At 35.2% G+C, this 72,089-nt stretch overlaps 5 protein-coding genes and 2 pseudogenes across 6 annotated transcripts in view; 4 read left to right on the top strand and 3 right to left on the bottom strand.

The window, feature by feature from the left end:
- The first annotated feature begins 14,701 nt into the window (after positions 1 to 14,701).
- LOC147533024 (uncharacterized) lies at positions 14,702 to 19,059 on the top strand (annotated as a pseudogene). The gene is made up of 8 exons (XR_015228117.1): positions 14,702 to 15,495; positions 15,842 to 16,051; positions 16,143 to 16,411; positions 16,496 to 16,757; positions 16,853 to 16,936; positions 17,000 to 17,770; positions 17,957 to 18,183; positions 18,303 to 19,059. The product of XR_015228117.1 is annotated as an uncharacterized LOC147533024 (transcript).
- A 7,667-nt stretch (positions 19,060 to 26,726) lies between these two features.
- On the top strand, positions 26,727 to 29,585 carry LOC147533023 (protein VACUOLELESS GAMETOPHYTES-like; annotated as a pseudogene).
- Positions 29,586 to 32,865: 3,280 nt separating this feature from the next.
- LOC147533022 (uncharacterized) lies at positions 32,866 to 33,671 on the top strand. The gene has a single exon (XM_086651041.1). The coding sequence runs from the start codon at positions 32,964 to 32,966 to the stop codon at positions 33,504 to 33,506; it is 543 nt and encodes a 180-aa protein (XP_086507167.1). The 5' UTR covers positions 32,866 to 32,963; the 3' UTR covers positions 33,507 to 33,671.
- Positions 33,672 to 37,571: 3,900 nt separating this feature from the next.
- On the bottom strand, positions 37,572 to 39,950 carry LOC147533021 (uncharacterized). Its single transcript, XM_086650006.1, has one exon. The coding sequence runs from the start codon at positions 39,948 to 39,950 to the stop codon at positions 37,572 to 37,574; it is 2,379 nt and encodes a 792-aa protein (XP_086506132.1).
- A 16,519-nt stretch (positions 39,951 to 56,469) lies between these two features.
- On the top strand, positions 56,470 to 58,848 carry LOC147533020 (uncharacterized). Its single transcript, XM_086650005.1, has one exon. It carries the CDS (start codon positions 56,470 to 56,472, stop codon positions 58,846 to 58,848), a length of 2,379 nt encoding a protein of 792 aa, XP_086506131.1.
- An 8,479-nt stretch (positions 58,849 to 67,327) lies between these two features.
- LOC147533019 (plastid division protein PDV2-like) lies at positions 67,328 to 69,191 on the bottom strand. The gene is made up of 2 exons (XM_086649237.1): positions 68,657 to 69,191; positions 67,328 to 68,143 (listed from the first exon to the last, which is right to left on the bottom strand). Exons 1-2 carry the CDS (start codon positions 68,912 to 68,914, stop codon positions 67,595 to 67,597), a joined length of 807 nt encoding a protein of 268 aa, XP_086505363.1. The 5' UTR covers positions 68,915 to 69,191; the 3' UTR covers positions 67,328 to 67,594.
- A 1,617-nt stretch (positions 69,192 to 70,808) lies between these two features.
- Positions 70,809 to 72,089, bottom strand: part of LOC147533018 (RNA polymerase II C-terminal domain phosphatase-like 1) — a 19,187-nt gene continuing 17,906 nt past the window's right edge. Inside the window, exon 19 of the mRNA XM_086645301.1 lies at positions 70,809 to 71,268. The gene's annotated coding sequence lies outside the window, so the exon portion shown is untranslated. The remainder of the gene's footprint in view (positions 71,269 to 72,089) is intronic.

Raw genomic sequence — 72,089 nt, 5'->3', positions numbered from 1 at the left:
GAGAAACAAGAGACGGTTTAAGAGGTGGTTGCAATGGGCAGGCTGTTTAGATTTTTTGTTTCATAAACTCGTGGGTAAATCACAAAGAATATATAGAGGGTAGTATAAAAGACTCCAAATCCTCCAGGTGCAAGGAAGATGTGCATCTTTCAACAAAAAAAAAAAAAAAAATGTGCATAACCATTTGAGGAGAAGATCCACATGTTTTCCTCTTTTATATGCAAGTCAACACATAGAAAATTATCAATTTGACAAGTCTCTTGCAATGCACAATCTCTCCTCGAAACTAGCAAAAATGCTATTGAAGACTATATTCTTACTGCAAACGAAAATCTAGGGCAACAATCCTAATTTCAATAATTCAAAATTTGTATTAACCAATCTTAAGAATACTTTTGTATATTTAATAAATTTGTAATTTTTTCTTTTTTGAGTCCAAAGTTAAATTTAAGATGAAGTGTAAATTGACTCGAGTTACCTTTCAAATATTTATTTTTTATCTGGTGTCGTTTGAATATGTGATGTGGATTGATTGAGGGTTCATCATATTTATAGGATCCAATACTCAGATGAGTCAGATTAGGATAAAAAGAAAAAAAAATAGGGTTTTTTTAGCTTACCCCCTCACAATTAAATGGTAATTGAATTTACCCCCTTCAGTAATTGGTAATTGAGCTTACCCCTTGAATTTAGATTTTTTGTCAAAACTACTAAGGATATGTTTGGTATGTGATAATAAAATCAGAAAGTAAATAATATATAAACAAAATCAATCTTTACTAATCATATTCCTGACCAAATCAAACAATAAAATGAGGTAGAATCCCTAATATGAATCATATTGAAGAATAGTTGTTCGTGGTAGTGGCAATTATTTCACGTACGCCAAACATAGCCTTTGTGTTTTTGTCACTAATAGTAAATCCAAGGGGGTAAGCTCAATTACCCATTATTGAGGGGGGTAAACTCAATTACCAATTAATGACGAGGGGGTAAGCCCAAAAAACCCAAAAAAATAACACCACATATATCTATATCTAAATTGACCTTGTTTGAGTTTAATATGGTCAAGTCTTGATGAATGCAATAGTATTGTACATTATTTCGGACAATAGTCTACACTTATTTTACGCCATTACAAATAGACTTACTGTATAACCAATCATGGTTAACTACTTAGATCAGTTACGAAGCATGAATCATTCTGACTTCAGAACACAAAGAACAAAACAATTAATGCCCTTAGATAGCCATCAACCTACGTTATAAGGCATTGTACCTGGGCTCAAGTGTCTCCATCAACAATTTATTTTTTGCTTTCTCTTATTTTCTTTTAATAAGTTTTTTTTTGAGAAAGAGATAATATATGCTTCTAAAGGCACCAGGCCAAAAAGCTGTTAGCATCCATGTTTGTAAGCACCAGGCTCAGCCGTTCATTTCTCTATTAGCACGAACTAACTATGTAGGCACCGGTCCCTTCTCAGTTAACCCTAACCCCTCCATCCATCTCTCACAAAACCAACCAGAAATCCCAACTTCTTTACATTGTTAAAAACTGATTGATAAGAAAAACCCCACAACTTCTTTATATTGTTTCTTGAATTTGTAGTTGTAAAGGAAGAAGAAGAAGAAGCATCTTCTCTGTACTAGTTTGGGTGGTGGTATAAGATGATGATAAAGTTTTTATATCAATAATAACAAAACTATCAGAATTTCCATTGATTTTATTGGGACTACCTCCTTCATCTTGACCAGAACAATTCACAATTTTCTGGCTATCCATTTTATTGGGACTACCTCCTTCATCTCTACTTAGAGAGAGAGAGAGGAAGAGAGAGAGAGAAGAATTGTAGAGAGAGAAAGTTGAGTTATGGGTACATGAAAGAAACTAAAAAGTCAGAAGAAAACAAAAAATTTCTTGTTTGGATGCTTTCAAATTAAACTCACCTTATTGTATTAGTTGGAATCAGTTTTTCAAGTCTTCAAAACTTTGAAACATATCTAAAAACTAGATTAAGATTGGAAGTAATTGGAGGTGTCGGTGTCATTGCCGTCGTCAAAGAATGTTGCACTTTTTTGTAGGGTTTTGTTTTGGAAGAAGAAGATGGAAGAAGCAAACGAAGGTGAGTGTCACCCACATTAAAAAACCGGTGCTTATAGAGACCTCGGGTCAATGGCCCTTGACCTGAGTCAATAAAATTTTTGGATGCTAACAACCTTTTGGCCTGGTGCCTTTAGAAGCACCCTATTGATTATTGTGCCGAGGCAGCACTCAAAATGTCAAAATTTACATATTAGATAACATCGACTCCCAAGAAGACAAGAAGACTGAGAAAGATACCCCTATGAAAATTAATTTTGTTTTGATAAGTGCTAATAAACTTTTCGCCCTTACTTTGTCATTCATTCCAACTCTCAAATTATCTTTATGCTCTCTCTTCTCTAAGTTTTTCTCTTTACCATTTTTTGTTTAACATATGACAATAATTCTGACCCAAAAGTAGTGATTATGAGTGTCCAACTCGATCTATATGTCCAATCCAACGTGTTGTAGTACTAATTTCTAATTCCAACCATGTATGTCGAGTTAGATCATATAAAAAAACATACTACCTCAGAGTGTTGTGGACTATTCTTACTCCATATTCCACATTAAATATCTCAGTGTGAATGGCAGAGTACCATATCATTGAGTCAACAGGAAATTGGGTCGAAGGCCCAATTTTCAGATTTTTTTGGTTAAAAAGACATCTCATCTTTTTAAAGAGCTAGGCTCCAAATAACTTTTCAAAATGTTCTTGGAGGACAATCTTGTAGGCACTCACATATTTAAGCTATTGTCTGATGAAAAATACTAAAAAAATAAATTTCTAATAAACTAGGAAGTTGTTTTCTACCAATGAAAAAATCAAACGAGCGTGGTGGATTGGACGATTTTTCCGAGTTGATTCTGTAAGGTTGAAAACGATTTCTTGATTTTTTTTTTTATCATCAATATATTTTAGGTTTTTGTAATTGAACCTCTTTAATTGTTGTTTGAAGATGATTTTGAAAGTTTTGAGTTAGTTTTTTGTGAAGAATTCTAAAGAGAGAAAGTTGCAATTTTCAAGTTTTCAATCTTTAGGATTGAAGTAATTTTTTGCTACGTTAGTTATGATGTTTTGATGTTTATGTTCAAACTTATTTGTTGGATTTATATGGAAGTTGTAGAAGTATAGTTGATGCAAGGAGTGTGTTTGATAAAATGCTTGAAAGAGATCTTGTTGCTTGGAATGCAATGTTAGTTAGTTATACAAGACTTGGGTTGGTTGAAATAGCTATAAAGTTGTTTGATGAAATGTCCGTGAGAATCTTTGTTCTTGGACAATCATGATAAGTGCTTATGTTCAAATTGAAAATTTCATGAAAGCTTTGGAAGTTTTTCGAAGAAATATAAAAAGATGGTGCTAGAGCTTATAAAATGACTATTATGATTTTGTGGGGGGTTTTAGCTAGTTTTTTGATACAACATTCTATTAGACAAAATATAATAATTTATAACAAAGTCAATGTTAAATCAATTCAAAAATTAATTTGCAAACTATTTGCAAGGTTATAGCAAGGTTGTGCAAGTTGTTTGCAAGGCACTGCAAGCTCATTGCAAGGTTGTGCAAGTTGTTTGCAAGACACTGCAAGCTCATTGCAAGGCTCTGCAATGTGTTTGCAAGGCAGTGCGAGGTGTTTGCAATGCTATCCAAGGTGAATCATGCAAGGTGTTTGCAAGGCTCTGCAAGGTGTTTGCAAGGCTCTCCAAGGTGTTTGCAAGGTGTTTGCAAAAGTCATGCAAGGTGTTCGCAAGGCTCTGCAAAGTGTTTGCAAGGCTCTGCAAGGTGTTTGCAAGGTTATCCAAGGTGTTTGCAAAAACCATGCAAGGTGTTTGCAAGGCTCTGCAAGGTATTTGCAAGGCAGTGCAAAGTGTTTGCAAGGTATTTTATTAGACTAGGGTTAGGTTGGTCTTTTGACTGAAATAGAAAATTACATAATTGCCACCAGAGAGGTGAAGCCTAAAAAACTTTGATGTATCTTTTTTAACTAAAGTCATAATTTCTTAAGGAGTTTTGGCCAAATTCCCCGTGAGTCAAACCACAAGTCGGCATTTTCTAAATACAAGTATACAAGTGCCACCAGGGGCGGAACCAGGATTTCAAGTTAGCCGGGGCAAACTCTTTACTTAAAGTAATTCGAATTTTCTAATAAATATTTTTCTAGATTAAGGAGTGTAAAGAGATCTTTCTCTTTTGCCATATATCTAGTTATCTAGATAAACACAAGTACACCATTTTTCCGGGCACTTGCCAAAATAAAAGAGTATGTAAAATATAATACATGAACTAATTTGAGAAAACAAAAATAGGGAAAAATAATTGAACGATATAAAAACTACGCGCACGCACGACACATCAATAAAGAAGACAAAAGTAATATTTTCATTGCTCACTGTGTATGTGTGAACCAAATATCAACATTCAAGACCTTAGGGTTAGGGTTTGGAATTTACTACAACTGAACTATTTAAGAATAGAGAGAAACTAAAATAAACCCTAATATGATTTCTTTATATTAAAACTTACCTCTATCTGATTTTAATCCAACTCCCATGACCATTTAAACCAAAAGGTAGGTAGATTCATGTTAACCTATTTCAAGTTTTACAAAAACTCTAGAGAGAGAAAGTTGAAAACCTAAAATTTAGAATCTTCAAATTGAAATTTATATAAAAATATTGTAGATTGAAGAGTACAAGTTGAGTAAGAAGATCAAACCTTCAAATTTTGGAGATCAAACCTTTAGGAATCAAAGATAAGAAAGCAATCTTTCGCGGGCTCACCGTGAAGAACTCAACACGCTCAACTTTTCCTCTCAAAAAAATCGACCAAATTGAAAAAGAAAAACAGAACCTTCAAAATACCATTTCACCCCAACCTTTGTTAAAAATTTACAAAATCCAGCCTGGGCCATCGCCCAGGCTGGTCTTCATTACGGTCCGCTCCTGTGCCACTACCCTATTTTCTATACTTTTAAGTTTCCACTACTCAAATTTGTTAGGTGTGTATTGTTAAGATTTTAATGGTGTTTTTTTTTTGTTGAAGGATTTTAATGGTGTTTAATGGTCAACAATTTGTTTTTACTATCTATATAACAATTCAGCTAGGTTTTTTGCCATGTCATAAGTGACATTTATAAATCTAGGACGTTCAATTCTTATTTGTGTTATCTTGACCGTTGATGCACAAGCATGTTGTCGACTCACAGTTATAAATTGAAAATGTAGTAACTACTTCCTCATTTTTAGCTTCATTATTCCCTCCATTATCTCCCTTCTGTCGATCATAAATCAAAAGATAGTAACTACTTCTTCACGTAATTAGATAAGTAGTTGCAAAATACCTTTATTTTCTCCTAATATCTTTTATCCCTTAATTCTCTCACCCAGAATATCTCTTCTACTATATGATGATTAGTTTATCTGATTTTCTCTATCCTCTCTCTCATCTAACTAACAAATCTTCCTAATAATTTTCTTGGTTACTCTGGTTAATGTGTATGTTGTTTGAAATCTATGTAATTTTTTGCTAGACTTAGATCTGATTACTTGAAACTTATGACAATCTATTGAATTTGTTAATCTCCTTATTTGTTTTAGTGTTACAACTTCTTTGATTTCGTACTTCATTTCTTTGTTTTGATTTCTATATATATCAAAACACATATTCAACTACTAAGTTTCTTTAATTTTGTGTTATGCAGGGTTGACGAGCAACAAAAGCTTACAAATCTTTTTTAATGTAATTTGCGTCAAATAAATTATTTTTTCTTCCGAAAATGTGTAATATTTGCTTTACATTATTTTGTCCAAGTTAACTTCTTAAATTCAGGATTGTAAATTTGTATCACTTAAAATTTGTGCAAGACGTAGAATTTTTGGTTATGCAAATTTACATTAGATTCACCTTGCAATTACTTCTTTTGTTTAATTTTTTGTTAGTTAATGTAATCAATTTTATTATCTTTACTGTTGTTGGGATAAATGGTGTTGTTGGCTAGGTTTTCAAACATACAATGCGTCAATGCCTTATGCATTTTTTGTGTTGTTCAAAACATTGAAGATGTCCTTTTTGGTGATATTCTTATAAATCTTATAAATGTTCGTAGAGAGATCTTTCTGCTTGCATCTTTTTTTCTTCTTTTGTTTAGATTTTAGCATTTCTTTTAAAAAATTATGCTTTCATTTAGGGAAACATCTAAGTCATCAGTAACATTCCCCACCTGCTACCATATATTGATATACCAATATTTTTCAGGTAATTACCAAAGAGATTTTTTATTCCAATTTTTAACGAATAAAGAGTATCGTAGTTACATCTTTATTGTCTTTTTTTCATCCTTCATTCTATTCTTCTATAGAATTACATTAATGTATTTTTTATTCCAATTTTTAACGAATAAAGAGTATCGTAGTTACATCTTTATTGTCTTTTTTTCATCCTTCATTCTATTCTTCTATAGAATTACATTAATGTATGAATGGTTTATTCATGTTTATTTATTTTCATGGATGAGTTTATTGATTATAATCTTTTGCAGGAGAAAGACATGATGGTGAAGGTAGAGATTAAGTGTTTTGGTGGAGAGAGATCCTTCGGTAAAATTCAACAAGTTACAATTTCTCTTTTTCTTTCTAGGCGAAATGTCTTTTCAAGAATTCTCTCAAGATGGTGATTGCGATATTTTTTTCTACATCATTATCTGTTGTATCTTGATGCTTTGTACATATGAAATCCAAATTTCAATTAAGAATAATGAATTTTGGTGCCTGCTGAGTTGTATTCTCTAATCTATGTCGCAAAAACATTGTACTTTTCTGGTCTCATAAATTTATGTCTCTCATTATCTACTGCTAACGCTTTCAAAATCGTATGTATTGATGGTTTGAAATTGTTATTTTCTAGAGAAAGAGATTCTTTTTAAGTATCTTACAAGAAATTTGAAGGATTTGCATTTAAAATTACTCACGTTTACAAGGTCATTGCATACGCTACAAAGTTTACTTTTATATGTTGTATGGAGTTATCTTAATTTACTTTCTCTCATCCATATATTTCTTTACCACCTCACACTCAATTTAGTTACAAAATTTTTCCACTTCTCTTCTCCTTCCTCCCTCTTAATCACCTTACTCTCCTAGGGTCCATCTACCAATATGACTTCCTACGCCCCTAAGTATGACCGAGAAAAAAGAATAGATAATGAATAACTTTTCTTTAAGACATAGATAATGAACAACTTGAGTTGGAGAGTTGACTGTTTAATGTTCATAGATATTGAAAAAATTTAATGTCTCACTCCCACTCACTACACTCTCTTCACTTAACAAAAATTGAGATATTTAAAGATACTAGGTATTTCCGTCCTGGTCTGTTGAAAATTTTCGTAGTACAAGCACGGTGGACTCTATAAATCTTGGTCGTCGAATCTTCATTTGTGAATCCTAACCACCGTCTTAGAAGTCTCCAATTCATCTCACGATTATAAATTAAAAGGATATGAAGAATACTAAGCACTCCCACTTTTTTTTTAGCTTCACTACACGGTTGTAATTATCAAAAGTACACTTTTATTTATATATGTACCCTCACTTTTATTCATAAATAACATCTATTGTTATCTTCTCAAACTTTAGTTACAGGATGTTGTTCATCTTTGTGACTGTGAATTCTAAGTTTTTTTTAAAGTTTTTTTTCATATCTCTCGATATTTTATGTATATATAGTCTGATATTCAAGATCTGATGATAGTTTCGATTTGTAATTAATCAAATAAAAAATTCATTTATATTATAGGAGAACGTTACAAGTCACTTATGTTTCAGGAGAACGCTACAATCAATTGAATACCAAGTCAGAAAAAACAAGATGAAGGAGAACGTGGAAAATGGGTTGAATCTTACTATATTTCTTTTTCCTTGTGTTTTTTCACGTAAAATCTTATTTTAATTTAATTTAATGCGTATGCATATTTTTCATGGATTGGTAATTAATTAAAAAAGTTTCATTTATATTTCAGGAGAACACTACAATCAATTGAATATCAAGTTCGAAAAAAATAAGATGAACGTGGAAAATCGTTTGATTTTTACTATATTTCTATTGTCTTGCTTTCTTTTTTCATGTAAAATCTAAAACTGATTTATATTTAGGTAATTGTATTAATCGTCTCCTTTTCTTTTCGGTATTCTATTTTTCATCTTTGGTATTCTATTGTTCATCTTTCGCTCATGATTGTAGGTTCTGATTTTTATATTTGTTTTGGTATTATTCATCTTTCTACGTTGTTTGAGTTTTTTTAGGTTCCGATTTTCATATTTGTTTCGATAAATGGTTATGAGTTTCATTTCAAGTTTAGAGTGGTGGCTCGCCGTTCCAAACCACATGCGAGAGTGGTAAATTATAGACCTTCCCAATTTATTTTCTATTTATTTTGTCTCTTCGTGTTGTGGTTGACGAAATTATATTTAGGTAATTGTAATTAATTGTCTCCACGTAAAAATTTTTTGAATTTAATTTTTGTGCAGTTTTGTTATATAGACTAGGTATCTCCCGCGCCCTGCGGGCGCGGTCAATCCCGTCGGGCTTACGCCAGTCGTGATTAAAGACCTCCATGACACACGCACAACGAGTTTAAACATTCTCTCGGGTGCATGTAACACGATGTCTACGTAAATCGTCGTCTGACGTCACCCAGACCGAGCCCGAACCTAGACGTGCTAGCACTGTGGTGCATGTGTTTCTTCATAACGTGCTAGCACGTCTAGGTTCGGGCTCGGTCTGGGTGACGTCAGACGACGATTTACGTAGACATCGTGTTACATGCACCCGAGAGAATGTTTAAACTCGTTGTGCGTGTGTCATGGAGGTCTTTAATCACGACTGGCGTAAGCCCGACGGGATTGACCGCGCCCGCAGGGCGCGGGAGATACCTAGTTCTTATACAATCCAAACACCTAATTAGGAATATGAGATGTGATAAATATATAATATTTAAAAGAATGTGAGATGTGATAAATATATAAATATTTAAAATAAAAATTTATTTAGCAGATAAGTTGTTTTTGAATATATATTAATAATATTTAAAAAGTTATTAAAAAAGTTTCCAAATGTTTTTTTATTTATTAAAAACAGTTGTTTATTTGTTTTTTCTTTATTTAAAATTTTTAATAAAGAAAAATTTATTAAAAACAGTTGGTTGAATCAGATACTTAAATTTTTCTAATAAATTTGTTTTTTTTTTCTCTTTTTTTGATCTATTATTAATCTTAATTTTCTTTTTCTAGACCTTTTTTTTTTCAAAGCATACAATGACACAACGTATACGAATTTGTATGCTGACTTTACTACTGAACCATTGAAAAATGCTGCAGAATCAGATAGAAATTATGGAACATAATCAAAGCACCTGTCGCATTCTATTCTTCGTTAACTTATCTTATAAAATTTTATAGGAACTTTAAATGTCATTACAGCGAAGTTGTATGAAAAATTTTAATTTCATACAACTTCGCTGTAATGACATTTAAAGTTCCTGTAAAATTTTATGAGATAAGTTAAATTTTTATATATTTTTCTTTTACATATTATATATTTTTCTTTTAAAATATGTGATAAATCATATTTTAAAAGAAAAATATGATAAATAAAATTTTCTTTTAAAGAAAAATTTTAAATAAAGAAAAAACAACTGTTTTTTAATAAATTTTTGTTTTCTAATAAATTTTTCTAATAAAAAAATAAATTGAAAAAATATCGTCTGGCCTTATATCTTTGAGCTTGGATGCAGATTACAAAGCCTAGAAATGTTGGGAAGGGAAAATCTCTTCATCTTATATTGAAGGACGATCATCGGCGATAGATGGAGTTGGAATTGGCGTTGACAGTGGTGGAGGCGGCGGTCGAGGAGGAGAAAGAGAGGTTTGGAGGAGGTTTAAGGAAGAAGGGTTTTTTTAAAGTAAACCTTGCATTAAAAACAGAGTTTACATATAGGACCTAACTTGTACAACGAAGCAAAGAAAGGACTAAAAGCAAACACATTTAACAACTTAAGGACTAAAATCTAATTTAGTTATGGTGAGGTAAAGCTGACGCTGCCAGGTCGTGGGCCTCCATGTTGTGAGCTCGGTTGCAAAATGTCACCTCCAGACGGTTCAAATATACCCTTGATCTGAGACCATTGATTTGATGAGATATTCTCCAAGGGATGATGGGTTGATGGTTGAGATCAAATCTACTAAAACCCTAGAATCACTTTCAACTATATAAGGAGGTTGGTTCGGTTCTTCCGCTAGGGTTATCCCAAGCTCCACCGCCGATATTTCACTTTGTAGAGGAGAGACAGACTCGATTATCTTCGTTTTGCAGCCTAATATTGTTCCTTCCGAATCCTTGGCTATGGTTGCACATTATGAACTTCTTTCTCTGAAGGAACCATCACAATTTATCTTGATGGTACCAAGAGGTGGAGGACACCATTGATTTACCTGCAATGAGTTGTTAGTAGAGATGGTTAAAGGTAGATTTGATACATACCTGAGTTCATCTGTTGTTAACCACCAGCATCAAATCAGATCTGGTTTTTTGTTTTGGAAATACAACTCATTTCGCGTCTTCCACCAGAACCAGAGAAGATAGGTCACTGTATACCATTCTTGATTACCCTTTTCCTTCTTTAAAAGTACATTAACCAGACATTTGATCGGATTTGTTGTAATATCTTGTAGGTTTTCTAAACCGGCTCTGTGAAGTAGATCCTGGTACAGTGAGCAATTTCTGAACAAATGGTAAGTGATTTCTTCTTCTCCTAAATCACATAACTTGTATGTCTTTGAAGTTTCTGGTATTCTTTTATGAATGTTACTTAATGTGGGTAAACCTTCATTGATTAGTTTCCATATGAACATTTGGATCTTTGGATACATTTGTTTCTTTTTCCAAAACTCTTTCCAAGGGAATTCGTGAGCATCTTGTGATTTAACTGGAAGCTCTTTAACTCGGCATAGAATGATTTTGCTGAAAATTGTCCTGACTCTTTAGGTTTCCAGATTAGTACATCTTTCTGATTGACCTGTTTAATGTTTGTGTTGATTATGGCCCGAGCCTCTGTTTCAGTAAACCATTCCTTTATATTTTCAGTATTCCATACTTGTTCTCCCTGTATCATTAAATCAGAAATTAATAAAATGTGTTCAGGTAGATTGGTAGTAATAGTAGGTATATGCTCTGGTAAATCATGTATCCAGGGTTCTGATCTAATACTTATTTGTAAACCATTACCTATTTGCCAGATAACATTTTTCCTAATAGTCTCTTTGGTATGAACAATAGCTTGCCAGAAATGAGAGGTCTCTTGAGTAATCTCATAGGACCAAAAGTCAGTATTCCTGAGATACTTGGATTTGATAAGCTTCATCTAGACCTCATTTGGTCTAGTTATAAATTTCCATGTCATGTTTCCAATAAGGGACAGGTTAACTTCATGTATTGATCTAATACCTAGACCACCCTTATGCTTAGGGGATGAAATGATGTCCCAATTAATGAAGTGGAGCTTTTTTCAGTAGTATTATGACCCCACCAGAAACAACGTTCTATTTTCTCAAGTTGATTCACAACATGTTTAGGGATCAGTTGGAAGCTACAAGTGTAAGTACAAAAAGAGGCCAAGATGGACTTAATAAGAACAGTCCTACCAGCTTGAGTAGTAAATTTATGCTTCCAACCAGCTAAAGTATTTTGAAACTTCTCTATAAGCCAGTTATAACTCTGAATTCTATAATCTTTTTTGAGGACAAGGGCGCCTAAATATTTCTCCCTCTCTGTCATGAGAGAAGCGTGGAGCCTACTAATGAAAGCCGCCTTGATGTTCGAAGGCACTCCTTTACTGAAGTAAAGAGAAGATTTAGTGAAATTTACCTGTTGTCCTGAAAAGCTAGAGTAATGTTCCATTATCTGAATAAATGTATCAAGGTTATGTATATTTGCTTTACCAAAAACAATAAGGTCATCAACAAAAAGGAGATGTGTAATGGTGGGGGCTGCTGAGTTGACCTTGTAGCCTGTAAATTTTCCTTTGTTCTGGTAATGATTAATAAGGAGCGAGAGAGACTGAGAGGAAAGGATAAAAAGATAGGGCGATAAAGGACAACCCTGTCTAAGGCCTCTAGAGGCCGAAAAGTCTCCAACTATACTCCCATTAATTTGGATATTAAATCTCGAAGTAGATACACAAGACATTATCAGGTCTAGGATTAGACTAGAAAGACCAGTAGCTTTTAAAACTCTTTGGAGAAAATCCCAACTCACTCTATCATAGGCTTTCGCCATATCCATCTTGAGTGAGAAGGTTCCTTTTTTAGCCCTAGAAGAATGCATAGAATGTAGGAGTTCTTTTGTGATGACTATATTGTCCATAATTTGTATATTAGGGACAAATGCATTCTGGGTTCACATGATGCACTCCTCCAAAAAAGGTCTAAGTCGATCTGCAATAATTTTGGTGATGAACTTGTAGACCGAATTGCAAAGGGAAATATGTCTAAACTCCGAGGCCGTACTCGGATTCCTGATTTTGGGAATTAAAGGCTATAGTTGTTTTATTTAACTGAGGGTCTATCTTACCTGTCGAGAAAGCTTGTTGGATGTACTGAATGAGTTCTGGACCAATTAGCTCCCAATGATGTTGAAAGAAAAAGCAAGGAAATCTGTCTGGTCCCGGACTCTTAATAGACCCCATCTCCATAACGACTGCCTTTATTTCTTCAGCTGATGCCTGATGGAATCCTAGAGATATCTGCCAGTTGTTCGACCGAAAGAACCTTATATGCATTCATGACCTCAGTAGGAGGATCATTGACAAGGTCACTCGTGAACAAATTCTGAAAAAATGATAAAAATTCATTTTCTATCTCCTCTTTCTTTTTGGAAGATCTTCCACAACTAAGTTTTAACTCATGGATCTTGTTTTCCGTTTTCTACTTGACATGGCTATATGAAAAGCTTTGGTGTTACGATCGCCATTCTGAACCCATTTAGATCTCGATCTCTATTCTGCTCTTGTTTTTTGAAGGTCTTCCAAAACTATAACTTCCTCTTGAATTTTGCTTTCCATATTTAAAACATCATTTGATGGAGGAAGAGATTGTATTTGTAGAAGCATTTTCCTTAGGATATTGAGTCTGTTTTTAATAACCCCAAATGCTTTCTTGCTCCACTTTTTGATTGAATTTTTAACTTCTTGTACTTTTACAAGAAAAGTGCTTGAACTTTTCTCTCATTTTTCTTGGAATTGAGGACTATATTGTTCATGTTTAGTCCAAAACACTTCAAACTTCGAGATGGTTTGTAAAGGTTGACCTTCCACAATCAGTTTCAAAAGAATAGGCTCATGATCACTATTATATCGTGGAAGATGAAATACTCCTGCCTCTAGATAGCACGTCAACTACTCAGCATCACATAGAACTCTATCCAGCCTTTCTTTAGTCAAATGATGCATGGCTTTGTTGTTGGTCCAGGTGTAAGTCGGATCGTTAAAGCCCAAATCCAGGAGATTCGCGTTGCTTATGAATTGCTGAAATTGAGTAAGGAAAGAATATTAGAACTTCCTCCAAATTTATCTTTTTGGTCTGAAAGGGCATTTAAATCACCTAAACGACAGCATGGGTTAGATAAACCCTGGATTCTAGTGAGAAGATTATTCCAAAACGAAGGTATGTCCTGGATATTGGGAGGACCATAAATACATAACATGTCCCAGGGAATTGATCCTGGGATGGTAACAGATGCATGAATTAAGTTAACAGACGAATATATAATATCTATTTGAATATTGTTTGACCAAGACAATAGTAAACCACCGCTACGACCCAAAGAGGGAACTACATGATAGTTAATAAGATTAAAATTACGAAAACATGAAAGAGGAATATAGTTTGAAATTTTGGTTTCAGCAAGAAAAACCACGGAAGGTTTTAACGCTCCCAGGAATTGATTAAGAGTTTCTCTTGTCGGAGTGTTCCCAAGCCCGCGACAATTCCACGGCAAGACATTCATTTAGACATCGGCATTGGGGTTGCCGATACCCTTTCTTCCTTCTTTTCCTGTGCTTGTTGTCTGAGTGTTTTCTTATAATGTTTGGAGGCTTGGACATCCTCGAGTGTCATCTCCACGTCAACATAGCCAGAAGTACTTCTTGAAGCTTTTCCTGTAATACCATTCCGTACTAACTTGTCTTGTTCAAATAGAGTGTTATTGTAAACACCCATGGGAATGATAGCATTCGGAACCCCTCTCTTTCTTGTCCTACACAAATTGGACAACAAATCCCCAAAGTTAGTTTTAACAGAGTAATCAAACTCCTGTTCATAATTCTCCTGGTTAACCGAATTAACATTCGATTGTTGAGGGTCTGAATTAATTCCCAGACCGTAAGAATCAAGTTCCCTGATTCTATTTCTTGGGTTAAACGGAACTTTAAAGTCAATCGCTCTATTCAGGTTTCATGGCCTTTATAACTTTAGTTCGAAGATTAGCCGATATCTTGTTTCAAAAGATCATTAAAGGCTAAAATGGTCAAACAAAACTTGATGGTATGGCCAGGAATACCACAGGAAATACAAAACCTAGGGAGTTTTTCTATTTTAAGAGAGATTGCCATAATTTTGGTGTCCGAAAGTTTCAAATAAACCACTTGTTGAAGTGGTTTGAGTATGTTGAATTCAATCTTCTATTGTTGTTGGAATGAAATTGCCCATCGACCCTGCTAGACGGTTCACCACCGTACTGTTAAGGTGGCTTAGTGGTATCCCATACATTTGGACCCAAAACCAAATCGAATCGAACACATGAATAACCGGCATAACTTCCGGTATACATTGCTGTAGGATAATTAATTCTTCTTGGATTACCCATGGAGCACTATCCATAGCCAAATCTAATTCAGTGGCGGCAGCAAATTTGATCAGAAATACATTGTCTTTGATTTCTGTTAAAGTGAATTTGTTGGCGCCGTGGATAACCGGAGATAATCTTGACATAGCCTGATTAATATCAACTTTCTTTGTGCTTAAAATCCACAAAACTCCGTTCTTTATAACATCCGTATCCCATGGAATGAGATCTTGTCCATCCACTGTGATTGGAATTCGATCATTAGTAGTCAATGCAGCAAATTATTGTAGGAATTGATTACTCGGTTTCGCCGTTAACCGTGTGCACCGCTAGTTTAGGTGTTGAAATCTATAAAATTCTAACTGCTCCGCCCGGCTCTCTCTCTCTCTCCTAAATTAGAGTCTCTGTAGGTCTTATGTTGCAAACCGAAGAAGAAGGGTTGTTAGATGAGGAATCGCTAGAAAAGAAAGACAGAGATGCTATGATTGAGAAAGTCTTAAAGCTTCAAAATGAGGTATATATATATATATATATAGATACATATCACTATTATATCAAATTTTGTTATTTTTTTCTCTGATTCAATTATCTTGACTTTAAATTCAGTAATTTTCAACCGCATTTCATGTTAATTTGAGATATTAGGTGTCATTTTTGTGTAATATTATATCAATCTATCTAATTTTAAGATTTGAGGTTTTCTTTTAGTTTGGGGTTTCTTTTCGTGTAATGGCGAAAATTGTCACTCGTGGATATCAAAATAGTCCCACATGAGAAAATAGTATTCTAGTAACAAAGAATACATAATTACTCTTAAATTCAAGTATATCGGTTTCTTATCTAGCTCGTTTTCTTGGCAGCTTTTCGACTACCAATATGACATGGGGCTTCTTCTAATTGACAAGAAACAATGGACTTCTGAAAATGAAGAAACTAGGCAAGCATTAGCTGAAACTTGTGAAAGCCTAAAACGGGAACAAGCGGCTAACTTAATAGCACTCTCTGAAGTGGAGAGGCGGGATGACAATTTGAGAAAGGCATTCGGGGTTGAGAAGCAATGTGCGGCTGATGTACGATTTCTCTTTCTTTATGTCTCGATACTTTTTATTCTTTGATGTCAGCCATCTTTTTCTTTCCCATGAAGTTCTCACCTTTTGGGAGTTTTTATGGTTGCACCTTGAGAAGGCGTTGGATTAGATGCGCGCGGAATCTGCAGAAATCAAATATGCATCGGATAAGAAAATGGAAGAGGCTCGTGCTTTGGTTGCTAGTGTTGAAGACAAATCGTTGGACGTTGAAGCAAAGCTTCTTGCTGTCAATGCCATGCTTGAGGAAGTGAGTCGAACTGGTTTAGATATAGAGAGGAGATTGGAAGGGGTCGAGGCTCGTGAAAGGGAAATTCGAAGTGAACGTCACGCTTTCAATTCTGAGTATGTCTGGCTTCTATTTGACTATGTTTCTTTGTTCATTCTTAGTTTCTTACTGTAAGTTGAATCATTTTTTCTTCCTCTCAGGCGAGAAATGCATGTTGTTACTTTGTCTAAACATAGAAAAGGATTGCGACAGTGGGAAGAAATGCTCCAACAGAGAGAGGAAAGACGGATGGTGAGCATCAGAATCTGTAACGAGAGAGCGGATGTGAATGACATGACTCTTAAGCAAAAGTTGATGAATCTTGAAGAAGACAAAGGAAATATTGGGATGGATAACTCAACTTCTGAAAATATTGATAAAGATATGAGCATAGGACTCCAATATCTATCTGTGAAACAAGAGGCAAGGTTCCTTCATCTCCATTTGTTGCTTCCACCAGTCATCCATGATCCATTTACGAAAAACCGTCTTCTTTTTTTCTTTCTTTGATTGTGCAGGAGAATGATGCTGTAAGAAAGAAACTAGAACGGAAAGAGAAGGAAACTCTTGCATTGCAAGAAAAACTCAATGCTAGAACAAGTGTGAGTATGTGATTTTTAGCCGTTTATCATTATATATGCTAACACATTTTTTTCCCTTCGCAGATGAAAGTTAAGAAACTCTTTGGTGAGCAAGACATCATTATAGATTCAAGGCAGCTTGAAATGGATCAAAACGAGCCACCCATCGAGGAGAAGTTGAAAAGTAAGGTTGTCGCAGCAGAACAAAAGAAAACAGATAACATATACCAGCAGGAGAAACTCGGTAAATTCGATCGATCATTGGAAAAGAAGTTGGAGAAACCTATGGTGAAAGAGAAAGAATTTCAATCAAATTGGAAATCATTGAGAGAGAGGGAGAAGTGCATCAAGGCAATCAAGAAAAACTTGGAAAAGGAGGAGAAACAATCGAATTCTGATAAAAAAAAAAGATTGCGGATTGTTAGTTCTGAGCTCAACAAAGAAAGGGCGAAGCTTGACGAGAAGCAACTGCAGTTGCATAAAACGATAGAAGATCTTAAATTGGCTGAAGACAGGAGGGGCAAACTTGAGTTCTTGCAATCAGAACTGAAACAGGAGAGAGACAAATGCTTGGTTCAAGGAGAATTAGTTTTTAAGGAACGGGAGGAACTTAAACTTGAGAGAAAAAAGTTTGAGAAGGAATGGGAGTTGTTGGAGGAGAAAAGAGCCGAGGCTGAAAAAGAGCTAAAACAGGTCGGTGAAGAGATCGCAAAACTAGAAAAACTGAAGGACCCCAAACAGGAAACATCGAAAAACGAGAAGCTGGTACATCGAAATTTTGATCAAAGTGAGTTGGAAGCTCTCAAGGTGGAGAAAGAAACATATGAAACACGGTTGGAGCATGATCGATCATTATGAGCGGAAAATGCGCGAATGGAGCACGAGAACATGCTTCGTGATTTTGAACTGCTGAAAAGAGAATATGAGGCTGATATGAAAAATAGGCAGCACGACATGGAGAAACGCCTTAGGGAGGAAGAAAGGGCATTCGAGGAGGAAAAGGAAGAGAATTAAATAACATATATCACTTGCGAAAATTAGTTGGAAAAGAAAAAAGAGGAAATGAAAGAGGAACTGGTTAGGATGAATAAAGAAAAACAGGAAGTTGCTACTAAGAAGAAGAATTTTGAAGACCAGCAACTTGAGATACGAAAGTGCATAGAGAAGCTCGATATCTTAGTCAAGAAGCTCAAGGGTCAAAGACAACAATTTAACTTATTAATCGAAAAGCTGAAAAATTGTGAGACTTGTGGAGAAGTAACGAATGAGTCCGTTCTTTCTTGTCTCCAATTTTTTCAGAAAATAGATAAGGATTTTAGTACTCTTTCTCTGGCAAGGCTGGTCGAAGATTGTGAGATACATAATACAGAAACATCTCCTAATGGAGCTGGTTCAGGATCTGTTCGAGCGAGTGGAAACGTACATTTCTTGGCTTCTCAGATGCATCTCAAAGATTTTCAACTTGTCTCCTCTCAAGAGAAGTGAATTTGTCGTTCCTAAAGGTCTCTCAGAGGAATCTCCTGACTCCTGTCCAAGTTAACATAGAAGCATCAACAGGATTAGGTGCAAATTTGAATGAATCAAAGCCGTCGACTTGGATTGGGAGTGATTCATTTGATATCCAGGGGGTTCAATTAAAGAACGGTGTCTGGTCATTCATACATGAACCAACAGCATCTGTTGACTCATATAGCAATATTTGTACTAAGCCACAAGAACGTCTAGAAGATTCCCCGCTATCAGAATTAAATAGTGGCAGAAGTAAGCCAGGCCCAAAACGAAAGCCTGGAGTCAGAAAAAGACGGTCGGTAAAGGCTTGCGTTAAAGAGTCCAAGAAGGAATGAATAATCGATGAAACTTGGTAAACCAAGGATTTACTAGTGTTACGGAAAAAGGAGCAGCAAGTGGAAGAAAGAGGAGTTTTATTAAGGCCTCTAAACCAACTTTGAGTGAACAAGATGCTTATAATAGTGAAACTCATTCTGATTATGTTACCGAAGGAGGTAGCCGAAAGAGACAGCAAACTGTTGTTCTAGCACTGGAAAGTCTGGGACAAAAACGATACAATCTTAGGAAAAAACCATGAGTTCCCCCTACTTCTGTGTATTTTGAGTTGGTAGTGCTACTATATAATTAGCTACCACGACATGACCCGATATTTTTCTCTAAAGCAAATAGGTATTTTATAAATTCAAAATGTCTTAAATTGTTTTCAGTGTTCGTAAAGCTGCAGGAACCCAACCTTCATCCAACCGGCGGAAAAAAGGAGAAGCGGAAAAAGCTGATGGTGGGATGACTACGAGGGAAGAACCTTCGAAACCTCTGACTGCTGTTGACTCTTTCCCGAGTTTAGCTAGTGAGAGTAATGAGGATAGTGAAATGATGGTAGTAGTCGAGGTGATAGTCAGAGGAGTTAAAAGTCGTCGGCAATGACCAATTGCGACGACCATCACTGAACCGAAGAAAGAATGGTGGTGGAAGTTAAGGGAAACAAAAGGAGAACAAAAAGATCACTCAAAACGTTGTATCCCATGATTTTTTTTTCTCCCCAAAACGATAGCTGTAACCGAATGAATACCCGATGATTTCTCTATTAATTCTTTGGCTTCTAGAAAAACACTTAATTTGGAAGCAAAATAGTAATAAAAATAAGTAATATATTAACAAAGTACTTGACTTTCAAACTATAAGTTCATGAAAATAATGTGTTTATTTTCAAGAATTTGAATGATAAGCGAAATAACGCTTTAGGTTAAAAAAAATAAGTGCTAGATTTATCTACAGTGGTTATATGGCTAATCTAGTCCTAGATTTATCCACAGTGGTCATTGGTTCAAATATATTCAAATTCATTGAAGTTGACACTATAATCACATTTAAACTATAAGATAACCCCTTTAACTAATCAAACCACTCTTCAACCAAAAAAGAAGCTAATAAAACCAAACAAACTTGACTACTATGATCCATAGGCATTTAAACATCAGAGTTCAAAAAATTATGATTCTTATTCAACAGTTGGTAGCCCAAGTGGTTCCAAAGTGTTGACATAAACTTCAGAAAGCCCTGGAAGATCCAGGTTAGAATCCCAGAGAAGGTGGAATCTTTGGTTATTTGAAGTGAGATTATTAGGGTATAAAATAATGTATTTGGGCTTTAGGTCATTACCTGGTTGGGCTATTGGCCTGGTCTTGTTAGAGTTTGAGTGGGCGGTTATCGTGTTTATCATATTTTTGATGTATCAATGTCCAATGTAACGACTAACTTACATCGTAGTCAACTTCCAATAAAAAAAAGTCTGATTCTTATGATGAGTTGGGTTCACATATGAACCAATTCGATGTTTTATGTCTACCCTACACCTACATACACCCCTTTTTAGTTATGATGCACCCCTTTTTAGTTACTTTTTTTTTTGTTGACGCACCCTTTTCAGTTACTTTTTTTTTTTTTGATGAAGGGAAATATCATTAAACCAAAGAGTCAAATACAAGCCAACTAAAATTCAGAAAAGAAAGAGGATACATCATTCCATATTTTCTTATACCCATGAGTACGACCCCATTTAGCTAAAGCGTCGGCATAACCATTACCATTTCTAGACACATAGGTGAAATTAATTCCCGCAAATTTGTCCTTGATGTTCTTGATCTGTAGGATGATATCTTGAGATTGCCATTGAGTTTTTCCTTCCTCACCATTGATAGCTTGGATAATTGACTTGTTATCACTTTCTAGATGCACATATTCGATTTGTAGTTGCCTTGCTCCTAGAAGCCCATATAATATTGCTAAGCATTCACATTCTTCTGCATTCTGTCCTCGTACAGTATCTGCTGCTGCCATAAGAATTTTGGCATCTGCATCACGCATAATGTAACCAATTCCTGCTTGTTCTGAAAGGTTCATAAAAGAGGCATCGACATTAATTTTAATATAAGGTGCCGTAGGAGGTTTCCATGTTTGTATTTCCGTTATTTCCTTACTCTTAGTTGTGATGCCATGAACTGTTTTGAGAGGGGTTGTAGAGCTGTTGTTAATCCTTTCAATCGTTTGAGCTGGGTTCTGTTTATTCGTTGTGAAACAGTTCTCACATCTGGACTTCCACAGTATCCAAAGAATTTTAGCGTACAAATTAATAGTTTCTTTATCAAGGGATTTCCATTGTTGAATCCATTGCATAATGGTCTCAATTAGATCAGTTCTAACATTATAATAAAACCAGACTGCCTTCGCGAAAGTGCAATGCAGCATAACATGATCAATAGTCTCTTCCTCATTGCAGTTAGTACAGGAGTAGTTATTACCAATGAACTTGCCAATCTTATTTCTGACTGGTAAACTATTCGTACAACATTTCCATAGAAATAGTTTAATCCTAGGGATAGTGTTCATATTCCAGATAAAGAACCAATCCATTTGATCATAAGTGTTAAATATTGAATTGTTGCGTAAAAAATTGTACATGGATTTAAGCGTGAAATTACCTGATTTTGTCAGTGTCCAAATGGCTTTATCCTCTTCATTGGGATTGAGATTAATGCTAAGTATTGCCCTGCAAATGTCATCATTGAAAAACATATTAATCACATTTAGATTCCAGTTACCGTTAGTAATAAGTTGAGAAACCCAGTTCAAAGAGCATCCTCTATCATTCGTTATAGGAGGTGGATGGGTAGGTATCCAATAGTCCGTCCATATATTGATTTTCTCTCCTTTGTTGATGTTCCAAAATATCAGACTCTCACTTTGATCATAGAGTTTAGATATAGATTTCCACGGCCACGAATGATGGTTCTTGGGCGGCTTAGGTTTATTCGAGTTGTGAAAATACTTCCCTTTAAGCACTTGGACCCAAATAGCCTTCGGGTTGTTGATAATCCTCCAGTTAAGTTTGTGCAGAAAAGCTTGATTATCAAGAAGAGGAAGACGAAGCCCAAGACCTCCAAATTTGCGAGGTTTGCAGATAGAGTTCCAATTGATCGTGTGAAAAGTTTTGGATTTTCCCCACCAAAAAGTCCTTTGAATGGACTCGATGCTGTTGCTTATGCCTTTAGGAAGAGCAAAGCACTGCATCTGGTATCGGGGAACAGCCGCTACAATGGTAGAGATGACTACCGAGCGGCCAGCTTGAGAGAGGAGATGAGTTTGCCATTTGGCAAGCTTATTTTTGATTTGTGTGACCAGAGAATTGAAAGCTTGTTTTTTGTTACGGTCAATAAAAAGATTGGTGCCCAGGTATTTATCCCCGGTAGACGAAATGTGGACTTTAAGTTCCCTGATAATCATACGCTTAAACTTGGGATGCGAATTTTTCGAAAAGAATATATTCGATTTCGCATAGTTGATCATCTAGCCAGAAGCTTCACTGAATTCCTTTAGAATTTGTTTTAGGTTGTAGATATTTTCCAGTGAGTTTTGCCCAAAAATGATGCAGTCGTCAGCGAAAAGCAGATGTTTTATCGAGAAGTTCGCGTGAGGGATCGGAAAGCCGATGAAGGAGGAGGCACTGTGATTATTCTCAAGAAGCCGACTAAGACCTTCCATGGCGATGGCAAAAAGGAACGGTGAGAGTGGATCTCCCTGCCTAATACCCCTACTAACGTTAAAAGTACAGCCCTGTCTCCCATTGATGAGGACCGCCATGGAGCTGGTAGAAAGGCAGGTCCTAATGAGATTGATCCAAGTGTTAGAAAAACCCATCCTCTGCATGACAGTCTCCAGGTAATTCCATTCAATTCTATCAAAAGCTTTAGACATGTCTAATTTTAGACCGAAGTAGCTTTTGGCTCCTTTGACTTTTTTGAAGGAATGGATAATCTCTTGGCTAATAATGATGTTATCAGTGATTTGTCTGCCAGGAACATAGGCTCCCTGGAAAGGGGATATAATATCGGCCAGAATGGGTTTTAGTCTATTAGCTAGAATTTTGGTAATGATTTTATACGTAGTGTTCAGCAAGCTAATAGGACGATAATCTGCAGGAGATTGGGGAGTTTTAGTTTTGGGTATGAGGCAAATGTGAGTATGGTTGGACTTCTCAGGAAGAATATAGCTCTGGAAGAAAGTGTTAGTCATAATTTGAATATCATCCTTAACCGTGTCCCAGTTAGACTGGTAAAAATACGGAGGAAAACCATCTGGACCTGGAGCCGCTCCCGGCTTAAGAGAGAAAGTGGCCTTCCGAAGTTCCTCGTACTGCGGGGGCGCCGTGAGAGCTTCATTTTGAACTTCCGAAATCTGGGGATAAAAGCACTCCATAAAGTTGGTAGAGAACGCCGAGCCTGCTGTGGTGGAGATCTGCTGAATGTGCTTTGAAAAGATCGCCGCTATCTCCACTTCATCATTCGTCCAAGAGTTGTCTTCCCTCTTAATGGCAAGTATCTTATTCTTGCGAAATCTGGTAGTGGCTTTGGCGTGGAAATATTGCGTATTTCTGTCTCCCAAATTAATATTAGCGATTCTAGACTTTTCCTTCCAAAGACTCTCTTGCTGAAGAAGCAGAGTTTCGATCTGGGCATACGTGTTCTTGAACTCTTCAGCGTTCTTGATTCTCTGAAGATTCTGAGTAAGTTTCTTGATGTTATTATCTAGATGTCCAAAGACCTCTTTATTCCATTTGGAGAGTTTAATAGCCAGAGAATTTAGTTTGGATTGGATTGGGTTAGGGATGTTGATCCAATTGGTGTTAATGAACCCGGCGCATTCCGGGTGAGACATCCAAGTGCGAATGAATTTAAAGGGTTTACGCCCTAGCGCGGACTGGTTTTTGGTTGAGAGAAGAATAGGGTGATGATCAGAACCTAGAGTATCAAGATGATTCACTCTGGATTGTGGGTAACTGGTAAGCCAGGAATAATTAGCAATCGCTCTATCCAAACGTTCTTCAATCAGATTACCTGCAAATTGTCTGTTAGTCCAAGTATAAGGATAACCAATGTACCCTAAATCATGAAGGCCCAGCTGATTAATGAAATCTTTGTGCAACTGAATCGTCGGAAGATGAGCCGGCTGACCACCCGACTTTTCCGACGGGTCTAGGATGCAATTGAGGTCACCTATAACTAACCACGGAGTATTGTCACTAGGGGCTAATTTACTGAGCGTTTCCCATGGTTTCATTTTATGATTCTTATACGGGCTACCATAGAAACCAGTCAGCACAATTTTATTGCCCAAAGTGACCTCAGTAATCTTGGCATGAATCATATTGGTGTCAGCATGAATAATCTCCGTGTCATAGTTGTTATTCCAAAAAAGAGCTAAGCCCCCTGCTTTATTCACAGGGTCGATTACATGTTTATTGAAGATATTATTGCTATTCACCATTTTGTCAATATTAGCATTCATACATTTTGTTTCAGAAAGAAAAATAACATCCGGGTTATGATTGTTGATAATATTAATAAGGTGTTTACGGTTGGCAAAGTTGTTGCAACCACGAACATTCCAGGCCAGCGCCTTTAAATCCATATATGCTGCACCCTACCCGACTATAACTCTACTCCTAAGGAAAACCAATACTCCTAAAGACTGTAACTCGGACCCCGGAGGACCAATACACTTGCTACAACTAGAGTCTAAAGGGAACCCGGGTTGGCCTCCAAAGACGAGTCTTTGGAGCCACACACCAAAAACGAAAGTCTTAGACCAGGGCTAGTGCACTCAACCTATCTCTAAGCAGAGCAAAGCTAGACGGTAATCCCTAAACTCTCAAACACCAATCTAAGATCGAGGTAGTTGATCTTGAAAGCGCCCCTAAGAAATGCCCCACCAAACTGCCCTAAATAGGGGCCCTAAGTCTAAATATTCAACCTGAGACCCTAACCAAATAGGCCCCCAAAATAAAATACTCTCCTCAAGACCACAATTCTACAGGCACTCCCTATCACTACTGCTCCACTAGCCAGAAAGCCCTACAAGGTGCCCTTAAGTCTGACTATTCAGCCCAAGACCCAATCCAAAAAGGCACCCCAATGAAGTCTCTCCTCAAGATCACAATTCTACAGACACCCCTAAGCAACGACTCTAAACTCTACCCTTCTAAGGAGCCCCTAAGTCCGAACAAAGAAAGAAGACAGAAGATCACAAAATTAGCATAACCAGCTTAACTGTCAAAGCTAATCCAGCAATAAAACTAAACACGACTATCTTATACTAGTCAGGAACTTTTTATCTGCTGGAAACACAGAGAACTAACTACTAAGAACTGCAACCCTAATCAAGATATTAGACATAATAAAACACAACAGTAAACCACAAAAGATGCTGCAACATTAACTAAACCTAATGAAAATACTATAGCAAGAAAGAGAAGAGGTTAGAAACAAGACCACTAGAAACTAAGAACAATACAAGTTTATTTGTCTACTAATATCTAAACCAGTTGGATTAGAGCAAGAACTTAATACTCCTAAATAACATAGACACTAAGAAACCAGGAGTAATTAATAAAAGACCAACACCAAAAAGAAGAAGCTATAGATCAGTAAGAAAACCCACTAATTATTTTCCTTTATTTTTTTTTTTTTTTTATGCACTAAGAAGAAACCTACTAAATCCTCCAACAAGCTCAACCCCTAGAGTCCACTAAACTAAGATTGATTTGAGGGGTTTGACTGTGGAGAGTTCAGACTCCAAAGAGTGGACTATGAGTGAACTAAAGGTAAGAAAAAGAGGAAGAAAGAAAACGAAGAAATCACATGCAAGTTCCCATTTACCTAAATAATTAAAAAGGAAGCTCAAATATATTACTACTAAAATTTTCAGGAGTGAGACTTTCCTGCAATTAGAGATCTCTGATGGTGATGTGGTACTTTTTGACTGATAGCTTCACCAATTAGTTGGATCCATCGGTCTACTGCAAGGGAAAGTAGGGTTAGTTCTGGATGCTTCCATCATCTTCCGATCTTGAGCATGTGGTTCCTTGGTTGAAAGAGCCCCTATTAAGGAATTCCTTTGATTGTGTGTGGGGTGATGATCAAGGAAGGTTGGTGATGATAAATTCTGTTTCTAGCCTTAGTGATTCCGATAGATTGTGAGGGATTGAACTGGATAAGTGAAGATCATGGGTGAGATTTTAGGGTTAGGTCGAAAGAAGAGGGAGGAAAAAATCGCCACTAGATGACGTCATCGGCACTCTCTCTCTCTCCTAAAAAAACCCTTCCTATCATGGTCCCCTTTTCAGTTACTTGCTCAACTCTCATTGATGCTTAGACACACTTAACTATTGTACACAATGTCTTAAAAAAAACAAAAAACTATTGTACACAATGTCTTAAAAAAAAAAAACTATTGTACACAACAAAGGAAAAAATTATAGGAATTATATGGCCCCCTACTTTGTCATCAGCTTCCTTTATGGCCCCCTTTTTTTCGTAAATTCAAAGAGGTGAGTTGGAAAGATAGAGAGGTGAATTGGAGAGAGATGGGTGAGTTGTAGAGAGAGATGAGGTGGAGAGAGAGAGAGGGGTGAGGTGGAAATAATGTTTTTTAAATGTTTTAAATTTAAAATTAAGAAGGGTAGTAATGACATTTACTTGAAAATAGGGGGTCATATTTGAATTTACGAAAAAAAGGGGGCCATAAAGGAAGCTGGTCACAAAGTAGGGGGCCATATAGGAATTAACTCTATTTTTAATCACTAACACAGTAACACCCATACACCAAATATTTATTAGCATGGATTCCTCCAACATACTTCAACTACAAGCCCACAAACTAAAACCCTAATCCTTAACTCAATCCGTATTTAAATCTTCATTTGGATATGTGCATTTCTTCGTAATTCTCTTGTCTTACTGATCGAACCATGAGATTTGGGGAGAACATTACTCATTTTAGTCATCCTCAACACAAGTTAAAGTTCGAGTACTGCGAAACACCCTTCAAATGTGATGGTTGTAAAGAAGCCGGAATAGGTTCACGACACAAAGCGCAAACAACACATGTGATTTCGATTTACATACTCATTGTGCAATTCCTGCGCTTTCATTTTCTCACCCTTTCTACCCAAAATGTTCATTTCAATTCCTTCCTCGACCACCGGAGAATTTTCCACCTTAGTGTAATGCTTGCGAAAAAGACAAATGGTTTTGTTTATCATTGTAAGTTATGTGGATTTGATCTTCACCCTTGTTGTGTTAAACTCCCACAACTGCTAGACGATGGAGAGGTGAAACTTTACCTTAACGGAAAGTAAGCGCTTCTTGTCATCGATGCGGAAGGAAAGGAAGGAGTTGGAGTTATCCATGGTCGTGTAAAAAGTATAATTTTTACATGTAGCTTGTGCGAAGGAAATGCTAGTTGAGAGTTGGCATGAGATATATTTTGGGCGTAAAACTAGTAGTATTAGTAAAAATGCCAATAATAATAACGGGGGGATGAGTTTTAAGTCCAGAATTGCATGATCAATGAGTGTAGAGACCAAAGATAATCTGAAATAGAAAATAAATCTACTCAAAGCAAATTACATGTCTATCCTCTTGTTGTCTTTTACTTCCTAACCTATCCTATAAAAAAAAATATAACCCAAAATAAAAGATACCATAATACTTTCTTTCCGGAAAAAAGATAGTACCATAATACTTTCATTAAATGATTTCTTCAAAAACAAACTTTCTTTCCGGAAAAAAAATTGCCTTTTCTGTTTAGCATAATACTTTCCTAAAAATCAAACCTGAGAGAGAGGGGAACTCTATCTAAAACACACCCAAAATAAACAGAACAGATAGAGATAGAACATCGAGTAGGAGAGAGGGAGAATCCATTGCTGGTTTGGATCATCATCTACAACAGTGAAGAATGTAAAAAAAGATATTATAATCAATAGATGCTAATAAAATAGTATTTGTTTTTTAAGCTACTGTAACAAATTCTTAACAGATGCTAATAGAATGTAAAAAATGGTAGTACAATACGGAAAATGTAGCAAACACAATTTCACTTTATAAAAAAAATTTATGAGAAAAAGATTGTATTGATAGAGATTTCAACATTCACTTTTTACCAAAAAGTGATAAAAAAAAATGTTACATTAATTTTTTGTAGGAATAAAATAACATTTTTAAGAAGAATGTAGTAATAGAGATTGTAGTGATAGAGATTTATATATTCTAACGATCAATTTTAAGTTGGACATACCTCACAAACGAATTTGTAGATGTCTAATTAGATCGAGGTAGAGATAAAAAGCAAATCAAAACTTCATACTTTCTTGAAGTTCAAAGAACAAAGAGTTACAGAGATAGAAACTCGTTTTTGGGAGAGACCATCTCGTTTTAGGTAAATATCCAGATGCTAGCAAATTCATGACAAATTCACTTTATAAAATCAATAACAGATGTAAATAGAATCAATAAAATGCTAGTAAAATACTGAAAATGTAACAAAAACAATTTTACTTTATACATTTTAATTACTAAAAAGTATTTGTTAACCTACCGTAACAAATTCATTCAACAGATGCTAATAGAATGTAAAATATGCTAGTAGAATCGATAAGATGCTAGCAAAATAGTATTTGCTTGTTAATCTACTGTAACAAATTCATTCAACAAATGCTAATAGAATGTAAAAAATAATAGTATTAGAATCAATAAGATGCTAACAAAATAATATTTGCTTTTTAACCTACTGTGTCAAATTCATAACAGATGCTAATAGAATGCAAAAAATGCTAGTAGAATATAGAAAATGTAGCAAACACAATTTCACTTTATAAAAAAATTTATGAGAAAAAAATGTATTGATAGAGATTTCAACATTCACTTTTACCAAAAAGTGATAAAAATGTTACATTTAAGTTTTTTGTTAGAATAAAATAATTTTTTTAAAGAATATTGTGGTAATAGAGATTTATAGATTCTAGCGATCAATTTAAGTTGGGCATACCTCACAAACGAATTTGTAGATGTCTAATTAGATCGAGGTAGAGATAAAAAACAAATCACAACTTCATACTTTCTTGAAGTTCAAAGAACAAAGAGTTACAGAGAGAGAAACTCATTTTTGGGAGAGAGTGTCTCGTTTTAGGTAAATATCTATTGATTTGGTAGGTTACTTTAATCAAATATAACAGTTTTGGAAATAATATACTTTCTTGAATTGAAAGAATATAGAGTTACAGAGAGATAAACTTGTTTTTAGGAGAGATCAACTCGTTTTTGTTAAATATCCACTGATTTGGTTAAATATTTATGGAGTTTATGGAAATAAAGATTGACATTAATATCCACCATCAATATTCTTTCATAAAATTTGTGGAAAGAACAAATTTATTAACTCAACCATTATAAACCTTTGGTTTACTAACAGTTAAAAAATATTCATGAAAGGGCAAAAACGAGAGAAAATTACAGGATTGATGCATGGGGGCCACCAAATAATTAATTTTTGGACTTATTTTACATTTTCGTTTAATTTTGGTTTTATTTTATTTATTGATTTAGGAGTGGATATATGACTTATAATCCCCCCCCCTATTTTTGGGACCTTAAACTCAAAAAACATAATAATAATAATAATAATAATAATAATAATAATAATAATAATAATAGTAATTACAAGAAGTGAGATGGCTGGACTGGCCGTTTCTTTTATCATCTCAGCTGTTCTTGGAGATCCAACGGCTGTTATTGCTGGGGTATTTGGGTCCTTAATATCAAATTGAACTATGTAAATATTCTAGTGACTCTAGTTTGACTCAATTTATATTGTAATAGTTATATTCTAATTAGATATATTAATTTAATTTCTAGCAATTTAAGTAGCTTCATCATCCAAATTAGAGTCATGTGATTAGCTTTTGTAGTTTAAAAGGTTATTTCCACTACACCCCTTAGACTATGATATGTTTCCAACCTAAACCCCTATTTTTAAGACATAGAATACGCCTTCAACAAAAAAAAAAAGACATAGAATACGTCCTATTAAGTTTTCTCTAATTTTTCTCCCCCAACTACTTTCTTTCTTCATCATCATTTTTATCTCAATCTATGAGATTCAAGATGAAAATGAAAGTATTGAAGGCGCCTAAATTCTAATGGCACCTCTTTACTCAGCTCTTTTATTTTCTTACATTTTTTTCGCATCGTGCATTTGTGTTTACCTTATCACATCGTTTTTATCACTTGGTACATTTGCAATGACAAAGGCAGAATTAAGTAGATGGTATTTGCCGTAATTTTGTGGAAATAAAACAAAATTTGTGAGTTCAACTCTCTGTCAGCACTCAGCAGTAGTAATACACGAGGGAGGGCGTACGTACGTGCACCTCATTTTAATTTGGCATTGGATCCTAAGCTTATTGACTATTAGCCTTTTGTCCTTTTATTCAATTGCTCTTACTTTTCTCAGGAGAATACCTCTTCACCTACTCATCTTCGTGACCAAATTGAGATCAATGAAACATCCAACCATAATAGCAACAAGAAACACTTTCCCCAAGTTTGGTTGTAGTACAAATTAATAATTTTAACACACTATTCACAATTTCATACCAAGAAAAAACAAAATAATACGAATGCAGCAACGAGCTCTTATTGTGTTTAAGGTCTGGTGGTTCGCGGTGTCAGGTGAGGCGGTTGGGCAGGTAAACATGGGCCATCTTGTGTCGTTGTAGACGGTTAGTTCCAACCTGTGGCATAGCTGGTCATGTTACCCGACCGGAAAACGCTTCTAGAGAATAAATTCTAAGGATTTGGGGTTTCTATTTTCACCCTTTGTCCCTTTTCCATGGATTTTACCCCATCTAATTGGGAGGTGCCTATAGTAAGAAAGATCTCACTAAAGAACAAGCTACAGAAGAAGGCTTAGATAAAGGATGGTCATGTTTAGGATTTTTATCCCACCTTAATCTTCAACTCTTATTCTCCTATTTTAATAATCACTTACTTAGTACTTAAATCTAAACTATGTTTTTATTGTCGCTTGATGATCTGATATTCAATTCTTATTCTCCTATTTTAAAATCATTTAGTAGCACTTAAATCTATATTATTTTGTCATAAATTTTTCATTTCAGCGTATTTCTGCTATCAATTCCCTCAATTATTGGAGCTAAAACTCGTGTGTACTTTAAGAAGAACATATAGACGGTGGTATATAAAAAAAAAAAACTCCAAACCCTCGAGGTTCAAAGAAGGTGATGTGCATAATCATTTGAGGGAGAAGGTCCACATGTTTTCCTCTTTTATATGCAAGTCAAAGATATAGAAAATTATCAATTTGACAAGTCTCATTCAATAGAGAATCTCTCATAATCATAAGAAACGAGCAAGAATGCTATTGAAGACCATATTCTTACTACAAACAAAAACCAAGTAAATCTAGGGCACCCATCCTAATTTCAATAATATAGTACAAATTTTATATGCACTAATTTCAAGAATAAATTTACTTATTTTATAACCTTGGATGCAATTTTAATTAGAAACTCAAGAGGTAGATTTTTTTTTATCACTAAACTTATGTGGCTAACACATAAGGGGCGTCTTTGTAAATATTATGAGCAACCAAGAATTTGTGATCACAAATTTAAGTTCAAAATGAACTCTGTGCGTCAGGGCCAAATCTATCAGTAGGACAAAGTTGGATACCGAAGTTCAATCCATCTTTTATCTTTCTTAAAATGAGTCCAAAAACATGTTTTTAGACAAAAACAAAAGTAAGAGAAAATAACTTTTTTATTTTTAACCAGCAAACCCATAATGAGAGTTTAACCTTTAAATGTTAGGAAAATAGTTTATCATTTAAAAGATCATATGTTAAGACAACAGGTAAGTGCTATAAGCAAAATGGTATATGTTGGGTGGAATTAATTAGCGTGATAGTGACTACACAAAAAAAGCCTTAGGCTTCCGGCACCAAACTAACACGCCCTAGTTGGAATTGTTGCAATCGTGGTTGCCTAATGTTTCCATATTAAGAAGTTTTAGGATTTGTAATTTTTCATTCTTTATGAGAATACCTACGTAACAAGATGCTAAGATACATTGTTCAACGGAAAAGAAAAAAAAAATACTAAGATACATTATAGTCGAAAAAGAAATATGACTGGGTCGTGAAGTATGAGATCTAAAGATCAAGATATAGTTTTATATCCTTATATTTCGTGGATAATTTCTTGGTTATTAAATCTCAAGCTTTCTTGATCTAAACTTGATATGTTATATTTCTTCCTCAGCTATTTGCTATCATATATCGAGAAGGGCTAAAAACCCCAGGCCAAAATATTTTAGTCCCCGGATTACACATGAGATCACTCATATATCTTATACCGCGCCCTTGTATATCTTGAACCGCACCCTCGCATATCTTTCTTTCTTGGATTGTTTAGGGCGTTTCGAAATCAAATCCCTAACTTCTAAAGTGAAACACTATACCCCTTTACCACTCCAAACCAAACATGGTTGACACCCTCCATATCTTTTTTTTTTCGATGAGATGGCACCCTCCATAATTTTTTTTTTGTCGAGGGGCACCCTCCATATCTTGATAGTACTAAAATAAATGTTCTATCAATTACCTTTCTGGAATTCTGGTAGAAAACAAAATTGGGCAGATAAAACGTGCAGTAAATGTCCTATCGGGAGAAGTAAAAAAATTCGGTGGGTCCCTAACCAAAGAAGCACGTTTTCTCAATAGTCCATATAACTAATCTAAACCACTTGATCCTATCATCTTATAATCTAACGGACAGTAATTTAAACTATTAATATCTAGCACGTGCTAAAATTTCCACCATGGCAAATTTATTAAAGTCCAATCCATGTAATAACCATCCAAAATCGTGGATATTATCGGTATAAATTTACAATCTGTCATCAGTAGATTACAGGTTGTCGTCCTACTCACGCATTTCAAAACTCCGACACATCAAAACTTATCCTACTACAGAAACACAGTATCATTCTCTCACTACTATATATATTCCTCGGAAGTTTTCCTCTACGATCAGAAACCTTCTTCCCCACGACTCCTCTTCTCTTATAACTCGGTCGGTCCACCTGAATCGACTCGTCTCAACCGAGTCAAGAATAAATAAAAAATGGGAATTTGCACTTCTTGTGAAGCAACCACCGTCGCGACGGCGAAGTTAATCCACCATGACGGAAAACTTCAAGAATTTACATACCCAGTTAAAGTTTCTCAGATTCTTCAGAAATATCCGCCGTCGTATTTTATTTGTAATTCCGACGAAATGGATTTCGATGAATTTTTAACGGCGGTTAATGCCGATGAAGATTTACAAATTGGGCAGCTTTATTTTGTTTTACCATTGTGTAGATTAAAACGACCTCTTCAAGCAGATGATTTAGCAGCATTGGCTGTTAAAGCTAGTTCTGCGTTAATGAAAAGAAGTGGTTGCGGCGGCGGTGGCGTTGGTGGTGACGGTAGAGTTAAGGCATGTAAATGTTGCCGTAATGTTGTGTTTCCTGTAAGTGAGTTGAAATCCCGGCGAGATGGGAATATTGGTAGTGGTGGTGGCGGCGGCGTTATTGGGACGGAGGAGAAGAAGAAGAGGAGGAGATCGATGAGTGGTGGTAAAGGAAGAAACTTTTTGTCCGATTTGAGCGCCATTGCTGAATAGGCAAAAAAGAGAAAAAAGATGGAAGGAAATTGATTAGGGTTAGGGTTAGGATTAAGACGTTTTTAATGAGGTAAATATACTTAAGATTTTGAGGGAATTTAATTTTTTTTTTTTATTATTGTAAAGATAAATTTTGTAATGAGGATCTTTGTTCTGATTTACTTATGATTTTAGTGTTACTCTTCTTTTTTTAATTAAGATCTGATTTGTCAAAATAATTTATTAGCATGGATTACAAACTTAGATGAACATTTGAATCCGATTTAAAGTAAATTGAATGAGCCCTATAACTACTAGGGTTTAAGATATTTTGGCCCTTCAAAATTGCGCAAAGACCCTAAAGGGCGTCGTATTCATACCTTTGTTTAACTTAAACTTAATAAATTATAAATTTGAGAAATATTACTTCGCTTGAAGTTGAGGGGCCGACCACATGTGTGGTTGGCCGGTTGGACCAAATTTCTTCTGCATGACCTGACTAATGAGAGTGGACCACATCAGTCTTCAACCTGTGGTCCACCTCCAATTTCAGAACGAATAACAATTCAATATGAATTTCTAGTTACATTGAGATTTGAACTTTAGATCTTTGAGTTTTCATAGAGTAAATATCCAACCACTACGCCAAACAGGTAGCAGACACTCTTATATTAAATTGTGCAAAAGAAGGAAGCATTGTTGGCTTGATTTTTGTTTAACTAATCTTCTCCCAAAATAATTTACTTCCCTATTAGTGATAATTCAGGTAATGTATTTGTATATAAAAACTAACAACATATTGTTTGGAATTTTGCTTGAAAAATAGAAGAAAGAGAGGAATATTGAAGTTTGTCCTCACTTCCATTTTGAATTGGTCATTCAATAAGCTCATTTCCTCCTACCTTTGGGTGTAAAAGTTAATAGAAGAATTTTCAACAACAAAAAAAAAAGTTAATAGAAGAAGGGTAGTAGAGGGAAGTATGAAGGAAAATGCTGGATATAGAGAGAGAAAGTGATGTGGGAGTGGGGGTACCCATCAGGAAGGATACAACTGTTGTGAGTACTCCTGTATACTCCCTAGACGTAGCTGGTGACATCTTTGCAATTTTAAAATGGTAGTTTTGAAGCTTTTCTTTAGGTGATTTTTGTATTTTCTTGTCCAAATTTGTGTTTTTTTTCTTTTTTTGAGTCAAATATGAAACTTAAGTTAGAAGTAAAAATTGACTAGAGTTACATTTCAAATTGTTTTTATTGGGTCTCGTGTGAATATGTGATTTGAATCGATTAAGGGTCCATTTTAATCTAAAAGATCCAATACTCATATGAGTCAGATTATGATAAAGTAAAAATAACACCACATAAATTTAATATAGTTAAATTGACTTCGTTTGAGTTTAATATGTTCAAATCCTGATGAGTGCAATAGTATTTTACATTATTTCAGACAATAGTCTACACTTATTTTGCGTCATTACAAATAAACTTATAAATGATCATGGTCAACTATTTAGATCAATACGAAGCATGAACCATTCTAAAATCGAAAACCATTTGTATCTCGTCAAGAGGTAAGGAAGTTAATACTACTAGTATGTTTACAAAAGAATTAATGTCCTTAGATAGCCATCAACCTACATTATAACCCAATGTACTTGGGCTGAAGTGTCTCCATCAATAATTTCCTTTTTGCTTTCTCTTATCTTCTTTGAACAAGTGCTAATCAATTTTTTCACCCTTACCTTGTCATCAACCTACATTATAACCCATTGTTTTTACTCTTACTTTTTACCATCTCACTGCTCACCCACAATTTATTGTAATTTCAAGTTCTACCCTCTCTTTTTTTTTTGTTGAAACCATGCCATTGAGGCATTGAGTCAAACCATAAGTAGGCATTTTCTAAATACAAGTATACAACTGGCACTACCCTATTTTCTATACTTTCAAGTTTCCACTAATCAATTTTTACTTGGGATGTATTGTTAAGATTTTAATGGTGTTTAATAGTCAACAATCTGTTTTTACTGTACTATATAATATCTATTGTATTTGTATGTAATAGAATGTAAATGTGGAAATAGGTGGTTATAATTACAAAATCAAGAATAAGAACAATTTAACTAATCTTTTAGTTTTTTAGTATCCATAATTTCTGTTCAATAATGGGACTCTCTTAATATTAACCACATAATAACAAAACTTAGTTTGACTGGACAATGAACTAGGGATCAAGTGAGGCCAAATGGTCTAGTTGCATGAAAATCTTGTAAGGAATAGGGAAATAATGGAAGAGAACAATATCCCTATATTGGGGGATCAACTCATTCATGAGGCATGAATGCATGATAGTAGTGTAACAGTATAAATAAACTGTTAGATGCGAAAATATAATAAAACGTCAGATGAGATTTGGTAATCTGGAAAAACAGGTATGGTAGTAGTCCCTCTTGGCCTCTTTAATGAGTGTAATTTGTTTTTCTTTCTCTCTCTCTGTAGAGTACTAGTGTCTAGTTACAGCTGTTTTGGGGTTCCCCACATGATCCCACTTCATCCAATAGTAACAGCTTGATGAAGGAAGGTTGAGTTTGGTGGGATGATCTTTTAAGGAAGATATCATGATGTAATAAGTCAGGTTTTGCTTTTAGACTTAGTAGTAGCTAGTGAGTGGTCCTACTTACCCACCTCCCACCATCACCAAGTGGATCATAATTGGCCTTCAAATATTTTAACCCAATAAAGCTCTATTTACTTCTCCCCCAAGTATATATCCTTAGCTAGGGTTATCCTCTCACAGTCTGATGGGTTCTAAATGCTAACAAAATGAGGAAGCCCCGATTAGGGGTGGGATTTTGGCTCGAAATCCAGAATCCGGAATCCGCCCATGACCGTCCGAATCTGAAGATTCGTGATCGTCTGACGTCGGAATCGGTCTGTACTCGCCCGACCGAAAGGGCTTAAGCAGACGGACGCGGGTATAGATCTTTACCTGGTGATCCGACCGAACCCGTCCGACCGAACCCGTCCGACCGAACCCGTCCATACCCGTCCGTTTATCCTATCTGTTATTCCCACCCGCCTATATGATTGATTTTAAGCATTTAGATTTGTAGGGTTAGCTACAACCTTTAGATTTCAAGAATAAAAATATATAATCCTAGAAATCACTTTTTTTAATCTTGTCTTCGCCTCTCCACTTCTCTAGTCTCTCCCTCCTCCAAAATCTCAATATTCCATCAGTAACCGAAGAATCCACAATAAATCCATCGTAATTCATGAGAAGAAGAATGGAACCGATCGTAATCCGTGAGAAATCTGAATGATTATCTTTTAATTTTGTATTCATTTACCTTTTGGAATTGTAAAGTGGGAGTTTAGAAAGTTGTATTGAGCTACTAAATAGTTTTAATTTCGAATACAATTTTTTTTGTCTGTTCATTAGTGACCGGTGCCCGACCGGCATATACCCGGTTTGTCTGACTATCAAAACGGTCACGGACGGACACTTTGTTGGCAAAAAATTCGAAATGTCCGCCCGTTTTGTCTGGATGTCCGAGTGGACACTTAGGACGTGTGCCCATTCCGCTCGGACTGGTTGAGTTAGTATCCGCTTCCTGCCCGTCCGGACCGATTTCTACCCCTACTCTTGTACATAGCAAATAAGACAAAGAATATTTTAGTATTTTTTGACATGTGAAAAAACTGAGATACCCCTTACTTATCAGGGAGGGACAACTACCAAGGGAGTCATTGAGGCCTCGAGGGGATGCTTGTATCGGCTTTGAAATGTTAAACTCGCTAATTATTATTTTTACTTTTGACAAAAAAGTGCTTCTGTAAGTGCCCTACTTTTTACTCTTGAGCCACCCTCGCTCCTAGCACCTCACAAATTAGGATAGTCCGAGGGTCATAGGAAGAGTCAAGAGAGAGGCTACTTAAGAACAAAAAGACAGATCAATTTCAGACAGGGGCGGATCCAGGAATAAAACTCAAGGTATGCCGAAATATTATAGAAAGAAAAAAATATTCGAGTATTACATAATCAAATATACTAATGTTTTAATTACAACTCAAAATAAAAATCTCTTTCTAGTCCAAGCGTAAATTCATTCTCCTTTTACTCATTCCTTGAAAGCGCTTGATTATATCTTTATCGTCGATTGTAGCAAACACATCTTTCTCCACAAATGTCACTAAACAATCATTAAGCCATGGGTTAGACATTCGATTTCTCAACTGATTCTTCACATATTTCATACCAGAAAATACTCGTTCAACACTTGCGGTAGCCACCGGTAATGACAAAGCTAGCTTCAAAAGAGTGTACACCCATCCAAATGTCTTGTGCTTTTTTGTACGAACAAGAGTCCTACATAGATCTGAAATACCCTTCAAATTCGAAAAATTATCGTCCATCTTGACACACTCAATGTAAGTCTCAAGTTGGCTAGACAACTCCCTATCACTAACATCCTTAAAGTCATTTGGGTAGAATCTTGCCAACCTCAGAAGTGAATTAAGGTCAAAATCTTGAAATGAAGAACAAGGGTTCAAACATGCCACACAATTCAACAACTCAACATTTTCCGGTGTAAATCGATCATCCAACTCTTTCATTACAAAATCAATGACATGTAAAAAGCAATCGTTTTTGTAATAATGGAGATTTGTCAAAAATGAAGCAAGTCTTTTCGATTTATTACCTTTCACATACCTTGACTCCATGTCGGGCACATCGATTCCAAGATTTCCACAAGAACTCACAACTTTTTCATAAAATGCTTCCCATCCACTATCTCTCATTTGTTGAAGCTTGTTCTTACTTACTTGAACAAGTTGCATGGCAGTCACAATATCTTGATCCGCTTTTTGTAATGCTTGAGACAACTCATTTGTCAATGATAAAACCTCAACCATCAAATGCAACATAAAAACAAAACCAAATGTTTGCATAACAATCAACAAACTTGTTGGTACACCATTCGAATTTTTGTCACTTTCCAAATCTTCAAGAACTTCAATAATGGGAGTAAACAAATCAATCAACCTACTAAGAGTACGAAAGTGAGATCCCCACCGTGTATCACCCGCTCTTGCAATAGACAACTCTTGGTTCAATCCGGTACCCGTTTCCACCAACTCCTCTTCGATTAGATTTGCAAAATGAGCAACTTGTTTTTTACGAAGCAAAGATTGCCGTTTGTTAGAAGATCTTAAAAAGTTCACAATACGCGACACTTCAAGAAAAAACCAATCAACATATTCATGCTTCCTAGCCATTGCAACAAGAGCCAATTGAAGTTGGTGAGCAAAACAATGCACATAATAGGCTTGTGGATTTTCTTTTTGAATCAAAGTCTTCAATCCGCCAAATTCACCTTTCATATTACTTGCTCCATCATATCCTTGTCCTCGAATTTTAGATAGACACAGTCCAAAGCCCCCCAACAATTTTCTAAGAGCATCTTTAAGAGATAGTGCAGTAGTGTCCTCAACATGAACAATGCCAATAAATCGCTCAACAACGAATCCTCTATCATCAACAAACCGCACAACTACCGCCATTTGCTCTTTATTAGAGCAATCACCAGATTCATCAACAAGAACACAAAAAAAACCATCTCCAATTTCTCCAACTATCTTCGTAACAATTTCTACCGCACATGCATTTGCAAGTTCCTTTTGAATAGAGGGACAAGTCATCTTACAATTTTTTGCACCATTTATAAATGCTTCTGATATTCTGTCACTGTTTCTCTCTAAAGCTTCAATAAATTCTAGAAAATGACCTTTATAAGTAGAATTTTCCCCTTCATCATGTGCCCTAAACGCTATTCCACCTCTAACAAGGAATTTGACTGCTTCAAGTGATGCTTTTACACGAACAAGATAATCAGCTTCTGCTTTTGTACTATGCTTCACAAATGAAGATTCAATACCTTGATTTTTCTTCATAAGATCTTGACATGCTTTGACACACTCTCTATGATGACTATTGTGATCACCAACGTGTATACTCAATTTATTCTTTAAATTCCAACCCTGAAAACCATCAACCACAAATGCCGAATTACTAGTACCTTTATAGAACAAATAACAAGGCAAACAAAACACACGATTTTCTTTTACGCTATACTCCAACCAATCATTGTCTTTATACCAAGTATTATTAAAACGACGTTGTCTTTTCCCAATTACTATAGGAGGATATTCTGTCATGGTTGGTCTAGTTGGTCCGTTTACAAGATACGCTCTTCTTACTTCATCTTGATCATTTGGATGATATTGAAGAATTTGAGTTCTTTTTCCAGGATCCAACTCCAAATATCCCCCCTTTTTAAATATCTTATTTGAAGATGGTGAAGCAAGAGTAGAAGAAGGTTCTTTGGATGGTTCGTCAATTGAGTTATTTCCGATAGTATTAGACTCAGTAAATCGAGGGGCAGGCGTAAAGAACTTGAATAACATCCTGTTAAAATATCAAACAATCAATAAAAGAACAAGTTTCAAACAATCAATATAAGAACATGTTTCAAACAATCAAATAAGAACATCTTTATACCAATTAACTTCAATCTTATTTTATACAAATGGATAAGATTAGATAAGCTAAACATCAATTCTATAATTGATTATATGAATATCTTAATACCAAGTTACCAACTGGATGTTAGGATTTTTAGTTTATTACCTGAATACCTATGCAATTTAGAGAGGAAGACTAGAGATAGATTTTGGAGAAGGAGAAGGGGCTAATGGAGATGAGATTTTGAGGGAGACAATTTGAAGATGAAGAACTGATTGGGAGAGGCAAAGAATGGGGGGTTTAATTAGTTTTTTTACAAAGAAATGGAGGGGATAGGTAGGGTTTTGGGGTTGGGTATACGTAGGGTTTTTTGGGAGGAAATTAGTGGTAAAAGAAATAGAAGGAAAAAGGGACTTTTTAAGTGCTGCCAATGGGTCTCGAACCCAGCACCTAGGGCATAAATCTCACTAATCTTACCACTGAGCCAAGTTGGTTTTTAGAGTATAGGGTTGTCCATGGCATATATGGCAACCCTATAAATCCGCCCCTGATTTCAGAGGTACCCTCTCAAAGGAACTAACATGTACAAATCAAAATTTCAATAGTTAATCTCTGCTTTATATACTCTGATCAAAACCTAACGGTGTTTCTAAGAAAGTTTCACGAGCAAATTCGAAAAGTATAGACACTTAATGAACTTGGGATTGCACTTACTGTCAAGATTCTACATATGAGATTTGGTTCGTGTTGAAGGCTCTAGGAGAGTACGAGAACACAAAGAACAATTTTTGTAATTAAAATAGTTCTATGTGTAGTCAATATGAGTCACAATCTTTTTTTTTGTTTTGTTGCAAGTAAGTCTCATCTAAGTTAGTAGGAAGTAAACACCAAGATATTAGCTGAGAGAACTTCCATTGTGAATTATTCACTCAAACTTCCAATGATTGTTGGCAAGTAATTACACTTCAAATAGTACTCAATAATTGAAATGGTCCTACCAAAGGAAGGGTCCAACCTCTTTCTTATCTTGGGTAGGCTATTGAATGAAACGTTCCTAAACATAGTTATGAAAATCCGCTTTGAGAATCTTGTTGTCGTCAACCTTTTCCCATATTTTTTGTTTGCTTAGCTACTTGGATTCATCGCATGTGTCATTGAATTATCTAGGGTTTTCACATACTACAAAACATTAGCCCAACAGTGTCTCACTTTATGTGCACTTCAGTTTGAATTGACATCATATCATAATAGGCAAATCTCACTCTTATTATGAAATAATCATAATGCTATCAAAATTATATTTTGTTTTAAAAACGTTTTGGATCTAAGTATTTTTTTAATTTCCTTTTCTCTAATGAGTACTTGTTAATTTTAATTTCTATTTTGTATAAAAAAAAATTCGAACTTTGATCTAGTCTCTCATGTGGAGAGACGTACATGTTAACCACTTGGACGGACACATAGAGTAGAGTCGCACTTCGTAAAAACTCGGTTAGATTACGCATTGCGTGGGAAAAAAATGCTAGTAAATCATGCTTTTCAAGTGAATGTAGAGGTTTGGTTCGACTGTTACTCAAATTTAGAAAAATTCCCGTTGTTACATATATGATGACTGATTGGTTTATTTGGACACCAATTCATTCTCATGGTTTAGGTGTCTAGAAGGGGATCATATTCAATTCAGATTTTTTTCGTGCTCATACTTAGGTGGGATTGAAAAATGTGCATCAAACTTATTTTTGATGTGACACTTGAATTACTGTTTGCCTGTTACAATCCATTTTCCGGTTCTCTAGCGAGCATCGAGTTTCAAGTGCAATTTGGTACATGATCTCCTCATTCTGATTGGAGAAAATGGAGAAAGTAGATGGTCTTTCACGTTTTGGAGACTATTAAGTAAGGAAGAAGTCTCTATTGTCATTGACTTCATGACTAGGTTTGGTGAACCTACAGACTACAGTATAATCATCTGAATAGGGGTGGGAATCGGGCGGGATCGGTCGGGCACGGGCAGTCTTGTCACGGACTCGGGAGGATCGGGCTCGAGATTATTCTGTCCGATCAGGCAATCGGACATTTCGGGCCGGACAAATAATGACATTTGTCTGCCCGCGGCCCGGTTCTGCCCGCGAGCCCGCTCGGGCTCTAGCGGGCTCGGGCGGACGGGTCACGGGCAAGAATAAGAAAAAAGGAAAAAAATTAGGGTTTTCTTTCAGATCTCAAAAAAATCTTAGGGTTTTTCTTTAGCAAAACTTGATTTCATTCTTGTTGAGGAAATGAATGATAGATTGACTTCATACTTAGTTAACTTCATGATTTTTGTTAAAGATGAAGACATCAATTTCTATCAAACTAAAAGTGATAATATATGTCTTTTACAGAATAAAAGATACAAAGAGAAACAAAAAATCATAGATAAAAATGTCTCTACAAGAACATAGAGAGAAGAAAGAGAGATTCCTAATGTATATTAACAGATCTATAATCTATTAATGATGATAAAATTAGATAAATACATGATTTTTTTTTTTGGAAGTCGACTACGATCTACGTATGTCGTTACATTTGACATTGATACATCAAAGATGTGATACGCTCAATAACTGTCCACTCAAACTGAAACAAGACCGGGCCTATAGCCCAACAAGACAATGGCCTAAAGCCCAACTACATTATTTACACCCTAATAATCTCAAATCAAATAACCAAAGATTCCACCTTCTTTGGGATTCGAACCTGAGACATCCAGGGATTTTTGGAGTTTATGTCAACACCTTGGAACCACTTGGGCTACCAACTGTTGACAATACAATACATGACTTTTAAAGAAGAAAGGTAGATAGAGAAAGCTCCTCCATTTGATTCGTATTTGGTCCATCTTTCTCTTTCTCCTGAAATCCTTTTGATCCTCATATAGATGGAGAAAGCAAGGGTAGTAATCTTCTCCATATTTTAATCTTCTTTTGATTTCTCTCTAGAATACTCTCACCCTCTCTCTAGAATACTCTCACCCTCTCTCTAGAATACTCACTGTAGAAAAGTCTATTTCTCTCTCTCTCTCTTAAAACCAAAAAAACCCTAAGACTAGTGAAGATTTAGGCAAAAAAATGTTTTTTATATGGCTGGTAAGTAACCCTACATCTTATGAAGATCAACCGTTGGATTATGACCCTAAATCTGACCTAAAGTCTCGGGCTTGACGGACGGGCTTGACGGGCGGGCTTAGCGGGCCGGGCTTCGGGCAAAGAGCTCTGCCCGTGTCCGGCCCATATAGCCCGATGTAACGGGCCGGGTAATCCCGGCTCGGGCTTACTTCGGTCATCGGTCCTAACGGTCCGGGCGGATAGGGCCGGATTTCGGGTTCCCGGACCGTTTTCCCAGCCCTACATCTGAAGAAGACATCAGAATCTGAACTCCTGATCCGATAAAGGCTTTTTAATCAGATCGTCACATAGTTTACTACAGGCGAAGGACGAATGCAATATCGATTAGATGGTTCCTTAATAAGAAATTAAGTAAGAAGGTCCGTCTTATTTTTTGTCCGGTCCGTAGTTTAAGGTAAAATTCCTACTACTCATATGATTAGACATGACTTGGCTGAATAGGTGTTATCTTTGTAAGAGAGATTAAGAATTTGTCAATCATTCCTTGATTCTTTGTTGTTTGACAAAGTCAATTTGGATTATTTGCATCTTTCTTTGGTGAGTTGGGTTCTAATGGTTAATCTTTGACTCAATTTTTGAGGACTTGGAAGATTGATTAGTCAAAAAGCTATCCGGGGTGTCCCTTTATTGTTACGCCTTTTGTGGTTTGGTAGACTATTTAGAATGATCGCAATAATCGATCTTTTCGATGTACTAAGACGCATCTGATTAAGATCATTGAAGGAGGTAAAGTTTTTCTTTACACCTTGGGAGCTTCTTGTTATTCCATCAGATAAGTTTCTTAGGATCACTTTGGTTCTAGTTGGGATGTATTATTAGCAACATATAATTTTCTTTTACCTTCTTGGCTCATTCTAAAAGAGGAACCTTTAAAAACAGATGATGTGAATCACTCAGTCAACTAATTGATATTTGCAAATTATGTATTCAAAGTACACATCACCCATTTTTTTTTTATTTAGAAGTGTTAGAAGGTCTATAAAAATATATTCAAAACAATTGAGTTTCAAAAACACAAATAACCGAGGAACTTAATTAAAAAATGAATCCAAAGAATCCGGAGATTTTCTCAGGTACATCTAGACCATATATTAATATAATTATATATGTATATATAAATGTATATCATAATCATTTAATTTATTTGCATATGTTTTATTGTTGATATGCTTTGTATATAAAATTAAGCAATGATGAGATTAGCAACTAAAATGCGTCAATTATGTTTTGGCCTTTGTATAGATAACAAACTCACTAAAATGATCCCCACGAGGTGACCTACTTCTAAAGTAACATAGTTTTTAATATTCTGTTATTAAACTTGCACAACTGATTTTTCTATTTACGCGTTGTTGTAATTTCGCATAAGCTAAATATGTTTTTAAAAGAGACTAGATGTTGATCTACCTTATGTTGAAAGAAAAATCAACTACCCATTTTGTTTGGTTGTTACTCCTTTTATGGATGTCCCAAAATGTTTGGTCACTTTCCTTTTATAACATTCATTTAATTATTAAAATGATGAAACTTCCAAGACTACCCTTTAGTTTGAATACCATTCAAAAGTTCTAATTGGTTCTACGCTTCTACCAATGTTGTATTCAATGAAATACTCTATACTAAATGAAGGTAGTTTAGGAAAAGTCTTTATATTTGTCAACAATAAATACCATTCCTTAATAAGTTGAATTCCCCAAAACTACAAACAAAATGGGACGGAGGAAGTATTAAAATTGACCGATAGAAAATTTTAAAAAATTCTTTTAAGAAACTAATCGCTTTTTAGATATTTAGACATTGAGCTCCAGTTATTTAGCGATATTAGGACTACGCCCCCGAAATAAAAATATGTATGGTTTTGACCCCATTTTACGATTTTTCCGTCAAATACCAGATAAATGGTTCACGTGCCAATCACATGCGTGCCTTATTCAAAAATAACCTTCAGAAAATATTTAGGTTATTTAGACATTGACCCTAACTATTTACTGATATTAGGACTACACTCCCAAAATAAAAATATATTTTGGATTGACTCTCATTCTCGGTTTTTTCGTCAAATACCAATTAAGTAGTTTGCGTGCGGCTTTGTATTCCTCTTATTCTTATAGGTTTTCAAATATGATGGAAAATTCATCCTAGTCTGACAACATATGAATTTAAGATCTCAAATTGCATAATCTACAGAAAGTAATCGATCCATGAACTCGAAACTAGTCTGAGAACCCGGTCCAAATAAACCAGAAATATAAAGAAAAATAGCATACCCGAAGTCCAAGATGGGTTTAACCGTCTGGCTAGATATATTAGATAGGCTACAAAATGTAAACATATAAAAAAAAAAGTTTACCCCAATATTATCTGGTTGTCCAATAAGTTTGGTTTATTAAAGAGATTAGAGAATTAAGGTCTCAAATATATAATCATTAGATACTTACAATATAAAAAGACTCATGCATGTGGTTGACATGAGACTCACTTTACTGATGTTTGACGAGAAAATCGAGAATGAGAGTCAACTACAGACATATTTTTCATTTGTGGGTATATAGTCCTAAAATTGCTAAATAACTAGAGATCAATGTCTAAGTAAACCTAAATACCTTGTGAAGGGTATTTTTGTCATAAGTCACACATTGATCAACACGTGAACCACTTAACTGATATTTAACGGAACAATCGACAATAGAAATCAACACCGTACATATTTTCATTTTGGGGGTATAGTCATAATGTCGCTAAATAACAGGGGTCAACGTCTAAATAATCCAAACTATTTTGGTAAGTTTGTCATCCTAGCTATAATGGATTAACCCTAATAAAATTGTGATTTACATCTATCTCCACTCATTGGTGATGAAGATTAAGCATTCTTTTAGTTTTACACTAGAGAACTTTTTAGGTGGAAGGAAATTCTTAAAATATGATGCCATGACAAGATTGATCACATTAACATTAGAATCAATCATATGTTGTGTTGATCTTTTTCTTTTTTCAAACAACAACCCTTAAATTTAAAGAAAAAATGAGTGAAAACCTAAAATCTGGGCCCTAATAGAACAAAACTGTAATAATGTTAAAAAAAAACCATTCTTAACACTTTTTAAACGGAGGACAACATATAATTATGTTGTTAACAAGACTTTCATATTTTTTCCATAATCTCTCACCCTTCTATGTTGACAACATATATAAATATGTTGTTATAAACTGTTGACAACATGTGCAATAATGTCATGATTTGTTATAAAATGTTGACAACATACATAATTATGTTACTAACAAGATATACAATGCATTAGTCAAAATATTATTTGTCCATTAATGAGTTTGTCAAATACAAAAGGTAATATGTAGGGTGAGTCCAGGGGTTTAGGTCCAAATAAAATCTAAAAAGGGATTAAAATCCAATCTTCTCAGAAAAAAAGGTTTTATTCTTTTCCCTCTTGGAGAAACATTTTTACATAATGTGTTATGTATGACAGATATAAAAAAATGAAATGAAATACGAAACTTTAACAATAAATGGCACATTATTTATGAAACAAAACAAGAATCAATAAATAGAAAAACTGATGTAGAAACGCAGCGGAATTAAAAGAGATGAATAATTAAGTAAGAACGATGAAAATAAAGATCAAATAACTCTAAATAATAAACTTGATTAAAACTTCAATGGGGTTTTTCTCTCAATCTGAGAATAATAGACAAACTAGATATCCTTTTATAGGATTCTGGACTTTCCTAGATAGACTTGAATTAGACTTCCTAAATAATTAAATACTGCAACTGCCTAAATAACTTGGACTCAAATATGAACCTTTCCAATTATTGGAAATATTAAAATAGCATAATTCCTAAACCTAAATTAATTAATAATCATACTAAAATAAGGACTTCCTAATTCTACTCTCTCTGGCCGGTTGGTCCATGACCGGGTCCGGTCATGGAAATAGTCTCCACGCCGGGTGCCCCTGCATCAGCATCCCCTTCCCTCAAGAGGTTCGTCCCGAACCGATTGATTAAGAAAAGCTGGATGTATCCGCATAAGATTGAATTTCACCAAGGCGATTCGCAACTCCCACTTCGAACGAAGGTTGTCTTGGAAGTGATGGATACTAATATGTAAGAAAACGCCAACCTCATATTCAATCTCATATGCCAATGATTGAATCAAAATTATCTTGAGTGAATGAAGAACCTTCATCTCGACATCTTCATAAAATTCGTCGTCAACAACCAAAGTATAAACGTAACCAACTTCAATTAAGTTACCGAGGTGGAAACGTGTAGTGTTGATATGACGCCCAAAATCCTCCTTCCCACGTTCATCTTCATGAAGTTTATAGAACATAATTCTATCATATTTTGTCAACTTATGAAATCCGACATTATCACTACTCGGCGAATTCATAGCCATAGAGATTCTACTACCAAAGTATGATTCGTCGTAACCATTGCCAGAGCTCCACTTCCTTCCCATTGTAGAAGAAGAATTTCCCACACGCATTAGTCCATGAAGCAGTGTGGGTTGGTTTGGATAAAACCCTTGAAAACCACTTGAATTTCCATCGCAAAAGTTCGAACCGATAGCTTTAATCTCCTCTCTCTTGCTGCCACCACCGTTATTCATCAAATTCCAATATGTTAAGGCTTGGTATTGGAAGGAATGGTCCATGTTATCATTAACCAAGACAAGAGAAGACTGATTAGGTGGATGAGATTGAAGAGGAGCAAGGATCTCACTGCTAACATCTAATATATGTTCACCAAATCCAACACCAACATTGATGGTTGGTATTCCCTTAGCAAATATTGTCACTGCCACGTCCTCTGGCTTATGGTAGCTTGAAGGATCCAACGCAATTGCTCTATTTGAATCAGCGACAACTTCAGCGAAATTAATGATGATGTTAGTTTGGGCACGGCTTGCAAAAAGATGAGGGTTGTGAGGATCCATGTTGTTGGCCTTTTTTTTGGATTGAAACTTCTCCTTAATAACTGTGTAGTTTTGCAACAGCAAATCGGCTTGAGAAGGAGCTGCTCGGGTGTGAGTAACCTCTTCGTATTCAACTTCTTCGTGATCGACTTCTTCAACTTCTTCGTAATCTTCTTTTTCTTCTTCAGGTTCACTTTCAATATTCTCTCCCATTACATGAGGTTCGACTCTATGCTCATCAAAAATAGGTTTTTCCCATTGTGATTGAGCTTCCCTCTGATCAACAATAGGTTCGATTGAAGTAGTAGGGTTGGATGTCGAAGTAGAAGAATGATCAGAATTAGGGCTGCGATTTTCATCGCGTTCTTCTTTAATATCATCTGAATTTGCTTCAGTGAACGTATCTTCGGCTTTCTCTTCTTCTCCTTCGTCGGAATCCTCCTCTTGTACGACAATATCATATCCTATCGATCGTCTAAGTGTCCTATCAGTAATAACTTTTGCACCTTTGACAGAAATATAACAACTCTTAAAAGTCTCTTGTGAAGTATAATCAGTAACATCAGAAGCCAAATCCCCTAAAAATTTTGTGAAATCAGCACTGCTATCTTGACGTTTCTCTCCTGAACCAAAAGAAGCCCAATTCATTCTAAAATTTTGCTCAACATTAGGCATCAATGCCCCATTATAAGTATGTAAAATCCTTGCTGCTGCATCATGACTTATAAACTCAACAAAACCATAACAATCAGATTGACCCGTTTGCTTATTACGAATTACTTTCACATTAACAACCTCTCTAGTATGAGCAAAATAACCATGAATATAACTCTCTTCCATCCAAGGTTGCAGATTACCGATCCAAAGAGTTCGAACCTCATCGACACTAGTTGGTGGAGAGGTTTGATACGAATGTTGTTGTTGTTGTTGAGGCATCATGTAAGGTTGAGCTTGTTGTGGTGGTTGTTGTTGGTTCCAAACAGGAGGTGTAGCTTGATTTTGGTAAGGTTGCAACATACCCCATTGTTGTTGCTGTTCCATCAGCGGTGGTGAATACGGTGGTGAATGGCTTGGTGGCAAATAAGAATGGTAATACGGTGGTGGTGGTGGTGGTGGTGTATATGGTGGAGCTTCACTAAAGTTAGAGTATGGTGAAGATATAGCCATGGATGGAGTGAAAAAAATATCCGTGTTTTGTGAAAACATAGAAGTAATGGCGGTGGGTGGTGGTTGTTCCTTAGAGATATAAGAAGATGAAGAAGGATGATACGAAAGATAAGACGTACTAGGTTTGCCTCCGGGTTTCCAAACATATGAACATGCCGAATGCTTTTTTGGATTATGATGATTTTCTTCTGTATTTATTTTGTCTACGGAGTTGTGTTTTGAATAGTCTAATTCGTATCCAAAATCATCCATACTTGACTCATCGAAATTTTCTGCCCCATAGTGGGAGAAGTTATTTTCTTGTTGATCATTGAAATAAATATCTTGGTAAGATAAATCATTTTCCTCGTAATTCGATCGATCTTCAAAAAAACTTTCATCACTATAGGACGAAGAATCCATTGATATAAACTAACCTTCACGATAAAAAAAAAAATCCAGAATTTTGATGGCTCTAGATACCACTTGATGTAGAAACGCAGCGGAATTAAAAGAGATGAATAATTAAGTAAGAACGATGAAAATAAAGATCAAATAACTCTAAATAATAAACTTGATTAAAACTTCAATGGGGTTTTTCTCTCAATCTGAGAATAATAGACAAACTAGATATCCTTTTATAGGATTCTGGACTTTCCTAGATAGACTTGAATTAGACTTCCTAAATAATTAAATACTGCAACTGCCTAAATAACTTGGACTCAAATATGAACCTTTCCAATTATTGGAAATATTAAAATAGCATAATTCCTAAACCTAAATTAATTAATAATCATACTAAAATAAGGACTTCCTAATTCTACTCTCTCTGGCCGGTTGGTCCATGACCGGGTCCGGTCATGGAAATAGTCTCCACGCCGGGTGCCCCTGCATAAAAAACACTGTAACTTTGACACCTAAACATACCTTAACTATACTAATTGTGTTTTGTTGTATGAAATATACATAATTTATACTAAATAACGTGTATCAATCGAAAAAACCAAATAAAATAATATGAAAACCTTGAAGGTGAAACGATGGTGGTTTTCGGTGATGGTCGTTGTCTTCACTATTCGGTCATGGCAGGAATTTTTTTCATTCTGTTATGAAAGAGGGTTTTCAGTTATACAAAAAGAAAGAGGTTTCGGTTATGGGATAGAAGATTGAAGAGAGAAAATTCAAAAAAAAAAAAGAAAAGAGAATTTTGGAGATTGGTTTTCAAAAGTGGGGTTTTTCTTATTAAAAGGTTATAATGGGTATTATGATTAAACAGAAATCATAGAGATCTGTTTTTTTATATTAGATGGGTCAATTTGGACTAGATATCTATTATAATTATTATTTTGGTTTAAAACCCTATATTAATATAAGGGTGGACTACATATGTGTTTAGGTGTATATTTTTTTTTACTAAAAAACCCAAAAATTATAATATTATAACATTTTAATTTTTGGAAAAGACAAATAAAAAATGCACTAATAATTCTGTCAAAAGCAAAACAAAAAATGCGGAAACCATTTTTTTCTTTACGAGAGAAATTGAAAAATGCTTTACCTAAAATTCTAGTGTCAGTATGTAATTGTCAAATGCAAAAGACAAAATATGAAACATTTTTGCAAAATAATTTTTGAGCAAAAACGAATTTGTTTAGAAAGTTACAAAATAGCTGAGAACAACCTAAGATTTGTTCAGAAATGTTCAAAAATATTTTTCACGTTGATTTCGGGGGTAAAATTGTACTTTCACAAAATATTTCTTTTTTCAAATATTATTTAGATTTTGGTTTGGTTTCATATTATACCTCAAATTTTGAGTTTTTAAACGACCCTCCCTGATTTGTTGGCATGATTCTAAATTAAAAACTAGATATCTTACATGATTTTGTCTACATTACATTAATACAAATTTAAGGAACATTATGATAATTGAGAGTTCACATTGTTACCGTAACACAAATAATTGGATCTTTGAAGGCCATAGCTGCATAACAAGACCCTAAAGTGCACTTACATACAAGACCATTAAAGGCCACAACAAGTCCTATACTTTATTTACTATATGCCTTTTAGATTTTTTTTTAATTACAGAAGGATGAAAATAACCCTCATGAATTTAGTCCATGACATCTTAGATTTCAGATAGTATTTATTAGAAATTTACAGAGAAACTGTAGATTCAAATGCGGCTTGGTTGTACGGAGATGGCATAGGAATAACATCTTATCGTTGACTGACTCCATTAGTGTTTTGTCATTGTCGCTAGTGATAGATAATTTATGTTGCCTTCTAAGAATTTTGCCATGTAATTTACAATATCAAGGTAAGTTCACAGCAATACTTGATAAGAACAAAGCCACAGACATTCCTGAAAATCAGACAAAACTTGAAAGAAACAATGTAAACTAAAGATCCTGTGAAAATTCACCGATACTATAACAACATTATGTTTTTCATCACCATTGATTTTGGTTCTAGTTCCGATTTCGAAACTATCTCATCTTGATTTGAATCAAGATCCAACAACATCATATTGAATACTTGATGACGAATCACTTTATGATAATGTCGGTGGAAGTACTTAAGTTCACAGTCAGAAGGTTGTAGAGGAGACTGGTTAAAGTTGTTGAATTTTTCAATTTAGTGATGAAACAAATCTCCTTTTCTTCTGCGTGCACATATTGAGGAAGGATCTTGTAAACTATGAAGCAAGATCTCGAGAAACCAAACTTATATTGGTGTAACACCCATTTTTGTAAAAAAAAAATTAGATGGAAGTAACAAAACTCTAGGTCAGTTTGGTTTGGATGAAATACTGATGGGTTTAAAAATCCTAATCCTCTTCACTTTTGAACACAACATATAGATTGTGTAGCTGCTCCTTAGTGAAGGAAGGATAAACAAAGAAGAAAGGAGATAGAGATAGAGTTTTGTAGAGAGAGAACGAGACATGATTGTGGTATTAAAGGTGTCAAAGGCAAAAAGAGGTAAATTTCCTATCTCCTAATTCTTTTGTAGGTTATTTCAATTTATTCCATGATAGCTTTAGTAATCCTAATCAAATAGTTTCTATAAATAATGATTAAATGGTTTAGATATTAGTTTTATCAAGAATTCTATAAAACATTTACATGAGACAGTATTTTGGTCTAGTTTAAATTGAATCTGGTATTGATATGTGATGAATTTGGGTGTGTTTCTTATATGTTTGAAATTTCTGTTTGTCTATTTTCTAATGATTTAAACGGTGCATTAATCGGAGTTCCGAGTGCGGAGTTATAATAGTTTTCGTACATGGTGTAAGAACAGTTCTCTACTGTATTTAGGTCTAGTTTAAACTGAATCTAGTATTGATTGGTGAAGAATTTTGGTGTGTTTTTTATATGTTTAGAAAGTTCTGTTTGTCTATTTTCTAATGCTTCAAACTGTGCATCAATCGGAGTCCCTAGTGAGAAGTTATGACAGTCTTCGTACAAGGTGTCGAAACAGTCTCCACTGTAATTCGATCTAGTTTAAATTAAATCTGGTAATAATATGTGACGAATTTGGTTGTGTTTCTCATATGGTTGGAAATATTTGTTCGTTTACTTTCCAATGCCTCAAACATTTTATTAATCGGTGTTCCGGGTGAGGAGTTGTGATAGTTTTTGTTAAGGTGTCAAGACAGTCTCCAATGAACGAATTTATGTAGTTAATTCACATGGTTTTTGTTCTTTAGGCAATGTATCTCCTAGATAGATAGATACCTTCTATTGGTGAGTCTATATTTGTTAATCATTATTTGGGGTTGCGATCTACGTGAGGATCTACTATGAACATTATTTCTTTTTCACTTGTCATGTTTCTTTGGCTTGGTATGTTTAGTGAACTTGTTTGTAATTCATTATTAGCGCCAATGTCTGTTGTGTATAGGTCTGAGACACCAAGTGAGTGTTTGATGATTTAGACTTTCGACATAAATTTGTATGAGCTACATGTCAAGTTTGGATGCTATAAAGGTTTACCTTGCCTTAGTTAAAGGCATGATATTTTGCATCTATAGGAAAAACAGGAAACATCGTTTTAACATGAGGGTTAGTACTGGATTAGAATACGAGAACCTTGAAAACCTAATGATCAAGAACATAAATTATTAGTTTCTATAAGCATGAGGTAAATCTCGTTGTATAATGTTTGTACTCATCGTTAAATTTCAGAGAATGACAATAATAAATATAAATGCAATGCTTCCTTAATTGGGGATTGAGTTTGCCTACCCGGACCTTAGGCTTGTGGAAATCTACTGCAGTTGGGTTTCGACCCAGATGTTCTGTTTTTCAGGTATTGATTTTTTTTTCAGGTATTGATTGTGCATTCATGATAGGAGTGGCTCGTGGATCCAGTTTGCAAATCTCAATTCTTCAATTTCAAGGCGGCTAGCTTGTTTGAGATTTTGAATTTGGTGCACTACAATTGGATTCAGATTGGTCAAGGAAATCATGGAAGTAGTCAGACTATACTTTGTCTGAATCATCAAGAATTGTCTTGTCATTAGTGATGTTGAATCCTAAAAAAAATTCATACGAAGAAGTTCACACTCGTGGCGAACAATAGTAGTCCAACGGTGATGAACAAAGTCTTTTGATCATATCCATTCACAAGATGATGCAAATAATCATTTTATTGATGGCATGTTGTCTAAAAAAAACCTTAAGAGTTGGTAGTGGTTCAAAACATTGGAGGACACTCAGAGACAATATGTTCCGTAGACATTTCAAGAAATTTTAAAACATTTCGAGACATTTATCCATAGACAAAATGTCTTTATGGACATTTCAAAACATTTGGTTTATATACAAAATGTCTTCGAAACATTTCAAGACATTTGGTTCGTGGGGACATTTCAAGATATTGAATCCATGTACAAAATGTGTGGTGGATATTATTATTATTATTATTATTATCATCATCATCTCATCATTGAAAGACAATTAGTAGACATTTATAATTTTAATATTATCATTATTTTCTTTTTTTTTTTGAATTATATATTATCATTTTTGTCTAACTATATGAAATTTTTACTTGTACTAATATTTCAAAAATATATTTTATGACTTTTGTAGATATTTGAAGACTTGATGGCCTATTGGTGGGCATTTATTATTTTCATATTATCATTATTGTCTAGTCATATGAAATAATATATTTGTACTAATATTTCAAAAATATATTTTTCGATTTTTGCAAACATCCGTAAATATCTGTGGCCATTGATAGACATTTGGCCTATTATTTTGATGTTATCATTATTGTCTAATCATATAAAATAATATATTTGTACTAATATTTCACAAATATACTTTTCGACTTTCGTAGACATCCATGAATATATGTGGAGATTGATAGACATTCGGTTGATATTTATTATTTTAATATTATTATTGTCGTATCATATGAAATAAAATATTTTTATTAATATTTCAAGTATATATTTTTTGACTTTCGTAGACATTCATAGATATCCGTGGACATTGATAGACATTTGATAAATATTTATTATTGAATATTATTATTATTGTCTTATCATATGATAAAATAAACTTCTATTAATATTTCAAATTTTTAAATTTTTTTACGTTTGTAGACAACTTTGTAAACTGGTGGATAATTGATAAATATTTATTATTTAGTATGATATAATAATATAGTAATATAATAATAATATTATATAACAATGCAATAAAATAATAATATAATAATATAATAATATAATAATATAATAATATAATAATATAATAATATAGTAATATGATAATAATATTATTGTTACTATAATAGAGTATTATAATAATATAATAATCACTACTGTTATATGTTATTTATTATATATTATTAATATAATTTGATAAATTATTATCTTCCTTACTGAAATGTCCTAAAGTGTAATTTTCATGTTTTGAGAAACATTTTCTCTCAAAAAGCTCCTTAAATTTACACTAATATGTCCTCAAATGTTTATAAAACCAATTTGTCTTGAAATGTCTATAATTTTGTGTCTCAAACGAATAACACAGACATTTCGAGACATTTGAAATGTCCCAAACGAATAACACAGACATTTAGAGACATTTGAAATGTCCCCAATCAAGAACACCGACATTGTGAAAATGTCCCCCAATGTTCTGAACGACTACCACCCCTTAGACATGTGAGGGGCTGAAATCGCGGGTCAAGAAGTCAAGAGGACCGTGCTGTTGACCCGAAATCACACCTTCACCTGTTAATATTCTTACATCACCGACGACGTCTTTGGGCTTAACCTGTAACAAGAGACAGAACACACGTGACAGTAAGATCCCTGGGACACTGGGATGGTGCCGGCCTAAGGGGGCTCCGACGGTCAAGTCAGTAAACTTGACAAATATTGAGGAATAATAAACCAGAGATTGAGCTATCGAGTTAAATATGTTATCTGAGCAAGACGATCGGGAGAAAAGGTGATACAACCGGGTGTATGTTTGCCTAATTCTCTGGTCGTCGAGTGAAATAAAGTGCCTGCACCCCTTGATCGCGAGGAGAGAGAAAGATCAGTCGTCTTCCTTGATCAGGTGGTCGTTAGGAGCAGGGGCGGATTTATAGGGTTGCCATATATGCCATGGACAACCCTATACTCTAAAAACCAACTTGGCTCAGTGGTAAGATTAGTGAGATTTATGCCCTAGGTGCTGGGTTCGAGACCCATTGGCAGCACTTAAAAAGTCCCTTTTTCCTTCTATTTCTTTTACCACTAATTTCCTCCCAAAAAACCCTACGTATACCCAACCCCAAAACCCTACCTATCCCCTCCATTTCTTTGTAAAAAAACTAATTAAACCCCCCATTCTTTGCCTCTCCCAATCAGTTCTTCATCTTCAAATTGTCTCCCTCAAAATCTCATCTCCATTAGCCCCTTCTCCTTCTCCAAAATCTATCTCTAGTCTTCCTCTCTAAATTGCATAGGTATTCAGGTAATAAACTAAAAATCCTAACATCCAGTTGGTAACTTGGTATTAAGATATTCATATAATCAATTATAGAATTGATGTTTAGCTTATCTAATCTTATCCATTTGTATAAAATAAGATTGAAGTTAATTGGTATAAAGATGTTCTTATTTGATTGTTTGAAACATGTTCTTATATTGATTGTTTGAAACTTGTTCTTTTATTGATTGTTTGATATTTTAACAGGATGTTATTCAAGTTCTTTACGCCTGCCCCTCGATTTACTGAGTCTAATACTATCGGAAATAACTCAATTGACGAACCATCCAAAGAACCTTCTTCTACTCTTGCTTCACCATCTTCAAATAAGATATTTAAAAAGGGGGGATATTTGGAGTTGGATCCTGGAAAAAGAACTCAAATTCTTCAATATCATCCAAATGATCAAGATGAAGTAAGAAGAGCGTATCTTGTAAACGGACCAACTAGACCAACCATGACAGAATATCCTCCTATAGTAATTGGGAAAAGACAACGTCGTTTTAATAATACTTGGTATAAAGACAATGATTGGTTGGAGTATAGCGTAAAAGAAAATCGTGTGTTTTGTTTGCCTTGTTATTTGTTCTATAAAGGTACTAGTAATTCGGCATTTGTGGTTGATGGTTTTCAGGGTTGGAATTTAAAGAATAAATTGAGTATACACGTTGGTGATCACAATAGTCATCATAGAGAGTGTGTCAAAGCATGTCAAGATCTTATGAAGAAAAATCAAGGTATTGAATCTTCATTTGTGAAGCATAGTACAAAAGCAGAAGCTGATTATCTTGTTCGTGTAAAAGCATCACTTGAAGCAGTCAAATTCCTTGTTAGAGGTGGAATAGCGTTTAGGGCACATGATGAAGGGGAAAATTCTACTTATAAAGGTCATTTTCTAGAATTTATTGAAGCTTTAGAGAGAAACAGTGACAGAATATCAGAAGCATTTATAAATGGTGCAAAAAATTGTAAGATGACTTGTCCCTCTATTCAAAAGGAACTTGCAAATGCATGTGCGGTAGAAATTGTTACGAAGATAGTTGGAGAAATTGGAGATGGTTTTTTTTGTGTTCTTGTTGATGAATCTGGTGATTGCTCTAATAAAGAGCAAATGGCGGTAGTTGTGCGGTTTGTTGATGATAGAGGATTCGTTGTTGAGCGATTTATTGGCATTGTTCATGTTGAGGACACTACTGCACTATCTCTTAAAGATGCTCTTAGAAAATTGTTGGGGGGCTTTGGACTGTGTCTATCTAAAATTCGAGGACAAGGATATGATGGAGCAAGTAATATGAAAGGTGAATTTGGCGGATTGAAGACTTTGATTCAAAAAGAAAATCCACAAGCCTATTATGTGCATTGTTTTGCTCACCAACTTCAATTGGCTCTTGTTGCAATGGCTAGGAAGCATGAATATGTTGATTGGTTTTTTCTTGAAGTGTCGCGTATTGTGAACTTTTTAAGATCTTCTAACAAACGGCAATCTTTGCTTCGTAAAAAACAAGTTGCTCATTTTGCAAATCTAATCGAAGAGGAGTTGGTGGAAACGGGTACCGGATTGAACCAAGAGTTGTCTATTGCAAGAGCGGGTGATACACGGTGGGGATCTCACTTTCGTACTCTTAGTAGGTTGATTGATTTGTTTACTCCCATTATTGAAGTTCTTGAAGATTTGGAAAGTGACAAAAATTCGAATGGTGTACCAACAAGTTTGTTGATTGTTATGCAAACATTTGGTTTTGTTTTTATGTTGCATTTGATGGTTGAGGTTTTATCATTGACAAATGAGTTGTCTCAAGCATTACAAAAAGCGGATCAAGATATTGTGACTGCCATGCAACTTGTTCAAGTAAGTAAGAACAAGCTTCAACAAATGAGAGATAGTGGATGGGAAGCATTTTATGAAAAAGTTGTGAGTTCTTGTGGAAATCTTGGAATCGATGTGCCCGACATGGAGTCAAGGTATGTGAAAGGTAATAAATCGAAAAGACTTGCTTCATTTTTGACAAATCTCCATTATTACAAAAACGATTGCTTTTTACATGTCATTGATTTTGTAATGAAAGAGTTGGATGATCGATTTACACCGGAAAATGTTGAGTTGTTGAATTGTGTGGCATGTTTGAACCCTTGTTCTTCATTTCAAGATTTTGACCTTAATTCACTTCTGAGGTTGGCAAGATTCTACCCAAATGACTTTAAGGATGTTAGTGATAGGGAGTTGTCTAGCCAACTTGAGACTTACATTGAGTGTGTCAAGATGGACGATAATTTTTCGAATTTGAAGGGTATTTCAGATCTATGTAGGACTCTTGTTCGTACAAAAAAGCACAAGACATTTGGATGGGTGTACACTCTTTTGAAGCTAGCTTTGTCATTACCGGTGGCTACCGCAAGTGTTGAACGAGTATTTTCTGGTATGAAATATGTGAAGAATCAGTTGAGAAATCGAATGTCTAACCCATGGCTTAATGATTGTTTAGTGACATTTGTGGAGAAAGATGTGTTTGCTACAATCGACGATAAAGATATAATCAAGCGCTTTCAAGGAATGAGTAAAAGGAGAATGAATTTACGCTTGGACTAGAAAGAGATTTTTATTTTGAGTTGTAATTAAAACATTAGTATATTTGATTATGTAATACTCGAATATTTTTTCTTTCTATAATATTTCGGCATACCTTGAGTTTTATTCCTGGATCCGCCCCTGGTTAGGAGAGAGAAAAATCACTTGTCTTTCTTAATCAGGTGGTCGTCAGGAGAGAGAAAGATCACTCGTCTTTCTTAATCAGGTGGTCGTCATGAGAGAGAAAAATCACTTAACCTCCTTGATCAAATGGTCGTCATGAAAGAGAAAGATCACTCGTCCTCCTTAATCAGGCGGTCGTCTTGAGAGATGATGATGGTAGCAGTCGTTGGTTGCCTGCTAGAGGTTTGGATGATCGATGTGAGAGAGAAAATAAGTGGTTAGTTGATTCTAGGTGAATTTGGATTTCGGGTGTTGTTCTACGTACTTAGATGTCTTTGTCTATGATCAAATGATCTTCATATAGTGTTTTGTGGTCAAATGTCTTTCTTGGTCAACTATCACCTGGTGGTGGCTTGTCGTCTTGAATATGGTAACGCTTGGACATGAATGCGGATACCGTAACTCCCATCCAACAGACATGTTCATGATATTCTTGACCAATTGTTATCTTGAATAACAGTAACGCCTCAACAAGCTTATGAAATAACGACCAACCTTTTCGTGCAGGCCTGATTTCTCTATTCAGTGTTGATTCCTTTATTTAATGCACGTGTATTTTCTTGTCACCCCGGACGCTCGAAAATGAATGGACCGGACCCATTTGTCATTTAGTTCACATGCTTGGCTCTTCTGTTGACCCATCAATCGTAGATTTTTAAGGGCATCCTTGATGACGGATTCTGGCCCATACAAGACATAGAGGCGGAACCAAAATTTTCAACTAGCCGATGCAGGCTTAAAGTTACTGCAAATTATATATTAAACATGTAGATATATGTATAAGTGTACCAATTTCATAGATTATTATGTATAAATAAATGTATTCTCTACATTTCACGGCCAGTCAACGGCGAAACATCTCGTGCCTGACCGACCACGGAACTCGATCGAGAATTTCGCTAGAAACCCTCGATCGAGGATTACGTAACTCTCGATCGAGGGTCTGAAGCAGAAGACGAAGGAGACTTCCTTTTGTCTTGGCAGCAGGGCCACAACAGTGCTGCTTTGCTGCAAGCCTGCAACGATGAAAACGAATCCCCTTTCTCCTTCATCATCCCAAGAAGGTGTCATGTCTGTCGGGTTTTTTAGAGAGTGAAAGAAGAGATGAAGAGAAAGAGAGGGTGAAAGAAAAAAAAAAGTGAAATATAATGGTGAGTGATGGTCGGTGGTCGGAAATGTTGAAGGTGAAGGTGAGGTGAAGATGAAGGGACAAAATTCAATCAAATAACTTTTTAGACCAACAATCAAGATACCCTCTAAGTCAATTTTAATTGACTAAGTCTTTATTCTCCGGAGACTATTTACGCCTTTACAGAACTAATTTATGCTCGGAACAATAGACAGTAAAACTTGTTTTTCTGTCCTTGTGCTTTATTCAATCTAAGGCACACTTAAACCTTAGTGTCCTCGATCCATATTGAATCAAGTGATCAGACTAAAAGCCCAAAACTAATTTACTTGAGAGTGAAGACTAATATTTCCAAAATAAAATATAGAAGAATTAGTCTCAAGTTTCATATAAACCAATAAATTCATCTCAATCGGGTAATTTACATATCAACTACTCTATGTTTACTTCAACAAAAAAAAAACTACTCCATATTTTCTGCCAAATAGACGAAAAGAACTGAATGGGTGGCTTGAACATAGAAGCTGGCTTTTACGTCATCAAAGTCCGCATCACTACCTCTCTTTATCAATCCGCAAGGTCTTTCGAATTTATTTCTCTATGGAAAGTTCCTAATGTTTCCTTAATAATATGTTCACAAACTTAGAAGATTAGATATTTCTTGCAACTAAAAAAAAAAGATAAGATATTTTTGATATTTTTATTCCTTACAGATACAGTGATACTTAAGGTCTAAGGTTAAATGAAATTTTTCTTTCTATCTCGGTCGACCTGGTCTGTCTATTTATTCCTAGTTTCATTAAGAAGTGGTGGGTTTGTTAAAAATCATAATCAACTTTGTGTATCCTGCTAAGACCATATTATTGTTTCCTACTTATTTTCTCTATTTGGACTTTGGTGGAGGACTCCAAGATATTAATTTGCCTTCTTTTACTATTAAAATAACAATCTCTTATGTTTCTAAGGTCTCATGGATTTATTTAGGGAACTTGATCTCTTAGATCATGGGATTTAGATTGAGCACATTCCGGGATTGCCCACAAAACATAACTTTTTTGTTTTTATATACTTTAGTAGGATTATTCAAAACCGAGGCTCCTAAAGGTAGTTTTCCATTTTTTTTAGTTAAATCTAAAAAGCGAACATAAGTATTTTTTTTTTATTTTTGTTGAAAGCGAAAATAAGTATAAGTTGTCTTGAAACAGATGAATGAATGTTTACTTTTGTCCGATCTTAATTTCTAATCCATTTGAATGATTGACTTTGCCAAATTTCGAGTTCATCAAGGTCAGATGATCATACTAGTCAGATTGAGACTATTAGAAAAGAAAAGGTTAATTCCATTTTGGCCCCTTAAAGATGACTAACTCACCAAAATGTCCCCCTGAAGATGACCACTTTCTAAAATGACCCCCTTTTTAAATTTTCCGTTTAACAATTGTTATCATTATTTTCAATACCCAATTTGTCCTTATTTTTTTTAGTTTATGTCAGGTTATGAGGTATCATGTCCATTTATGTCATTATAAGAGGCAAAGTAATAATGAGAGAGTTATGTTGAGAGTGAGACTATTATTATATTCAGGGCCGGTCCTGAGATTTCGGAGGCCCGAAGCGAGTTTTAAAAATGGGGCCTATACGCGTTTTACAAGGAAAAAAATTTCTATATCAGAACTTTCTGTGTTTTCTTTGCACATAATGTGAGGTTTAAACATGAAACTTGTGTTCATAACTTGCACTCTGAGTTGAACGATCTAGTTGAGTTACTCGAAAATCAGCACGGGTTCGGAGAGAGCCCTCGTCGGTCCATGAACGACCTCACAATTACGTGATTCAGTGAATTCGGAATTCGGCTAATCTTTATATTGTTTAGTATTTTTTTAAACCGAAAAAATATATATTAGAAAATTATTTTCTGAGAAAAGAGTTTCAACTTTTTTTTTAATGTTAATGGGATAGTATTGATTGTGGTTTGATTGTGATTGTGGCGCTGGAGGTTTTATAATGGCGGTAGTTGTGAGGTTTAATAATGGTAGTAGTCGTGGTTGTGATGGTGGTGGTAGTGGAGGTACAGTGGTAGAGGTTTAGTGATTGGGGTGGTGGTGGAGAAAGTTTAGTAATCGTCGTGGTAGTAGAAGTGTCAACCAAAGTAATTTTTTTAAAAATGTACAGTTTAATTGTGGAGGTGATGGTGGAGATAGTGGTAGAGGTTTAGTAACCGTGGTTGTAGTAGTGGAGGTAAAATGTGGAGGTTTAGTAGTTGTGGTGGTGGTAGAAGTCAACCAAAGTAGAAAAAAATACAATTAATAAGGAAAAAATGCTTATGCTTGAGATCGAACATGGGTTGTTTGGACTCCTTACCATGTTTCCTACCAATTGAGCTAATGATACTTCCATGTCTTTTTTGATCATTGCTTGTATAAAGATGCAAAAAATGAGGCCCCTTTGATTCTCAATTTTTTGGCTTTCGTGAGGCCCCTTGGCCCTGGGGGCCCGAAGCGAGGCTTTGCTCGCTTGCCCCTCAGGGCCGGCCCTGATTATATTCTTCCTTTGTTTCTCTCTCTAAAAATTGTATTTTTTTCTTCTCCCTTTGTTTCTCTCTCTAAAATTGTTTCATATTATCTCCGTAAATGTCTCTTTGCTTTTGGAAATCGTAGAGAAAGGTTATAGAACTCCACGAAGGAAGTAAAGGCATTGATGAACATACTTTAATGAAAATTAGTATATCTTTGAGACTTGATTTGTTCTTTTGATATTTGAGATTCATTCCATGGAGAAGATGTGGTTACACCTAGTTTGTGTTTGCTTTATGAGACATTTAATTGCAATTTTTGAAGCGTAAGTTGATAATTATTTGGTGAGATTTGTCAAGACTGTGAATAAAGAGAGATGATGCAGATGGTGGGAACTTGAACAATGAAAATGGTTTTATGAGGAAGGTGTGAAAATAATGGTCAAAGAGAATAAAGGTGCTTAGTAGATGTTGCATGAATGGAGAATAAGGATTTTCCTCTTAAACGACATGAATAACCCTACAATTTTCACATAGGGAGAATAAAGGTGCTTAGTAGCAAAATGGATTGAATCTTTCTCCAAACCTCCATCTCGAGATCCAAGATCTTCGGGTACCGTCGAAAGAAAAGTAGTTAGATGTTGCATGAATATTAAGATTTAAACTATGTACCTAATATGATGTTGATTTTCGGAGTGTAATTGTGCCTTCAATGGAGGTTTAGAGGACGCTGTTAACACAAAACTTTGGTTGAAAGAGAGGGAAGTAGAGAAAGGAGTGAATGAAGGAGATAAAATAAGAGAGAGGAGGGAAATAGTCGTATCGGCATCCATGGTGATGGCATCGGTAGATGACAACGGTAGTAGTAGTAGATGACAGATTTTTGGCTCCCATGGTATCACTTTCTCTCTCCTAATATTGATTTCTCTCTCCTAATATTGATTTCTCTCTCCTAATATCTACAAGATAGATTAAATACATTATCACAAAATACATGACGTCTGACAAATATGACAGAAGGCTAAACTGGGTATTATGAGAAGTGAAATAATTGTTTAAAGGAAAAACAATCGGAAAATCCAAAAGAGGGTCATATTGGAAGCTGGTCATCTTTAGGGGGCCATTTTGGTGAATAGGTCGTCTTTAGGGGACCAAAATAGAATTAACCCAAAAAAACTCACTCAAGGGTATTTTCGTCTTTTTCTTTAGACTTAGAGATGTTTGAATTATGGTATGACCTTGACTTTGACTATTCCTTTCTCCCTAACCCCTATATATCCTTTGAGAATGTTAAAACAACCATCTCATCTACAAAACCAACAGCAAATTACCCAACAGGATCTTCTCTCTCTCTCTCTCTCTCTGAACTTTTGAATGGGTATCTGCACTTCTTCCCCAATCAAAGGAGGAAATGGAAGAATAATAGGAAGCATCAATTGGCCAACAGTCAAAGTAATTCATTTTGATGGTAGATTACAAGAATTCAAGCAACCAATCAAGGTCAAAGAAATCCTATCTCAAAATCCTAATTGTTTCCTCTGCAACTCTGAGAATATGGACTTAAACTCATACATTCCTCACATGGATGAAACAGAGGAATTACAATTAGGTCCAATTTATTTCCTTATGCCACTTTCAAGATCAAGAAACCCACTTTCACTTTCAGAATTATGTTCTTTAGCAATCAAAGCTAGTTCTTTAATCCCTCAATATCAGATTGATCTTTCATCTATTAAATTTCATGGTGGTAAAAATGTCATAAATACATCTAGACGCAGCAGAAGACTTAAGGTTCTTGCTTGATCAATCAAGATTTGTTTTAGATGAGATTCAAATTGATTCATGATTATACCCACATTAGAATTATTAGAAAGAACAAGAAATTGAAGATGGCAAGAGAGGAAAAGACAAGACTCAAAAAGACAAAGCTTTTAGAGAGAGAAAGAAGAGAGGGCAGGTATTATTTGGTAGTTTTAAGTGAAGGGCCCATTTAGTCCCTTTTCCACATGGTGTGTTATGTAATGGTTTTTTTTGCAGAATGTAATTTATGACTTTCATGGAAGGAGTCCATTGATTAAGATTTGTTGCTTTTTGAATTCATTTTACACCCAAGATATTGTTTATGTGATATTGGGGTGCAATATTTTATTACCTTTTTTTTTTTGTTGAAATTGCAATATTTTATTACTTAATGGAGTATTCAAGTTTCATCAATGGGAGTTTTTTTGATGGAATTCCAAAGTCTATAGATGATTTTGAAATGAGAGATCCAACTTTTGTCATAAAGTCTTGAAAAAAAACTTTTGTCACAAAGAAATGCAATATCTCCTGTGGGTCTAAGAGAGGTGATCCATTTATATATGGAATAGACTCATAATACCATTAGGAGAAATTGTCAATATTTTGGATAGTTCTTAAATCACCTTAATTTCGACAAAGTTGGAAGTATTATAATCAATTTGACAAGAAAAAAGTTGAAAAGGCAACTAACTCTGAAAAAGAATATACTTTGCACGAAGAAAATGAGTAGTTTCTCTAGTACTTCTGGAAGCTTATCTTACTTAAAGTGAGTTGATATATTTATGAGATAAATGTTCTTTTATCACAAAAGAATTGATGCACAAGATTGCACTATATAAATCATAAATTGATACTTGGGAGATCTGGTATGACAATATGAACATGGAAAGTGATTTTGCCGCTATTGTATTCCAAGACAATCTCCGACCTTACTAAAAACTTAAACGTGTTGAATGAGGGATAAGGATTATCCATATTAAACATCGACTGAGTAGTCTTGCTCGGTTACATTCCAATAAATATAAAATTGGTAATTAACAAAGCTTATCCTTGAATTAGAACAAGCAACATAGACTATAGTACAATATTGCCCAAGAAAACTATTTCAACCAAACCGAGATAATTTTTTTGACAAAAAATAAATATTAAAAGATTATAAGAATGAAACTAGGTATTCCAAAAGATAACTCTGTTGGTCTTCATCCTTTCATTTTCTTAAGAACTAAAAACATTCTTTCACACCCATAAGGCAACTTGTAAATTGACAAATCACACTAGCATAATCCGAATAATAATTTATATTATTATATAGGCTGCGACTTTGGTGACATCCATAACATTCTTCGTGTTATAAAGTCTTTGATCAATTACATTTGACGTAAGGAACAATCTTATTTTGAGTTCAAATCTCAGTTTGTTTGAGTTTTACCCATAAATTGTAACGGTGGTGATGGTCTGAGGCATGGTTGAATATGAAGATTAGGGAGTAAATGATTTTTGGACTCAAAAACAAGGTTGCGCTTGATGATATCGGAAAGTGATATTCTGAGTATCTTTCTGGGAACCAATCTTTTTTATCTCAGGTGACCTTTCTTCTCGCTTGAATTTGGCCCAGGTAGAAGAAATACCGGCAAAAATAAAAGAAGACTCTCTGAAGGTGGGGTATTATTGCAGTTTAAGGAAACAATTCAATGAGTGAGAGTGAACAAGATGAGTTGATCCCTTTTTAGGGAAAACTTAAAATGCTTATATAGGTATAATAAATTGTGACGGTGCACGATTGAGATGTTGCAATGACAAGGCACTGAATCTGATGATAGGCATGTGTTTATGCCTATTTGAGAGTATAATATCTGTTGAATGCATATCTTCTAACACTGACATATCTTCTGACGCATAACAGTTTGTGTATGAAAAGTGGATCCTTGGCTATATCTGGTTTTTGTGTCACTGTTATTCTCTTTAGGCAGAATTGAGCTTGAGGTGCCAAACTTACTTTGGCCGACCTCTTACTTGGTGTCTCTGATCAGAGAAGGGCTCGGGTTGCAGAACTGACTTCTGCATACCCCACACTTTTTCGAGACTAAAAAAGAACCTTACCAAAGCTGACTCATATCACTGCTTGCCTTTGGGCCAGTGCAGGGTTCAAATTGCCTACGACGCTTGTGTCGACCTCCTTAGTCAGGGCTCAAGCGATAGAGTTTTTTGGGATCTGCCTCCATGATGGCTTCGGCGAGGGCCCATCTTCATGGGATTGGTAGTTTGTTGACTTCTTGACTTGGTCATAGGTGACCAATATTTGGCTCAACAACCCCCTAAAGAAAATCTAATTGACCAAATTCTTTATGCTTCGGAGACTATTTTGGATGCTCCGAAGCCACAACCTACATAAATTCGTCATGACTTTGTAACTTAAGCTACTTTGTCCTAATTGCCTGTGATTTTGTTTATTCTAGCAGGATGGCAAGCACTGCCCACCTTTAGGGTTCAAACGTTTTCGAGTTAGGCATCTGGGATCTAGTACCGGCACTTGGGTTCTTTTCAGACTCTGCACAGGTTACATTTTTCAGACATATCTAACACATTCATCTACGACAGATTTAGACTGACCAGCCTTGCTACATTCCCCTGGGCCAAGGAGTGCGAAAGTATGGAAATCTATATCAAGCTACTACGTCAAATCAATGAATTGCTAGGAAATGGAGGTAGTGGTTGTTTCTTCTAAGTCAATCTGAAATCCTACTCAAGGTCTAGAATGTCTTCAGTCAAATTTCAGAATGTTTGTTTTCGTCTAACTCCTCTAAATGACTGATCTGGTTTATGTTTGGTGTATTCTGTTCAGATGATTCTGACTTAAAAGTGTTGGATTCAGAAAATGACAAAAAAGAACACCTAAACCCTCAATTTTACATTCAACAATTCAGGGTGGGTAAGAGACATGTTAACAAACTGTTGGAGCAATGCTCACCAGAGACGATATCATTATTAGACGGCCTGATATTGCTCATTCAACTAGGTTTTGCACAAGTTTAGTGAATAAAACCTGGTCTGTGTGAGAATCTCTTGAGGGGAAAGATAACAGACAACAAAACATATATTACAACACACAGGTAATAAGAGGTGGAAGGAGAAGATGTACCCGTTCAACCACACCCTAAATTGACGTCTCGTGTAATAACAACCGATTGAAAAGGTATTTCAATCCTCTCTTTGACTAGGCATCGAGGTTCACCATCTTCGATCACCAAAACTTTCCCTGGTGGACAGTGAATTGTACCCATCTTGCCACTATCTATCGAGTTCTTTAAAACCATAGAATTGGTGTTTCTTCTCCTGAGACTTGGCTCAAAACCAGCAATGCTTAGGATAGATGCAACACTAATAAGAGTGATTACAGTCTTTGCTGCTACACTTACTAAAATTCTTAAACCTGTCGGTGAACTTCTAGATTGGCTTTGCTCTTTTTCGACTTCACTTATTCTTTTAGTATGATGGATTGTGTCAAGGCTCGTAATCTCATGTGTCACTTCTAAATTGTGTTCAACTGTCTCACTAGCAAAGGCAAATGTTTCATGTAACACTTCTAGATCATCCCCTTTGTACTCTTTGAGTTTCTTGAGTAGAATTTGACGACTATGATCAATCTGAGCTAGATTTAGTTCTCTCTCGTATTGTTGTTCTTGGTGCAGAGCCTGAACATCAAAAGTAAATCGTCAACGGTCATAATAAGATAAAAACACACCATGCATTTAAGTTTCGCACACAATTTACACAAATTTGCATGGGTAAGGTTGTACGTTTACACCAATTTGCACAACTTCGCTTAGGTTTGCAAAAGTAAGGTTTGCACATTTAAGACACAATAATCACAAATTTCCCTAGGTTTGTACGAGTGCTGTTCGCACATTAGCACACAATTTGCATAGGTTTGCACACATGTAAAAGGGGAAACCCCGCCTAGAAAAAATTGACATGTTTTTTAACCAAGACGAACACGAAACTGAGTATATCTGAGAATATTAAACCGTGCAAAGGTTCCAGAGTGACAAACAAACCCTAGATGAGTTATATTAGCTGGGCCTAGAATTGGTGAACAACCCAAATTCAACTTCTATTAACATCAGAGACATCAAGCAATCAAAAGTCAAGTGCTTTTAACCAAAATTTTAATGATCTTACACAATAAGAAAATGATAAGGGTAAACCTGTAAGGAAATAAGCTGCTTCTCCAGTGATTCAATGGCATCAAGAATGTTAAAAAAGCTCTGTGATTCACCACCACTAATACCCTCCTCATCAATCAGGGGATTATTACTCACTCCAGCTTCAATTTCTTCTTCATTTTCGTCTTTGTCGTAGTTCCAGGTGACTAGTCTCTTCTTCCCTTTATCGATATAATTAGTGAACTTGGATCGTAGCTCAGAAGCTCGAGCGAGAACAATGCCTATCTCACATCCGTTCATTTATACTTCACTCTGTTTCCACTCTGTTTTGAATTATCAAAATTTCAATGAAATCCAAGATGAATTTTGGGATTTCCAATAACTTGGTTCTTGATTTTTTGTTCTATTGATTTGATGCTGATTCATTGAAGTAATCTCAGTAACTACAACTACAGGTGATTTTGTTTTTGAGTTGAGCTTCTTCATTAACTTCCAAAAATAAAATTTGGGTGACCAGAAAAAAGGGAGCCCCACTAAGATAAATGAAGAATTTTAATTCTGGGATATTAATGGCTCCAGCAATTTTGGGTTATCCAACTTTTTATCTAAAACACACACCAGGCTTGGCCACTTGGGAATTGGGGCGTTAAACAATTTTTTATCATAGACAAGCGATATCATAGACAAATTTATAATACGTTATAAACACGATAATCTCTAGTAACAGATGAGATTCCATTCAATTCAAGAAAACTACAAAAAATTCACATAGTTACATTTTTAATATGTCGAATCTAACAAGTATTGCTTTTACACCTTCGGACTTATCGGAAATAAAATATATTACTTGAAAATTTGAAACAAAGTCCGTTTGGATGAGAAATGATTAGACAAAATAATTTGCGAGAGAAATAATGAACATCTTTACAAACTCACAGCGCGTTTGATTGTGATAACTTAAGTCGGAATTTATAAATCAAAATGATCAACTTGTATCATGGAAATGTTAAGTAAACAAATACAACCTTTTAAAAAAGGTTATTCTACCAAAAGCTCAGAATGACTGTATAAACCTAAGGGTGACAAGATTTCATAATTGTTTCTGAGTATAAAGTTTTAATTAAGATAACTACAAAATTAGGACTTCGAGCTATCATTTTTCTGAAGAACAGTTGTTGGAGCAAATTTTTTCTATTTTTCATGCATCTGGTATGGTTTCGAGGAGAATATAGAAATAGAGGTTTTAAATTTCATTCTAAACTATTTATTTGTATGCTGGTGGCAGGCAGAACAAAGTAATGAAATTTTGAAGAAAAACTACGACTCCTGTCCAACTAGATATACTTATTTTTTTTTAGACTTGTACAACTTCCGTCTCCACTCACAAAAGTTGACAAGATGGCAATGGGGACATGGTCGTGACAACGATCACAATAGAAATTCTGGGGATGTGGTCGTGATGATGATTAGGAAGACCGAAGATGTGTATCAATCAAATATTGCAAGTTTATTTGCAAAAACCAAATTCAAAGGTGCCATTTCCGATTTGTTCCCTCAATCATCTCCTACTAGTGGTTGGTAGGAATTAGTGCTACCATGAATACCCTCAAGGTGGGATCATCGCCCTCCCCTCCAACCTTATCTTTTTCTTCAAAATAGTTCTTTAACAAATAAAACATCATATCACTCAAATATTAAGATCGCCACAACCATGCTTGACTCTCTTGAGTAGAATACCAGCCTAAGTAGGGTGAAAATATGTCTCTGATAATTTTAATCATCTGTCCACACCCCTGCTGTATCACTCCTGCAATATAAGATCTGCAATGTCTCTGAAAAATGCAGCACAAGGCCACCTAGGGTTTGCCACTTACCATCCTTTGAATGCGCAGCACAATGCCTTGACCAATATCGGGTGTCATTGGGTGTTTGAACGGTTGCAGAATGTTATATTACCATAACATATTTTAAAGTGTCAAGGCTCGTAATATCATTTTTGGTGAACTTGCCAGTAGCGGGGATATCCGCAGGAGAATCATTATCCGAGATCATAAGCTATGGGCGCAGAAGATCATAAATTTGTTCAACTGTCTCGCTAGCAAAGGCAAATGTTTCATGTATCACTTCTAAGTCATCCCCTTTGTACTATTCGAGTTTCTTGAGTAACGACTATGATAAATCTGAGCTAGAGTTAGTTCTCCGTCGTTTTTTTTTCATTAATCAGATAGGGAGTCTGAACCCTAACAACGAGAGCAGCTAATACAAACACTAGAAATAAACCCATGCCAAGCATGGTAACCACCACCCGTTAAGGGCATTCCAACCAAAACACGCAAATCACAAAAATATAGTCCCACATGTAAATGACTACCATCAGTAACTATTAAAGGGCATCTACCACATACCCAGCTCCTTCACTTGAGCCTATTCCTCGCCTTGCCCAATCTGTCCTGAGCAGCAATTTGCTGCATTTCACTGCTCAAGTCAGCAGCTAAAAGAATCTCCCTGCCTTCAGAACTCCTGGCATTAGAAAGCATATCTGCCAGCTGGTTCACTTCTCTATACACATGCCGCAAGTTGCATTCTAACAGGCTCTCCATTCTGCACGATCCTCCTCCAAAGCAGTAAAGATATTGCTGTTCTTGGTGCAGAGCCTGAACATCGAAAGTAAATAGTGAACAGTGTCATAATAACATAGACACGCCATGCATTTAAAGGAGGATTGAGGAAACAAGTTTGAGATTTCAGAACAGAGAAACTCAACAACAATAGATTGAATCGGTGATGTTAAATTGGATCATTATTGTCTAAATATCCAATACAAACAAAAGAAAACGAATATGGATAGACGTGACACTTGCAGAGAAAATAACTATCAACCACTGGAATGATCTAACTTGACATATTTTGTGCAAGATCAAATTGTATGAGGGTGAGAATTCCTTCAAATAAAGGAGTAGATAGTTTCTCATGCACCAAATGGGTACATAGTGACAATTTGCATAGGTTTTGCATGGGTAACTGGTAAGGTCGCACATTTACACACAATCTGCACTTTGCTTAGGTTTGTACGCGTAAGGTTTGCAGATTTACACACAATAAGCACGAATTGGCCTAGGTTTGTATGAGTAAGGCTGGCACATTAGCACACCATTTGCATAGGTCTGCAAACATGTAAAAAGGGAGACCCAACATAAAAAAATTGTCATGTTTTAAAACCATGACGACTAGGAAATTGGGTATTCTTGAGAATTTCAAACCTTGCAAAGGTTGGAGAGTGACAAACCCTAGATGGATTGTACTAGTTGGTTCTAGAATTGGTGAAAAACCCAAATTCAACTTCTATTATTAACATCTAAAACCAATCAAAAGTCAGGTGCAGTTGACCAATATTTGATGAGCTTACACAATAAGAAGAACATTATATTATCATAACATATTTTAACGTGCGGTGTCATTGGGTGTTTGAACGACA

The sequence above is a fragment of the Eschscholzia californica genome, unplaced genomic scaffold (assembly GCF_041429995.1).
Source record: "Eschscholzia californica isolate CP2 unplaced genomic scaffold, dmEscCali1.0.p SCAF_6, whole genome shotgun sequence".
Taxonomy (NCBI): domain Eukaryota; kingdom Viridiplantae; phylum Streptophyta; class Magnoliopsida; order Ranunculales; family Papaveraceae; genus Eschscholzia; species Eschscholzia californica.
Note: the sequence above shows the minus strand (reverse complement) of the source record. Positions and strands in the feature narration are given on the sequence as shown.

Bases quoted from the DNA above. Each gene is read 5' to 3' on its own strand.
- LOC147533019 (XM_086649237.1), bottom strand. From the start codon at position 68,914: ATGAACGGATGTGAGATAGGCATTGTTCTCGCTCGAGCTTCTGAGCTA. The intron at 68,144-68,656 runs GTTTACCCTTAT...TTTGATGTTCAG, and splicing joins AGCAGCTTATTTCCTTACAG to GCTCTGCACCAAGAACAACA.
- LOC147533020 (XM_086650005.1), top strand. From the start codon at position 56,470: ATGTTATTCAAGTTCTTTACGCCTGCCCCTCGATTTACTGAGTCTAAT.
- LOC147533021 (XM_086650006.1), bottom strand. From the start codon at position 39,950: ATGTTATTCAAGTTCTTTACGCCTGCCCCTCGATTTACTGAGTCTAAT.
- LOC147533022 (XM_086651041.1), top strand. From the start codon at position 32,964: ATGGGAATTTGCACTTCTTGTGAAGCAACCACCGTCGCGACGGCGAAG.